This window comes from Aplidium turbinatum, chromosome 10, assembly GCF_918807975.1.
Source record: "Aplidium turbinatum chromosome 10, kaAplTurb1.1, whole genome shotgun sequence".
Taxonomy (NCBI): domain Eukaryota; kingdom Metazoa; phylum Chordata; class Ascidiacea; order Aplousobranchia; family Polyclinidae; genus Aplidium; species Aplidium turbinatum.
In genome coordinates this window covers 6977626-7049117 of record NC_137481.1, presented here as the reverse complement: position 1 = coordinate 7049117, position 71492 = coordinate 6977626, and the positions used below count along the sequence as shown (strand labels likewise).

General features: G+C 37.2%; 4 protein-coding genes and 1 long non-coding RNA gene across 7 annotated transcripts; 2 read left to right on the top strand and 3 right to left on the bottom strand.

Moving 5' to 3' along the window:
- Positions 1 to 9577: 9577 nt before the first annotated feature.
- LOC145778274 (kelch domain-containing protein 10-like) lies at positions 9578 to 20021 on the top strand. Its single transcript, XM_082589736.1, has 9 exons — positions 9578 to 9692; positions 14095 to 14177; positions 14704 to 14836; positions 15237 to 15325; positions 15761 to 15915; positions 16757 to 16905; positions 17196 to 17350; positions 18043 to 18227; positions 19087 to 20021. Exons 2-9 carry the CDS (start codon positions 14105 to 14107, stop codon positions 19309 to 19311), a joined length of 1164 nt encoding a protein of 387 aa, XP_082445862.1. The 5' UTR covers positions 9578 to 9692; positions 14095 to 14104; the 3' UTR covers positions 19312 to 20021.
- A 1492-nt stretch (positions 20022 to 21513) lies between these two features.
- Positions 21514 to 23806, bottom strand: LOC145778275 (mitochondrial intermembrane space import and assembly protein 40-B-like). The gene is made up of 3 exons (XM_082589737.1): positions 23640 to 23806; positions 23152 to 23253; positions 21514 to 22594 (listed from the first exon to the last, which is right to left on the bottom strand). The coding sequence occupies exons 1-3, from the start codon at positions 23659 to 23661 to the stop codon at positions 22206 to 22208; spliced, it is 513 nt and encodes a 170-aa protein (XP_082445863.1). The 5' UTR covers positions 23662 to 23806; the 3' UTR covers positions 21514 to 22205.
- A 12097-nt stretch (positions 23807 to 35903) lies between these two features.
- On the top strand, positions 35904 to 54073 carry LOC145778827 (ubiquitin carboxyl-terminal hydrolase 44-like). Its single transcript, XM_082590412.1, has 16 exons — positions 35904 to 36092; positions 36779 to 36850; positions 37066 to 37214; positions 39279 to 39435; positions 39727 to 39884; positions 40393 to 41541; positions 41775 to 42000; positions 42456 to 42654; positions 49311 to 49525; positions 49755 to 49880; positions 50249 to 50391; positions 50606 to 50733; positions 50861 to 50952; positions 51405 to 51527; positions 51749 to 51854; positions 51988 to 54073. Exons 1-16 carry the CDS (start codon positions 36009 to 36011, stop codon positions 52212 to 52214), a joined length of 3354 nt encoding a protein of 1117 aa, XP_082446538.1. The 5' UTR covers positions 35904 to 36008; the 3' UTR covers positions 52215 to 54073.
- On the bottom strand, positions 44510 to 45922 carry LOC145778830 (uncharacterized). Its single transcript, XR_014290471.1, has 4 exons — positions 45821 to 45922; positions 45513 to 45574; positions 45202 to 45368; positions 44510 to 44760 (listed from the first exon to the last, which is right to left on the bottom strand). It is a non-coding gene; the product is annotated as an uncharacterized LOC145778830 (long non-coding RNA).
- A 99-nt stretch (positions 54074 to 54172) lies between the features above and the next one.
- Positions 54173 to 68446, bottom strand: LOC145778828 (pantothenate kinase 3-like). 3 transcript variants are annotated; one of them, XM_082590414.1, is made up of 7 exons: positions 68148 to 68446; positions 65561 to 65661; positions 62109 to 62328; positions 61203 to 61400; positions 58772 to 58958; positions 56451 to 56574; positions 54173 to 56155 (listed from the first exon to the last, which is right to left on the bottom strand). In XM_082590414.1, the coding sequence occupies exons 3-7, from the start codon at positions 62266 to 62268 to the stop codon at positions 55985 to 55987; spliced, it is 840 nt and encodes a 279-aa protein (XP_082446540.1). In that variant the 5' UTR covers positions 62269 to 62328; positions 65561 to 65661; positions 68148 to 68446; the 3' UTR covers positions 54173 to 55984. The 3 variants fall into 3 exon arrangements, with proteins under 3 accessions (XP_082446540.1, XP_082446541.1, XP_082446539.1); XM_082590415.1 differs by lacking the exon at positions 65561 to 65661; XM_082590413.1 differs by lacking the exon at positions 68148 to 68446 and having other exon boundaries at positions 65561 to 65963.
- Positions 68447 to 71492: the final 3046 nt, after the last annotated feature.

Here is a 71492-nt window from a genome sequence, read left to right as displayed (position 1 = left end):
TGTTTTTGTTTATGAATAATATGTATTGTGATGTAGCCTAAGCTTATTGTGCACCGTACTATTACAGAATTTGATTGGAAAATTAAAGCTATGTCTTTCTCTCCTGCCCAAATGCCAATGAAAAGACAAGTTGGCTTATCACTTACATTCAAGTTGAAACAAGCCCAAAAGAGGCCAAAATTTGAAAGTTGGCATATATTTAAATAAAAACCAACAACTTTAGTAAGAAAGTTTACATGAAAGTTTACATTAGTAAGTTTACATGTATATACTTGAGAGGTTAACTGTTATTTTTTTATTCACTTGTTGATTTAGTAAGAAATGCTACTTTTTTGAATTTTTTTTTGAAGTGATACGAAACCCATCAACACAAAACCCGCAACTGTTAAAATTTTCAGGCAATTCCATAACGGAACTTACGGAAGTTGCATTTTATTTTGCATATTTGGACTTGGTTGGTTTACTTTTACAGCAACATGTTCCCTGAGTGCTGCCATGCTAGACAGATAGTCACAACCCGACCTAGCCAACTGAAGCAGTCAGTCGTGTTTGATTGACAAAATGTTGGAATAAAAGCAGACTATTACCTCATAAATTTTGTGATAAATCAGCTTAGCTTGCACCAGAAAAACGAATATCATGTTATTTAACTAAATGTCTAGTCGAGTAAACAGCCTCATTTAATTTTTAAAACGAAACTACGCAATTCATTTGCGCAAATTGGCAACACTGAATGGCATAGCAAACAGTGTTGCCAAACAACAACAAACAAAACACAAACTTTCCTATTGCTTCTTCAAAACAAAATTACTGTACTTCATTTTAGACATTTCAAATAGAATAATTCCATGGCAACAGAAAGAGAGAGAGGAAAAGTTTTATTGCGTTTCTTACGAGAATAGTAGGCTACGGTACAACTATAAGCAATTACGAATAAAATAGCACCATAACAATCTAAATTCCACAACAGCATTTTAACATAGCTTTGGTAGAGAGGTACTTTTTAAAAACCATAGACAGACAATCGATAACAACTTAATAACATTGAATTGCATAATTCAAAATTAATACAGAAATGAAATAAATACATAATTTCAAACGTTTTCGGCAAAACTTTCTGCCCTTTTCTTTTATTCTTTTATTTTATTGCCCTTTTATTCCGCGCTTTGACAAAGTAAGCAGCAAAGATTTTGCTCTCCAGGTCTAAATATATAAATTGGATTAAAGAAAAACTTAGGCCTGAAGAATAGCAAATTTTAGTCAAATTTAGAAAGGAATTTAATTGTGGTCATTTCAGTCCAAAAATTTTCGAAATCGATAAAGAATTCACAAAGACAGAACAATTCAAAGAAACCCATATCAAGAATCCAAGTCTGCGGTTGCCGCATGTAACAAACAAGCAATTGACTCGCCAGCCTCAGCTTTGAAAGAATAGGGATGAGGAAAGTAAATTATTATCCGGTGAAGCAATTGAAGTACAGTACGGTAGAAAATTTATCAAACAACCATTAGTAAGCCATGTGGATTAATTGTTTTACATTCTATTGTGTAACATCTTGTTTGCTGCCCATTATCAAATCGGTTCAAAGTTTGTCCTAAAATTTTTTGTTTTAAATTCAGTTGTTTTTTAAACTTTTCTGGATTAGTGTGTTTTGTATCGGTATAAATCAATTTAATTAAACCAGCGCAAGAGTTTTTAATGATAATTTACTTAGTTTTTGACATAAAGATCGAATGTTGGCCAGCAATCAAGCCTAGTCAGTTTTTAAGCAGGGCTGCCAGACAAGTTTGGATCAATCGCACTTAGCCTAAATCGACAAAAATGCTTTTTTTTTTTCTTGCTTTTATTTCAATGCGAAGTGTTTGATTTTTTTAATTGAATTTAAATTTTGTTGCTTTATGTCAGCGGAAAAGTGACAAAAATTGTTATTTTGGGCTCAAACTTTGTAATGATACGTCGTCTGGATTTGATTTTTGTTAAATTTTGTCTGAAGAAAACATTATTGACCTATTGTGTTATTCGGTTACACTCAATTATTTCTCATTTACATTCTATTCAATTTGTTTGTCAAATTATATGGTCACATTGCGCTAGTTTCATGCAGCCTAACAGGTACCACTGAGAGTCACTCAGCCATTTCTTTTATGACAGAACAATAGGCCTAGGCTATAGGCTACCTTTTTTTTAAATTGTGATTATTTTTGTATTGTAATACTGTTACTGAAAATGTTTTTACTCGTAGCCTTGAACTATTTATTGGCTTGAACTTTTCTTGGTTGCACTGAAGTTTAAACGCCCTTGCTACAAGAGTTTATTGATTTCAAAAGTTTTTCCTATTTTTAATCTCCCGGAATAAAGTTTATATTTGAATAAAACCACAGGACTTCACTTAGCCTAAGGATCGCAGCAGCACATGATTTTTTTTTTTCTTTCATTAATATTACTGAACATCAGCCTATCTTGTTTCAACGTAATTTGCCGATGCTTGACATTTGTCACATTAAGAACTGGGAAGCAGCTGACTCGATGACTGATATAGTCTTTCGCTGCTTCCTGTCTGTTGTGGTATTTAGATAGCTATGGTACTATTTTATTCGTATTGTTTATAATTGTACCGTACTATTGTCGCAACAGACGAAATAAAAGGTTTCTCTCTCTCTCTCTCTTTTCAGGAAAATATCTTAAATCATCTAAACAAAACAATTATTCGTGAAATGTTAATAATAAATGGCTGAAATTCAATAAAACTGCACTGACCTGCGTACAAGCAACAACTGACGAACAAACACAAAAGGTTTTCCTGAAGAGGGCAGAAAGTTTTGCCGAAAACGTTTGAAACTATGTATTTATTTCATTTCTGTATTAATTTTGAATTATGCAATTCAATGTTATTAAGTTGTTATCGATTGTCTGTCTATAGCATTTTAACAATCGGTGAAACTTTACTCTGCCAATATCGGTAACCGGCTTTGCGTCAAAAGCCTCTACCAGTATGCAAAACTACAAGGAACAACCTATCAAGGCTTTGTCAGTCCCAAGATAAAGATTTAAAACCAACCAATTCATTTTATCAAATGATATAGAAACCAACTTGTCAGCTTTACATAGACTACAATTATAAATGTTTATTCTAAAATTTGAATAATTTCTGCTTGTTTCTTGCCATGCTGATGATTAACCTATTGTTTTCGCTGTGATGATCAGAAATCGAAGCAAGTTTTTACGTTGTTTTTGGGACAGCAAAGCAATATAAATGTTTATTCTAAAATTTGAATAATTTCTGGTTGTTTCTTGCCATGCTGATGATTAGCCTATTGTTTTCGCTGTGATGATCAGAAATCAAAGCAAGTTTTTACGTTGTTTTTGGGACAGCAAAGCACAGACATTTATTTGGCTTTGTCATCTGGCAACACTGTTCTAAAATGTTAGGTCAACAAAGTTCGTCGACTTGTGCTTTGTCATTGAGAATTGAGATTTCAATCAATCAATCATCAATCATTTTATTTTTCGTCATTAACGCGTCCGGGACGAAAAAGATACTAACTACAAAAATCTATATAGACCTACCAGCACGTTAACGAACGGGAAAAGATGGCAAAACCTTGAAAGGTTTAAAACGTGCCTGAATGAAAAATTATGTAGTAGGCTATACCGTATATCAGTAGTTAGCACGGCCACAAAACCCAAAAAAACAAATAGCAAAAAATAAAACAAAAACAGAGAAGCACACATGTAGTATTGAATGACAGCCTAATGAAAAGTGTTGTGGATTGAATTTGCCAGTTCCAATATTGATGTGGATGAGCAGTGATAATAATAACACTGGTCTACAAATTTCAACTTTTTTTTTCAGGTTTGGGTTTTGACAACTGATTTTGGCTAATTTTGGGGCGCTGAATCCGAAAATGAACTCAGATTTTCTCTATCACATCAAGTTTTCTTTCTATCGTTGCCATTATTTTGTAAAATTGACCAGTTTTTGCCCTTTTTAGTGCAGTAAAATGTCAAATATAATTATTTTCTGACAGCTATAAACTTTCAAACATAGAGATATTTTTTACACTAAATTCATAAATTGGTTCAGATTTCCTCTAAAATAAAAAAAATTCCTGTTATGATAATCGTAATAGGACATAGTAGAGATTGGTAGCGTTGAGTTTTTCCATGCTGGCTTGAACTCCCTGTCTTGGCCTCTCAGGCGTTATCTGTGGGTCAGCTGCTATCTCTGTGCACTGTGCAGATGGAATATCGTAGGAAGACAGCTGGTGGGAGTAGATTTGACTTAGTAATAAATTCTTGCTTAGTAAGGAAGATTTATTTAGAAGTTTCATAAAGCACATGTACATTGTACAGACCAACATCAGAGTTCAAGGTGAAAAGTGGTTTGTAGAAGGAAAAGGTATTTTCATACTTTATAAGTTTGAGTTCAAGTCGGTTAGAGTTTTTGGTATAGTGGTGTTTCTGTGGAAAAACTTGCTCTTAGAAAACTACTAACAAAGAAAGGTTATATTTGATCTCAAGCTATGTCTGCTTCCAGCAAAAGAAGAAAATGTTGTAATGATCCGGATATATTTTGTTACATTTGTGAATGCTTCATGTTGAAGTCTCAACAATGCAATATTACCACGTTTGTAAAAAGGGCATATCTTGCTTACTTTAAAGTCAAGTTGGGGGACCAGGACAAAAGCTGGGCTCCTCATAAAGTGTGCAAGACCTGAGTTGAATGTCTGAGAAGTTGGTCGCAAGGAAAAGGTTCACAAATGAAATTTGGAATACCCATGATTTGGCGAGAGCAACGAAATCATTTTGACGATTGTTATTTTTGTCTTGTTGGTGTGAAAGGGTATAACAAAAAGAGTAAACATCGTTTGAAATATCCAAATCTGGATTCGGCATTGCGCCCAGTTCCTCACAGTGATGAAAAACCACTGCCAGTATTTACATCACTTCCAGAACTACACGAAGAGGCTATTTCTTCTTCAGAAGCATCGTTTAGTGAAGGAGAAAGTGAAATTTTTCAACCAGCACCCGAGGATCTGTCAGACAAGCCTTCCCAGTTTAATCAGATGGAATTAAATGATTTAGTGAGAGATTTGTATTTGCCTAAGCAATCTGTGGAGTTATTGGCATCAAGGCTACAGGAAAGGAAACTTCTCAAAGCTGGTACAAGCGTGACATTTTATCGCAAACGAGAAGAACTGGAGACAAAAATATCATACGTGATCAGTTAGTTGATATCAAAAAGATCCTCTTGCCTCCTCTTCACATCAAACTTGGTCTCATGAAACAATATGTAAAAGCTTTGGATCATGAAGGAGAGTGTTTTAAGTATATATGTTATGCTTTTCCTGGTCTCAGTGAAGAGAACAAAAGAGCTGAGATTTTCAATGGACCACAAATCAGGCAATTGCTAAAGGATGAAAATTTTGTAAAATCAATGTTGCCATTCGAGGCTAGAGCTTGGAATGCTTTCGGTGCTGTTGTGAGAAATTTTTTGGGAAACAGAAAAGCAGAAAATTATAAAGATCTCTTAAGGGAGCTACTGCTTAGTTTTGAAGATTTGGGATGCAGGATGAGCATCAAAGTTCACTATTTGAAGAGCCATGCGGATGAGTTTCCAGAAAACCTTGGGAAAGTTAGTGACGAACAAGGTGAACGTTTCCACCAGGATATTAAAATTATGGAGGAACGTTATCAAGGTCGGTGGGATTGTCATATGATGGCCAACTATTGCTGGAGTTTTAAAAGAGAAATTCCAGATGCTGCTCATAAAAGAAAGTCTCTCAAAAGAGCATTTTTAAGCTTATAAGGGAAGAATTCATATTTTATGAAAGCTCTTTTTTGACTGTTTCTGAACTCGCCCTGCCCAAGTCCCTTTATTTTGGCACTTTGCTATTTCTGTGTGTGTCTTCAGAATTTCTGCACTCCATTGGAATGTCTGTGTGCATATTGTGTGAACTGTAGGCTATAATTCAGATAATACCTTGTCACTGTCCTATTGACATGTTCGTCAGCATAATGTAGCGTTTGATGTTATTATGGTTGCTCTTTTGCATGCCTATTTTTTATTCCAAGGCATGAAATTTTAATAAAGACAACGCAAATTTGTGTGAATATAATATAGAATGCTTGTTTGCTAATTAAAGCTAGATTATTGCAGGTAAAACAGTGTTTATTGCATCAGAATTCCTTGTTTTGACAACAGAAGGGGGGCAAAAATTGATTTTTTTCAAAAATTAGGGATATTTCATATCTCAAAAATGTGATGTGATGAGAAAATCTGAGTTCATTTTCGGATTCAGCACCCCAAAATTAGCTAAAATGAGTTGTCAAAACCCAAACCTGAAATTTTGTGTAGACCAGTGTAATAGGATGGAGAAAGAAAACCGGACATAAAAGAAACCCATCCTCAGGCAAAAGCCCGTTTCAATGTGGCCCAGGAGAGCAGGTGTTGAGCTCTTTCTATGATTAGACTGCACATCACACAGTCGCTTAAGACGATTGAGGTTTGATATCCAGTGTAAGTTATTGTTTCTTGTCCTGGTGGGTGATGGAATGGATGAGCTGGTAGATGATAATGTCCTGATGGTGTTGATGAAGCTCTCATCCCCTTTTGCGACGTGTCGTGTTGATTATGGAGTATTGCGTTTGCTGTTAATATCTACAAACATAAAAGTACAGCACAAGCAATCGACATTATTATTAGGTTAGCCTAATCTTTTGTAAATAATTTCGGATTTCCAGTTTCCACTAAAATCTTCACAAGAATGCAAGAAAGCCTTTCTACGTTGTCTTTCTATTGCGTTTCCGTTTTGCTTAAATGTTGTTTTAGTTTGTGAATAAAAAGTGACTTTGTATCAGTCTTTCTAATTGAAGAAGGAAATTCGTTCCATGTTTTCGCACCTGTGAATTCTATTGAATGTTGAGTAAGCGTTTTTGAGAAGTATGTATGGAATGTTTAGAGAATCATTATCATGGTTTTTTGTAGACAGGCTGTGAACCTCTTTGACAAATTTAAAAAGGTTGGTGAAGCAATCTGGTAGTAAATTGTTGTGAAATTTAAACACGAAAACACCAATTTCCAGTTTGAACAATTGCTCAATTGTTATCGGGATCTTGCTACAACTATCATTGTTGGGACGGAAAATACGATGAAATTTGTCACAGATTTTTTGAAGTTTTCGTATAAGTCCTTCGTTGCCATATTTCCAAGTTGTAATGCAATACCTCAGGTTACTTTCAATTAAAGAATGGTATAAGCAGATCAAATTTGACAAATTAAGACAGGGTATAATCTTGGTAATTATGCCAAAATTTCTTCGAAGCTTTTGCAGCAAATGTTGCATGTGTGGTTTCCATGAAAGATTTTCATTCAGAGTCAGGCTAAGGAAACTGATATTTTGTACTCTCTCAATTGGTTGATCATTTATACTTAACATTTGCTTACACTTATTCGCACGTAAACTGTTAGTATCAAATACCATGTATTTTGTTTTGTTTACATTGAGTGATAATTTATTTGCTACAAGCCATTTGACAACTTCTTGCATTTCTGTATTGGCCGCTTCATGCAATTTATCCACACTCTTACCTGACATCAGAAGATTTGTGTCATCCGCAAAAATGATAGAATCAGTACAATTTAAACAATTTGGGAAGTCGTTAATGTAAATTATGAATAATAGGGGGCCTAAAATAGAACCTTGGGGCACACCACACTTTGTCTCTAATGGAGTTGAAACACTACCAGAAATTTCTACTGTCTGAAACGAAACCGACAAACGAAAACGACAATGGTGGTGTTGGGAAGGATACTGGTAGGCCAGGGCTAGTCAACTAATGTTAACGAAGGTCGATTTTGACAAGTTGAATATTTTTGTGGTCCGGTGAATATTTCATATGCAACCACGAAGATTAAACAACCAGTAGCCTACGAGCACCGAAACACTTTTCAGGTAGTAGCCTATGTAACAGGACTTGGATTTTTGTCTGACACAAACAAAGAAATAAAAAAGGAAAAAATGTATTGTGTATCTTTGTAGTGTAACTGTGTGAATCGCACATCAGAGAGACGGCAAAGCGTTGGGGGTCCGGGGGCGAAGCCCCCATCTCCTTGGATAATCACAAAAAAATAATTTTCCCTAATGGAAATCTGTTTAAAGAGGCCCTAAAATGAGGTTATTCTTCCAGAAGCCCGAGGTCCACCTTCAACACTCAGAAGGTCCGGATTCGGACTGCGGTCCGCCAGTTGAGTAGCCCTGCGGTAGGCTACGAGTTAGACGATGGATTGAAAGATATGTTTTGAGATGGAAAACTCCAAGAATGGAAAATTAAGATCTGATCACGAAAAAGAACTTTATATCACTGTATTCAGTAGCAGATATAGTGTCACTTGGACTAGTGAAATAAGGGTACGATAATTTTAAGTCCTCGAAGTTGAAGATTGAAGAGGTTATAAGAAAAAGTTAACCATGGACCTAGCCTACCTCGCAAAAACTAAGAAATAATGATATTTTCCAACATAAAACATATCATCTTTATATTAGTTGTCAGAAGTTGTTCAGCTTTTCTTGTTAGCAAACTGTGTTTCTGTTTCTCTTCCTGAAGTCATTGTCTGCCCTACTTTTCTTTAATTAATGAAGACTTTAAAAATTAAAACGTTAAAGGGTAATGGTTTCAGTTGTCTCTAACAAAACAATTTTGGATTTGAAGTTCATTAGGGTTGAGTAAACAATAAATTTTCTAGCCTGTCAAAAAAGCAGATGTTCTAAAAGTAGTGTTTAGGCTTATAAACAACTTTCAACTTTAGTAATTTTGGTCATCTGCCAACTGCACCCAGGTGGCTAAATGCCCTGAAAGGTCATGTGACCTCCTAAATTGGCAAAAATCTCATAAATTCTGAATTAGTTACGATAAGCTAGAAAACTGGTTTTTGACTTAAACTGCTGAAAAGGTCCATGTTTATAGCTGCTATTTAATGCAACCTTTACTTTTAAATGTATAGGCTATACCAATTCGATCACAAATTGGTAAAAGTGCAGTTTATCTGAGATATCGACTCATATATGAAGAAGCGTTTATTGGTCCTTGTTCAGGTGTTTGATTATGTTTTTTGCCAATTTGAAGAAACTTTACGTTGTCAAACTGAATGACCAGGCTTGCGTTAATAATTCAAACCTTTTGATGAGTTGATTTTGGTACAAAACTTAAATATATGGTGAGAGAAGAAGGTTTTCCATTGCTCAAAGCTGCAGTACTTTTTGTCTGACAAACTTCATTCTTACATGACAAGCTTTTGAAGAGAGTCGGACAAAAAGTACTGCCGCTTCAAGCAGTCGAAAACCTTCTCTCACCAGTCATGTGAGGATGAAGTTTGCAAAGAAGCTTTTCTTGTCCAGTGATAAATATTTCCATGATCCAACAAATCAACTGAATACTAAAAAGTGTGGATATTTATCAAGACAATTCTTTGCTTTTACTTTAATCAGATGAACGTTGCAACTAGTGCTAGAAATGAAAACAAATCAACTGTTATATATTGTTATTACGAAAATTACATTTGTTTTTATAAATAACAGGGTGCTAAGCAAATGTTATTGCACAATTTTCAAGATTTTTCAGAAGAGTATTAGTAGCATATCTGTGTTTACAAGCTGTATTGAATATACTGTATATTATTGCTTCTTTTATAGTGAGTATCATTAACTTTTTCGTGATATTTATTGTTAAAAACTGTTCTTGTAAGTTGAATTTACAATAAATATTGTTAACAATACCAGTACAAATTGATTTGCCTATGCCAAGGAGAGTGAATTAAAGCAAACATAGTCGTCGCTCTTCTAGAAACTTTAACAGCTTGTTCACCTTTGATAGGTGGTCACAGCGGTAAACCATAATCTTTTCGTGGGAAAATTGTAACATAAGATTCCCGAATCCGTTCGTCTGTATGTATCGACCGAAAAAGAAACACTTCTTGAAACGTCTATTCAATAAGTGTATTCCTGTAAAATTAGCCCGCGGCTATCGAAATGGGGTGCAACGCGATACACCACTAAAAACTGTCACTACGATACAGATTACTTGGATAAAAGACGGAACTTTTGTCCAGCTAGCAAGCACTAAGCCAACAGTTAAATGTGCGGCCAACTTTCAAACAATCATTTTACGAATGACCAGAATAGATAGCAATATCTCAAACTCACATATGCAGTACTGTGACGCAATAATGAAAGACAATTATGAAGTCATTCAAACAGGTGTTTAAAGCTGATGTAATATTTCCTGTTTAAACAGGTTTCAAACTGAAACAGGCCCAAACAGGTCCAAACAGGTTTGACACAAGTCTTATGAACGATGGTGCAATTTTGGCACATTTTCTCGGAATGGCCCGTTTCGGCGAGTCCGATTCGGCGAGTCCGATTCGACTAGTCCGATTCGGCGAGTTCCCTATTCGGCGAGAGCCTTTTTCGGCGAGTGCCCTATTCGGCGAGTTTTTGAAATTTTTAAAAGGAAATTATCGGGTACCGTAGCCTAATTACAATTGCCGTTTTTACATCGTTTTAACGTCGCTAAACGTTGAAATCGTGCAGAAAGGAATAAAAATAAAATGTTTGAACTATTAAATTAAAATTCGTCATATCAGTTCAGTTAGTTTTATTTCTGACCATCATATCAAAAACAATACACGTCAACATAGCAAAGGTCGAGAAAAATGTAAAAGCGACAAAACGCGAAGTTAAAACGTGCTTGTGACCGAAGTAAGTTATTGAGTTGAAAGAAATTTGGCACGGTCGCAACACCTTCGGAAAAATTTAAGATATGAAGGGTAAATAAAACAAAGACAATGTTACAAAAAAAATCATGTTTATGTCTATAAGTTAGTACTTTTGAATAGTTAAAATGATTAGTTTGGATCAACAAATGTGTGACCTACAGCTTAGATTGAAAGGAAATTATCGGGTACCGTAGCCTAGTTATCCCGACCAGCAAAAATTTGTTCCAAGAACCCAGTTAGCCTAACAGTTCATTTTTACATTGCAGTAACAGAATAAAAAGGCTAACCAAATGTGTGGCCTATCGTTTTAACGTCGCTAAACGTTGAAATCGTGTAGAAAAGAAAACTTTGCTGACTAGGATACGTTGAAACTGAAAAACATTCACAGAAGCCCTACGATACGTTGCATTTTTAAGATAATGTATCCAGACGTTGAATCAATGTACAAATGAAATGTTATGCTAAATGGGTTCTTGGAACAATTCGAAAGGCTTCTGTGAATGTTTCTCAGCTTCAACGTATCCTAGTCAGCAAAGTTCTCTTTTCTACACGATTTCAACATTTAGCGACGTTAAAACGATGTAAAAACGGCAATTTTTGCTGGTCGGGATAACTGGGCTACGGCACCCGATAATTTCCTTTCAATCCAAGCTGTAGGCGGCCTACAGTAGGCCACACATTTGGTTAGCCTTTTTATTCTGTTACTACAATGTAAAAATGAACTGTTAGGCTAACTGGGTTCTTGGAACAAATCGAAAGGCTTCTGTGAATGTTTCTCAGTTTCAAAGTATCCTAGTCAGCAAAAGCTCCCTTTTCTACTCGATTTCAACGTTTAGCGACGTTAACACGATAGGCCACACATTTGGTTAGCCTTTTCATTCTGTTACTACAATGTAAAAATGAACTGTGTTCTTGGAACAAATTTTTGCTGGTCGGGATAACTAGGCTACGGTACCCGATAATTTCCTTTCAATCCAAGCTGTAGGCCACACATTTGTTGATCCAAACTAATCATTTTAACTATTCAAAAGTACTAACTTATAGACATAAACAAAATTTATTTTATTTTTTTTTGTAACATTTTCTTCATTTTATTTTCCCTTCATATCTTAAATTTTTCTGAAGGTGTTGCGACCGTGCCAAATTTCTTTCCATAGGCGCCGACTTTTCAAAAAACCTTGGGGGGCGAGAAAGGTGATGACGTCATAACCATAACGCTATTTTACTCAATTAAAATAGTCTTTGATTAAGCTTAGTGTCTTGTTTATATGAACAAATAGGTCCCAAACTGAATTTATTAGAAGCGCTGCTTGAAAGGATTAGTTTTACGCATGCAGTACGCCTAGTCGTAAAAATTTTGATATTGTTAGCTCATAATTGGAACTGTTGGAAAACAAGCCGATTCATTTCCTTTTCGTGCGAGTGAATAACAACGATCAAGACAGTGAAGTTATCGAAATAAAACGCAAAAAATCATGATCTCAAGCAGAGTGAAAACCCGCTATCAGTTTTATTAACCTCGTTTCGCTAATTACTTTCAAAGCGTTAACAACTGCGAAGTGTTTTCTCTTCTGTTTTTTATCGAAAGTCTTTATAGTCTTTTATTGAATACAGTAGGCTATACTCGAGCGTGGCCTAGACTCGAGTAAAGGTCGAGATGTTCGCAAGTGATTTTCACCTCAAAAAGACAAGTTCAACTAACACGGGACAAGCTGTTGTCTCCAGCTCGGCAATTTTCAAAATGAACGCACTAAAAATCATTGTCGATGTAGATTACGTAAGTGTGAAATCGCGTCGGCCTAAGTAAAACTTTTGAATACGTTTATTTGCAGTGATTCAAACTTAATTTTCAAATTCAATGATTTCTTGTCAATTCTAAACTTTATGCACTTGTTGAGCAATATGCAAAGCTCACGAGACAAAACAGAAAGAGGAGATCATTTTTTTATTTTTGCGTGTAGGATATAATCGTTATTATTTTCACGTAACATTCCATGATCGTTGAAGTCGATGTCAAACCTTAGCGGCCGCATAAAACAATGATGTCAGGTTAGCTAGGTGATAATAGCGGTAAGAGACGTCGTTAATGCAGGCAATATCTGCGACCAAGACCATTAAACACCTTTTCTTTTATCGGTTTTCGATTTAATTCTCACACATTGCGAAGAAAACAATGCGTTCTGTTGAATCATAATTGTCTCACAGCGGGAAGGCCTCGTTGAAAATAGCGCGTCTAATTTAGCTGGTTTACTTAATATTGCAGTGAATAGTTACGTGACTATTCCAGCAGTGCAAGTTACTCTACCATCTACTTTGAAACTTCCATACCGTATGAGAAAGCCATGCGATCAGCTGCTGTTTTGCGGGCAAGAGCAACGTAGGCTTTTCTTGCTTTCGGCATTCTTTAAGACCGTTTAAATTATCTAAATCTCTTTCACGAAGTGTTTTATCTTTGAAACACCACTTGTCATCACCATTTTTGTTGCCCTTCAACCATAAATTTACGGGGGGCGCCGCCCCCTGGAAGTCGGCGCGTATGTTTCTTTCAACTCAATAACTTACTTCGGTCACAAGCACGTTTCAACGTTCGTGTTTTGTCGCTTCTACCTTTTTCTACGCCTTTGCTATGTTGACGTGTATTGTTTTTCATATGATGGTCAGAAATAAAAACAACTGAACTGACATGACGAATTGTAATTTAATAGTTTAAACATTTAATTTTTATTCCTTTCTGCACGATTTCAACGTTTAGCGACGTTAAAACGATGTAAAAACGGCAATTGTAATTACGCTACGGTATCCGATAATTTCCTTTCACAAATTTCAAAAACTCGCCGAATAGGGCACTCGCCGAAAAAGGCTCTCGCCGAATAGGGAACTCGCCGAATCGGACTAGTCGAATCGGACTCGCCGAATCGGACTCGCCGAATAGTAGCAGACCCCATTTTCTAGCAACTTCCATGACGTAATATTCAGTAGACTTGAACGGTTTTTTATATGACGTTTGATTAGGTGAACCATTGTCTGGAACAATAGGATCTTAAAAAGGTTCTTATTCAAATAGAAATATTGATGTATTGTAATGTGGTAGTAATTGTAATATTGTTGTATTATTTTTATTTGAATTAGTTTAGACTAAGGTGAATAGCTTCATTTTTATGACATACCCTCACTCAGTGGGGTTGAATTCAAAGTTTTGTTTTGGGGTTTAAGTAACCAATAAACTTTTTAGCTCACAAAATCGAAGAGGTTAAAAATATGCACACTGAACGGAAATATTAAAATTATTTTAATTTTTGCTAAATATTATACTATTTAGGTGTGGAGCTATGGAAGATATGGAGATAGAAATAGACAATTTTAATTTTGAAGTAAATAAGTTTGAAAGAATACCTTCAGCAGGTAATGTTGAATATTGTACAATTATGAAAGAATTTTTTGTGAAAATACAGACTTTTAGAAGTTATCTTGACCAAGTCTGATGTTGAAATGTTTGTTATGACTAGCATTGGGTTAGTGGACTATTCTTTCAAGTTGCTGTAATGTATGCCTGAGTGTCTAAAAGAAAAAATAAAGTTTGTTTTATTACAAAAGGTTTCATTTGAAATGTTGTTAACTTTCACTTCCAAACAATTTACTTTCAAACTTTTTAACTGAACAAGCAATACGGTCATTGAGTGTGTAAACATTTGTCAGAAAACTTTACTTCCGTTTATCGTATGTGCATGTTTCATATATTTTTTACTAAGGCACCGTTAAACAGGACTCCAATTTTGCCCAAAATTTGTGTTAAACTCTGGCCACAATGTGGACTTACTGTAATGTTTTATTGGGTTTGTTTAATGGTTTATATTGAACAATATTTGATAAAAGTTTTAACTTGGAAATACTGTATAAAAACTTCGCAAACTTGTATATTATGTTGTAGAAAAATATAAGCCGCACGCCCGTAGTGGACACAGATCAGTTGCAGATGACAATCACATTTGGCTGATTGGGGGCTACAATAACTCAGAGACTGTTGGTCGAGGTTATGAAAATGAGGCATATCCCTTGCTGCGGTAAACTTAATTTTATGCCGTCCGTGTTACCAGTTGTTTTTGTTTGATTTGAATTACATTGCCCTTGTGTTAATTTGCAATGTTGAGACTTCCACTTACATTGATAAAATTTTTGAACTTGTCTATACCTTTCATAATCTAGTGTAGACTGTAGAACATTACTTTTTACTAAATTTGCAATGTTGAGACTTCCACTTACATTGATAAAATTTTTGAACTTGTCTATACCTTTCATAATCTAGTGTAGACTGTAGAGCGTTACTTTTTACTAAATTTGAATTTGCATGACTTTGAAGAAATAAATTAATTAAAACTTTACTTTTGAAATTACTTATTTACCATAACACTTTATGTGTGATCTTTTGCTTATACATGTCAAAAGTTCTAACTTTAACAACAGGGAATTGTGGAAGTTCAACTTGTCAACAAATGCTTGGAGCCTAATGCAAACAGATGCCAACATGCCTTATGAACTTGCTTCTCATTCAGGTTGATATTCATATTCATTGTAAGATCTATATTAACATTTTTACAATGTCAAAATGTATATTTCTGTATTCTCAAGTGCTTTTCTGTATTAACCTGATACATTTTTTCTGAAATTATTTGTTACATGTTCCTATATATAATACATAGCCACAAACGTTTGCATTGTTTTATCATTAAAATGCAAGATGTAGCATGGGTTTGTCTGCTTGTTTGTACAATATTTAATCTATGATTTGGAGTAAATTGCAAAAGTATTACTTCCATACTCGACTAGCATCATTTCGCAAAGTATAGCATTAGCTTTGTTTCTATGGACTTTACTTACATTTTTAAGCATTTCTTCAATTACTTTGCTTGTGGTATTATTGTGAATACAATGAAAACACACGTGAGTACCACCAGTGCTTATGATGGTGGCGATGCTTATTTTATCAGCTGCCAAACAAAACAATCACATGCTCGTTTTTGGAGGCACTGGCGTTCCCTTTGGAGAAAAAAGCAGTAACCAGTTGACAGCTTGTGACTTAACCACAGGAAAATGGATGTTGGTACATGGGACTGGAACTAAGCCTGAAAAAATTTATGGCCAGGTGAAGCTGGAAGCTGTTATTATGTATACGAGCAACCAACCTATGCTAATCATTAGGGCAAGTTTTTGTTGCACTAAAAACATGAGAAAGTTGCACTTAATTTTAACAAAAGTTGCAGTAAAAAGTTGCATTTATTTATTTACCTTTTTACCATTCATTTACTTCGAAAGACTAGACACAACCTGTTTCCGTTTATGCGGGCTTGGCCAAAAGCCAAGTCATACTTCCACTTCTAATTTAGTTCGGGCGCTGTCGTGCTTGGCTGAGGTTGTTGAACTTCTAGCTTGCAAGCAAACTGTTGCTTCATAGATAACATTGAGATGCAGCTAATCCATCACATAGCTTTTGTTGTGCAAATCAAAGAGAATAGAACCATACTGTACTAGAAACAGTTTTATAGCATGTTTTTTAAATCACTCCTTTACATTTTGCTCAATACTTGATAAAAGTTGCAGTAAAAAGTTGCATGAAAAATAGAAAAAATTTGCAATATAAAATTCCTACAAACAGCTTAAAACATCATACTACATAAATTCTTAGTATTTAGGAAGCTGCCGGAAGCTGTAAAAAAAAGTTGCAAAAGTTGCAAAAACTTGTCCTACTAATCACAAATCACAATAAGTTGCTTTTCCGTAATCATTTTATCGCTCCAACTATTTGCCCCAACACTTGTTTCTTTACTGAGCAGCTTGTTGCAAGAACTATATTCATGACTGTTTTGGAAGCATGAACAGTTTTGATAATTCGTAAATGCGTTGCTTGCGCCGACATGTGTATTTTCTTTAAATTGCAGTTTTACCAGTTCTAACAAGTTGTTACGGTACGTTGATCAATTTTGTAGGCAATGGCCTTCATCGATTTCTATCTTTATGTCTACGGAGGCACAACGGGATATGTCTACAATACAGAATTACACAGACTTGACTTGAGAAACTTCGTGTGGGAAAAGCTCAAGCCCAACAACACCATGAATGAAATTCCACCCGAAAGGTTAGATACAGATCAGCGTTTGTGTGAATAGATGTTGCCATTTGAAAAAATATGTTTTCTCAATCGGATGTAAATTTACCTTCTGGGGATTAGTTTCATCTATCAAGGCGGTATACACTAAAACAGGAAAAATAGTCCATATTATATTAAATGTTAAAAAAATTTGTCTAAAATTGGAGGTAAGTTTATCTTCAGATTGTTGGAAGGTAAACGAGAATAAAAAGGTTAAAAGCTTTTGCGCTTATCAATTGGTTTGATTTAGTCGTTTTTAGGTGGTTTGTGCATTTCAGATATCGGCATGAAATCGCTTGTTACAATGAACACATATATGTGCTCGGTGGGGGAACATCACAGTGTGTTTACTCCTTGAACGATGTCTATGTTTACTCGATTGTGCTCAACAAGTGGAGCTTGCAAAGCACAAAGCCCGACCCCACCAGCAAAAGTAAGAAGTGGTTACCTAAATATTTTGCCTCATTTCATACGAATAATGCAAGTCACCAAATAAATCTGTGTTGTGTAGCTTAAGCCGTCGCCGGACTTTAAATGAGAAATTGGCATGCATCAAAACACAGCACTGTAGCCTGCCGAGCAATGTTTTGGCAAAATAGAAATTATTTGAGAGCACGATCCAGCAACTGAAAGCAGAGAGGAAGACGAAGAATAAGGAAGAATGACCGGATTGCAAAACGAGGATGTACATGCTTGAGCGTGCTCGAAAGTATTGCTTTACGTAGGCGACCTAACATTGGAATAATCTGAGCTTGTACAAGAAGCAACATAGCATACGTATATATTAGATATGCACTACGGTACCCAGGCTACCTGAAGGTGGAGACAAAACTTAAATAGCGTTATGTCTAGCTATAATAAAAAAAAAAACATGCTCCCAGGCGCTGTACACGACAGCAGAAAACAAAATGCAAGTTACTTACTCATAGTCATATATTGATGTAAAAAAGAACATTTTCAGGGGAGTATTATATTCATTTGAATTTTTTGTGGGCTTTATAGGAGTTGATAAATATTCTTAACAACTGCAGGAAAGCTGCGGCCAATGCGCTTTACTTGCAGTAGATTATCAAGCTTTTTATTTATAACATTCCAACTGAATTTATGAACCATTTGTGTTGCTAGCCTTCCCCGGCTCACGGCGGTGCCATAGCTGTGTACAATTGGGCAATAAAGCTTATATTTGTGGTGGATATGATGGCTTTGAAATACTCGGTGATCTGTGGGAATTCAATATTGACCGTTTGCAGTGGACTAAGTTGACTGATATGCCAGAACCTGTCTATTTTCATTCAGCGGCAGTAACTTCGGTAAGTTGTGTGTTATTTTGTGATACTTTACGAACCAAAATCCGACTGTTCTCTGGTATGTTTTGAAAAACACAGAATTTATTTCAAACGGTAATCGTTGGCAAGACAACTACTTATAACAGCGTCAAATAGCTGACCTGTGATATAAGCGTTGCGGGCATTCATTGATTTTCACAATTCCTCTAGGAAAGTTGACAATCAGATTCTCTGACAATATGTTTAATGTTTATTGACTGGTAATCGAAAACAATGCCACGGAAGAGTGGTTCGTTTTATTGTGGGTGGAGAACCATTCTATGTGGAAAACATGTGACTTGCACGTATGAACAACACATGAATGATGTTGCTTTTTGTTTCTCATCAACGCGCTTCCGTGTTGTTTTTACCTGGATTTTATTGACTTTCCCAAGCGCATAAAACCAATATCAGCTTCCACAAAACTTCCAACATCTCTATTTCTACATAACTGGATGCTTTTTTGATTTACACACAATTCTACAGCATAAATGCGTTAGGATGGTGCACCGGATGAGGCGTTGGCTTCCAATAGTGCAAACCTGGTTTGACCGGAACACCCGGCTTAAGCTAGTTGTATAAACACATTTTATCTCTAGCCCAGGACCCAGGTGCAATAAATTGGGTTGGTATAATTGCTGAAGGAAAGCGGTCAAGAGAAGCAAACTGGCCACCCTACTCTCGTTAGTGCCGAAGGTTTAGTGTGATGGGAACCTTATCTTCTCATTTCCCAAAGCCCAGTAACTGAGTATGGTGGCCTTTACCTTTTATACAGCGTAAAGATAGAACTTTAGGCGTTGACTGTTTAGGATACCGAAAATAAGTTAGTTTAACCTTTTTACAGGAAGGATGCATGGTGATATTTGGCGGAGTGTCATGCGTTGCCACTTCTGCAAGAACGAACTCGTGTTATAAAATATGGCTCAAGATTCCATCTTTACAAACTCTATGTTGGATGGCATTAATCAAAACAAGGCCATCGTTACTCAAAATGTCCCGCCACGAACTTCTTCGGTTGGGGATCAATCAATGCTTCATCAACAAACTTCCAAGAGCAGATGGTGCGTAGTCACGCATTCTCCAACTGACTGCAATTCTGAGCTGTTCTTGACACAAAGTTCAAAATATCCCTGTGTGTACCTGAAATACTATCTTGCTATCAATCCCTGCAGCAGTCACGTTGGCTGAGTTGTTTTAAATACGTCATTATTTGCATCGGCCTACCCTTTACTTCCCATGTCACCACTGTTTGTTGTGTTCCAGAAATCACTTTTGCAAACATATCTAGCAGAATCCTTATAGTTTTGTAAGGGACTGAATACGATTTCACAATTTCAGAGCAATCCCATTGCATTACATGGGCGACATAAACCGCAATTTGGTGCCATATAACAGGGGGAACAAAAAGCTTGAAAATGGGGTCACAACGCTTATGATGAGTGTGCTTTTTATATTACTAACTACCGTAACAAGTCTCCTTCCAGCGATAGTTGACGTATTTTACTGACACTGTTTCATTGAAAATTGTTTCCCCTAGGTAGAGTGCTTGCTTTAACCCTTCTCAATGCTGATGTTAACAGATTCTTAGCTTTTTATCAATCCTCTTGCATGGTTGTAGCACCGAAGTGTTTCCGATACAAGTGGGCCTTGCAAGTATCCTTTTTTTAAATTCTATAAACAAAATCACCAGTGGTAGGCCATATTCAATTTTTACTTTTAATAATTTCAAATTTTTCATTGTAACACACGAGAGTGGAAATTGAACGCAAGTTATTGCTGGATAGTGAAAAATTTGAAAGGATTGTTACACCGATAGTTCACGCATTTGAATGTCGCTATGCATATGCGGTGGGTGGTGTACGTTGGTGTCCATTCGCATATGCGATGTTCTTTGGGCAAATGGTTGTCGAGACCCCAATGGCACTTGACCAACGCTTCTCAAGGCTCAGTATTGTATCAGCTTCTGTGGAGTTGGGCCCACTTTGGGTTACGTAGTCCTGCTTTTTGATTTACCTGATTTTTATATGCGTTTCCTTGGGTGGCTGGGCTTAGTAGACTGGCTGAAGGCATAAACCATAGATCTTGTTTGGGTCGTTGGCGTTTCACCCTTCATGCAGTTTGTGAAACTCAATTTTTAGACATAGCCTACTGTTTTTCAAGATATACCTTTAACTTTTCGTTTGAAAGCACTAAGAGGGGTCCACGCCTTTTAGGTGCCGGTCAAATGGGTGCGCACACTGTGGCGTCAGGATATTTAGGTGCGGCGCCCGGTACTTAGGTGCTATTCCCAGTGAAGTGTATTTCGTTAGGAGCTTGATGGTAATACTGCAGATTATATCAGCTTGGCAGGTAGGGCAATGCTTTTCACACAAATGTTATTATTGAGCAGAAGAATATATTGTTTTGTTAATGCGGCGTGTCCGGCATTTATTTGTTGTTAGTCCAGGTTTGCGTCGGCGAAAGCTTTATCAATAAATTATTGAAGTTCCGAACATGACTGAAGTTCACTTTTAGTTACGGTAAGTCAAATAATAACTAAGAAGTAGTAGAAGTAATTATTAAAGATTGCACAAAGGTGCGCCTTTAAACCGGCAACTTCTACTCCAGCAGGGCATGTCCTGCAGAGATCAGGTAGCCTACTGCTCTAATTGCCCTACATATAAGCCGGCGTTGGCGCATTAACAAAACAATATATTTTTCTGTTCAATATAACATGTTGTGTGAAAAGCATAGCGCTACCTGCCAAGCTAATATAATCTGCAGACTTTATTGGGAATAGCACTTAAATGACCGGGCGCCACAGGGCCCCGCACCTAAATATCCTGACGCCACAGCGTGCGCACCTAAAAGACGTGCTTCCTATAACTGTGCCTGTCATATGCAATAAAATGGTCTAAAAGGATATTTAAAATCCGATTAGTCGGAAAAATTGAATCAATCAAAATTTAAACCAGCCACTCATAACGTGTTAATTTTTTCCTCGATGACTTGCTCAGATGTGAGAAAATAGACAAAAAAACATGTTTTGCTTTGAAGACGCATTTACGTCAAAGATAGTAAAACATCATCGTTGCTTTCTGTGACTGAAATTTTCAAATTACTTGCTCGTGCTACCGTACTTTTGTTTGTGTTCACAGTTTTGCTACTTCTGTGCACTTCACTTTTACCCTAATGTTAGAACTCTACTTTCAGTGCTATTTAATTGCACACTGTCTAAATCGTGTTCTGCCTGGTAAGTTGAAAGCTTACGAGGCACACTGTTAAATAAACGACCCGTGATTTGAGTCCTGAAAAAAATAACCATTTAGAGGCACGGTGCCAGCTACACAGATTAGCTAAGCCTATTTTAGAGCAGTAGCCTATGCTAGCAGTTTTAAGTTTTTTCAAGCAAGTCTTAGTTGTTGTATTGTGGCGTACTGGAATACTACTACAAGCTGAATCTTTAACATCTGTGGAAGTAGGCTATCACGTTTGACGTGTAATTAATTGGTTCTAGCCATTATCGAAAGCCTGATGGATGCTTACAATACCTAAGATATTTATTACTGTGCGAAATTCGCCATCCTAGCGTTGTATCAATGGAATTCATTGGACATGCCACGATCGTTGTGAAGCCACTTACCTCGAGCATCGATTGCAAGAGATGATGATATTGTTTTAAAAAAAAATCCAGAGACTAGATTCAACGGAAGGTAGTTTAGCAACGAAATAAGTGTGCGAAAATGCGCATTCTAAAGTCAAACATATCTTTAAAAATATTAAAATTGTCATAGAACGCATCACACCATGAGGTCGAGGACTAAAGTTCATTAAATTGCGGATTGAGTTTTCAAATGTACAAAAACTCTTGACATTTTAGTAATTTTATAAGATGATGGATGATGTTTAGAGACGTATTCCTTGCAAGTGGAAAAATTAATACGCACGGCATAACAGCATACTGTATATTTCAAAGATTTAGTGTCATTTGGATGAAGCTGATGCAGCAGCAATTGCGCGACCGGAATCTTGGTTAACCGTGGTGGATTCATTTTCTATACTCGCAATGTCGTTATCTAAGCTTGCATTGTCCGGACTGGTGTGCTGCACGGAGTCAGTTGAAGCTGGTGATTGAGATTCGGTTGTTGCTTCTGTGTCCTCATTGCCCTGTTTATAAATGTCTCTGTGTTCTTGTAAACATGACTCCCACGTTGTGAAGTTTTTAAAGCAATTTTCTGCAAAACCCTCTTCATTGTCTTTATTTTCTACCCAACAAGAAAATGCTTCTCGAAAGTTCGGCCCACATGGACCATTTGGGAGGTTCCCAAGGCAAGGACAATCCCAATTTATTTCACCATTAGGAAGAATGGCACCTACAACGTAATGCAAGTAAAAAAAAAAGAAGCATACAAAATTGCAACAGACTAAACTGTTTTTGTTTTTTTTAACAGCGTAAGGTCACAAGTATTATAGTAGTTATGACAATACAATCGCATCGTCTTTTATGACAAAACAAAATCAGACAAGTTTTGCATGAAATCAAAATCGGGAAAAAATGGAACTATTTTCAAAATTATTATATCAGTACCATACGTATAATTATTTAATATCGGAGATACATGTTCAATTTAATCTATATATCCATTTTTAATTTAACATAACACAAGCCATCTATTCATTTAGCTTATGAAAAGGCAATGCGCTTGAAACCAGCATTGTGGACCAAACTAGCTATTTTACAAACAGGTTGGTCTTGCCAAAACACTTTAAACATTATAACCTACTTGAAACAGTCAAAAATCTACGAAATTTCAAAAGGCGACATATCAGAGAAATTGAAAGGAAGTCGACAAAGGGTCATATAATTATTAAGATGAAGAAGAAAACATTGCACAGTGAATAACATTAAGGTCATCAAAAACTCACATACCAACATTGCTTGTGTCGATTTCTTTTGGGTCATCTGGCAACAAAACCACTTCACTTGGAGTTGCTAAGTATTCTTCACTTGCAAATATAATCTTGTCTTTACCTAAGGGTAAACTGAATTACTTAATATAGTTATACATTAATAACTAGCCTATAATTTTTTTAAATAACTTATAAAAATTTATAAATAATAACAATTAACGTTCGCGCTTTGTCCGCTTCTACCTTTTTCTCGACCTCTACCATGTTGACGTCTATTGCTTTTGCTGTGATGGTCAGAAATAAAAACAAATGAACTGCAGTAAAAACGAATGCTGTGAATTTCAAATCTGTGTCAGTGTTTATAGCTATAAATATTCGACATAGAATTTAAAGTTTTTTTAGTATAAGTGTACGGTACCTAAACATAAATATTAATACACAACAAAACAGCAAAAAAATTGTCAATGTCACTTCAAAAATGCTTAAAAAAACACCTGATTGTCCTACCTTGTTGCTTGCAATAAGACATCTCTTTGCAATGATCAAATCTTTGAAACAACTATTGTACAATTAAATATATGGTGTGAATAACCAGAAAATGAAACTTTGACTAGAATGAAAAAAGCCAAATAAACAAAAGGACAACCAAAAATAAACTGTTTTGAAAATATCAAGCAATCTGCGGGATGGATAAGTACCGTATGCAAGAATTATCAATGAAAACCCAACATGAAACAAAACGGAAGGAGGCCACAGTTGAACAAACATGACTAACTAGATTCACGATAATGTCAGGTTAATTGTTTTGAAATTGTTAGGTAATACTTTAGCTGACCATCACACTTCTGTAATGCCTTGCTAGGTTATGATACTTGACACATAGCTCACAATATTACATTTACATGCCCCTTTTCACTCCTACGTGAAGTTAAATTTTAAGTACGGTATCTACATGTGGCATGAAACTCAGATTGGAATAGAATACCTGTCTATTCCAAGCCAAATTCACTGATACCAACCTACTAAACATACTTTTTGCATACAAATTTATCTTGAATAGCTACATTATCAAATGGAAGCTCATCTCTGCACAAATCATCAATTTGCAAATCCGCTTTGCCATACATTCAAACACAGTGAAAACCGATAGCGCCCCGATAGCTCAATAGCGCCCCGATAGCTCAATTGGTAAGCGCGTCACTTCTGGAACGAAGAAGCTTCAAGATCAAGCGGCGCTGGTTCGACTCTCGGGGTGTGCGCTTGAGCAACGCACGTTAAGGACTGCTCTCCATTCAGCGGCATCTAATGGATGGAATAGTTCCCCGGCAACAAGACTTCAACAATCGGAAACTTCACTCTGTCAATCTCGGTGACCGGGCCTGCGTCAGTGATTCAAAGCCTCTACAAGTATGCGAAACTGCCAGGATTAAGCTCTGCAAGAAGCTTTCCCAGTCCGAGGATAAAGATTCAATCAATCAATCAAAAACAGTGATCGACCTTCAAAATTGTCGATAAACAAGTCACAAGAAAACACATTTCTCATTTCGAAGTTGCCAAAGGTATTCAGAAAAAGATCTACCAGACTTATCAAGGTATTCGAAACAATAGCAATTATGCACTTGAAAATGTTTTGAAACGAAACACAAGTTGTTTTTTTGAATAATTTTTGCATTAAAAAAATTAACATGGTTTAACAATTTTTTTCAAAACAGTTCTGGAAACTCTGAGAATCACATCAATATATTCACTGAAAAAGATTTTTCAAACTACGCTGATCAAATCAAAAAGAACTTTTATTTTTATTAAAAACAACACATTTTTATGTCCAACTTGACCGGGTGCTTTGTTTTGAAATTTTAACAAACGTCTTTCACCGATTTGTACTAAACTATACTTTTTCAGCTTAGAAACAAATGGTTGTTATTTTTAGAATCAGCCAAAAAGCTGTTAACCTGGCAAAATTAAATCTTGCTTTTAATCATGTTGCCAGATGAGTATTTATCTGATACTGCTGAGAATGCAGAAGAAACGACATTGTGGAAAAGAGATACAGTAACAAAACCAACATTAGGGAAAACCACATTTTTGTTAACAATCAAGCCATTAAAGATGGAAAAACTAACACATGCCACTGCAAAGTAATTTTTATAACACATTTTTTGATACAAAATCGAAGAAAAAGAAAAACGTCTACAATTGTTTTAACACAGTAGCTCGTTTACTCGATATATTTTGATTTCTTATGTGTAGCAATAGTTAAAAATTACAGCTAAATAGAGGAGAGCAGGTGTAACCCAACTTGTTCAACTCTTCAAAAAGCAAGTTTTGTTGATATGTAAATAAAATCTAAATTTCAAGCAAAAATTTTATCAAACTTCTGAAATATTTTAGCTATGTTGGAAAAATATATTGCGGCGGCTATTAGCTTTTCCAATTTACCTCTCGATTTAGTTTTCCAATTTAGCTGTCTTGTCAATGGATTAAAAAAGTGTATTTGTGGAAGAAAAGTCCATCATTCTGAGAAAAATAAAACTCAGAATATTAGATGAACAAATAAATTGAATGATACAAAAATTAAAGTAATCCTATGGTTCCTTGTTCGGTACCACTACTTCTGTAAGGAACAGTTGAGCAACAACAAACATTTTTTTCTCTCTAAGCATTAAGCTGTCTTCAGTGAAAACGTAATTTGCGGATGCTTGACACTCTTCCTATTATATAGACTTTGGAAGCCTCATAAGTGATATGACCGTTCGCTGTTTTCTGCCTGTTGAAGATATCGTTTGTATGTAACGGTGTTAGTTTAATCATGGTTTTACAGCTTTTATCCTACCAATCTCTCAACACAGAAAATAATATTATCTCTCTCACGTAAATTTATTTTAAACTACCTCATGTTTTCAACGGATTTTTTTTGCAAGAATAATGCCACTTTGTTTAGCTTATTTTCTTGTTGAGCTTGTTTTTAAACTTTGCAGGAAAATATATTGATTAGTAGCCTAAATGGTCTCATGAAGTGAAAAGGAGTTTGTGAATAAGTAGCTAAATGGTCTCATGAAGTAAAAAGAAGTTTGTGAATTTGTGAATATTTGAAAAAGTTTTTTTAAAGTTGCGTCATTGTTGGGCAACCCCACTTTCCAATGAAAAGAACAGAATTGAGAATCGTGTATTCGTGTTTTGTGGATCTAATCTAGGTGAAAGTGATTTGCTATTGTGCAATTGTTTATCTTATCGAGAACACACGTTCATAAATCAAGATTTTTTGCTTCCATATGTAATAAACATATCACATTATCATACTTTGCATTCGATGAAGCAAACATTGATGTTGTAGACTCCAGTTCCTGATGGTTATTACTTTGTGGGTGCGCATCCCCAGTTGATAATTCCATATTGTAGGTGCGAGTGTACAATGCTATAATAAATATTGATGAGAACTTTTCTAGAAGTAAATTTTCTAAGTTTACTCAGTACGCCTGAAGAAGAGGATAGTTTTTTCGAGAGGCTATCAATGTGTTTATTCCAGTTGAGTTTGTTACGGTATCAATTGTGATTCCTAAGTAGCGTGTGTGGTCAACTTCCTTAATTATTGTACCATTTAATTTGCATATCGGAGAGTGTAGTCTTTTTATTGTTAAAGAGTATGTAGTTAGTTTTACTAAAGTTGAGTGTCAACTGATTGTTATCAAGCCAAGTGTAGAGTTTGCATAATTCTTTATTCATTATCGGCTGGAGGTTGCTGGTAGTTTTTTGAGCCAAATAGAGAACTGTGTCATCAGCATAGAGTACGGTAGAGTTTTCAAATTAGTTGCATCGGGAAGATCGTTTATGTAAACTGAAAACAAAAAGGGGCCAAGTACACTGCCCTGAGGAACTCCAATAGTAATATTTGAGCGAGAAGAGTTGATTTCCCCGCCATGTACATATTGCTGCCTATTGGTTAGATATGAATGAATAAGGTTTTTAACGTTTCCTCTTACGCCATAATGATTCAACTTGTCAATTAAGATTTCGTGATTAACTGTATCGAATGCTTTTTTGAGATCTATGAACACTGAGCACACAATGTGATTATTGTTTAGTTCATTTATGATATCTTTCCGAAATCCAAATTGCAAAGGGGAGAAGAGTTTATATTTTTCCCAGAAATTAGCCAAGCGTTTGTGTATGATTGTCTCAAATATTTTGTTGAAAGGCGATAAAATCGATATCGGTCTGTAATTCTGAGGTTCTTGCTTAGAGCCTGATTTATAGATAGGTATGACTTTGGCTATTTTCAAAGCTTCAGGATAGTGTCCAGTAATCATACAGTTATTAAAGACTCGGGTAAGATAAGGAGCTATTAAGAACTTGGAGCTCTTTATAATAGTCAGGGCTGCGATTTTTGCCTTTTTCGGTGACGAGGTCACTCGACACGCGCCATCACTATTCGACAAACGCCATGCCTTACGGAAAAAAAAAAACAAAACGAAAAAAAAAGGAAAATAAAAAGGAAAAAAAACTGAGAGAGGACTAAACATCGTCAGGTCGAGGAACCATCGGGGGGGGGGGGGGGGCATCACGTGATGCAATCATAAGAATGCTGACTTACGTAAACTTTCCCTCGCCAGGTACTTCAAAGCAAGGTCTAAAAGCGACGCTTCACACGAGAAACTCCCAAGGCGTCAGCGCCGCTATTTTTAACACTGCGGGAGAATGCTTTGATCGAAGTTCCAACGCCTTGCATCAAACATTTCGCAACACACGTTTCATGCTATTCGACACAACGGGTTTCTTTTATAGATGAAATAACCTAGGCTACGTTGAGTTGTCAACGTCTATGCTAGTTTGTATTTCGCCGTTTGAGCTAATTAACAACATTGCTCTGGTAAAATGACTGTTGGATACTTGCTATGAAAGTTTTTCACATGTAGAAAACAGTCTAGTTTCCGACCAGACATTCAGAAATACAGATGAAAAAAGCCGTTATTTTTATGGAAAGGAACATTTTGAACACTGCGAGAAAATGCTTTGATTGAAGTTCCAACGCCTGGCATCAAACATTTCGCAACACACGTTTTGTGCTATTCGACACAACGGGTTTCTTTTATAGATGAAATAACCTAGGCTACGTTGAGTTGTCAACGTCTATGCCAGTTTGTATTTCGCCGTTTGAGCTAATTAACAATATTGCTCTGGTAAAATGTAAAAAAACGTAAGTAAGTGACTCTGATACCACACAACTTGTGCGGTAACTCGCGGTCAAACGCTTATAATCTGACTCTTGTGACGTCATATTACTATTTGACAAACAGACGCAGAATTTTTGGTCGTTCGACAAGAAAGAAAAAATCGCAGCCCTGATAATAGTCAAGGGAATGTCATCGTATCCTGGGGACTTGTTATGCTTGAGGTCATCAATTATATTTATTACTTCATTACAGGGTTGAGAAAAACCCGGGTTTTTTTAAAAAAGCCCAACCCGCCCGGGTTTTTTTTAAAAAAACCCAGGTTTTTTTGGGTTTTATTGGGTTTTTTTAAAAAAGACGCAAAAAAAGATAGATTCATGCTTATTTCACCTCAAAACTACTTTTTACGAATGAAGTGCCTTTCACTCACAGTACATGCTTGCATAACTCAATAAAATAATGCACTAGGGTTGTTGTTGCTTGAATGTTGCATCATCCATTAATTTCAAGATCAAGTTGGATGTTGCATCATCCACTAATTTCTATACCAAGTTGATGCTACCGTGGTAGAAATTACATTATTGCATCATTTGCTTTAGATATGAAGGCAAGGAGCATTTATGCCATCATGTTTAAATATTATTTATTTATTATATTATATATATAGCAATGGATAAGCAATTAAGCGATTGCGTGGCCAATGGCCATTTAGGCAAATGCTCTGAAACAGCCATGCGTTAGAATCCAGAATCTGTAATTGGTAAATAGCCTCCTAAATTGCATTTCACATCATATATACAGACTACAGTAGAGTAGTACTTTCACCAGTTTAACTATAAGGCTTTTTTGCATAAATGAGTTTTAGTGTAGTATACACAAAGTGGCGTTACTTGATTTTTGTGTACTGTACAATATCCACTGCGTTTTCAGTTTATTCTTGGAAATTTACTTCACAATCACATCCTTAAGTCCTAATTTTTAAAGTTTGTTTTAAGTACCTTGTAGTGTTTTTGTTCATTTTTTTAATTTTCTAATAAAAACTGGACAAATATGATGCTCTGGGTTTTTTTATGGGTTTTTTTGGGTTTTTTTAAGTGGGTTTTTTAAAAAAAAACCACCCAGGTTTTTTTGGGTCGGGTAAAATAGCGACAACCCTGCTTCATTATTATCTGTTGGTTGCAGGCTGACGGAAGTAACAGGGCTAGACCGTCCATTTTTTAGAGTATTTCTGTAATTTGTGCTTATTTGTTTACCTTTGGCTAATTTATGACCAATATTCACAAAATAGTTATTCATTTCCTCGCAGATTTCTTCTAGTTTTTCTGTAGTTGTGTGATTGTTAAGAGAGATTTTGGATGGTAATTCATTAGTTTTGTTTTGTTTACGTATTATCTTGTTGATAGTCTTCCAAGTATCTGAGGAACTCCTACCCAATTTGAATATTTCTTTGTAATAAGCCTTTTTCGCTTTAGTTTTTATGCAAGTTAATTTGTTACGAAATTGCTTATATTCACTGTGTATTGTGGGATCCTTATTTTTGAGAAATTTTTGAAAAAGTTTATTTTGTTTTTTGATAAGTTTCAAGATACGATTAGAAATCCAAGGTTTACCTGATGAGGAATGTTGTTTACGTGTTTGTTTAACTTTAGGAAAATGTAGGTTTGTTAAGAAGATCATTTTAGCAATAATAAGCCATTCAATACTATTACTGCTTATTGCAGTTGGAGTTTGAAGGATAGAGTCAAGATCAGCTAGATATTTTTCAAGCCTTTGTGCGGTGATTTTTCTAATCAATGGCCTCGACTGCTCTTTATGTGATGCCGTAAAGTTTGTTTTGACCATAATGGGCAAGTGATCCGATACGTCACTTGAAATTATAAAGGGTTTCATTTTATGGGCGTGTAAACAGTTGTTGTAAATGTGATCAATAATTGTGCTGGTAGTTGTAGTTATTCTAGTTCATAGGCGCCTAACTATTTTTTTGGCCGTGGGGGCGAAAGCGTGTTTCACCAGCAGCAACGTAAATTCAGCGAAATGTCATGCAGATGGATGACGTAATTATGTCGTCACACTAGAATTGCTTTTATTGCCACACTCGGAGTTATCGCTACGTTCGACCTACCGTTAATTATTATAAACAAAACTCGATCAAAACACATGCTATGCGTCTGCGTTGGCTAGCGGTTGATGGACTGCGATTCTTTAAGCTAAGCACAACATAAAGTTTAGCAACGAACTAGATTTATTAGCATAAAACAAGAGACGAAAAGGTTTACTAAAAGGTATTGTCTGTAAATGGAATGAAAATACTAACTTGATCATACGCTTGAAAATATACCTGTTAAAAGCAAAATCATTCATGTTTACATCAATTCAACAGCACGTCACCTTGAATAAATTTAAAAGTTGCTGACATCCGTAAACGGCCCTTGAAAAATAGTTACGGAGAGACGTTTGATTAAGTTTTCGACTTGACATTGCTCCCTTTTCACTACAATATCGCAACTTATCGCAGACCAGCTTTCAAGTTTCAATTCGCTGTAATACGCCCGTTTTCGTGTTGCAGATGAAACAAAAGATGCGCATATTCCCCGCCTTTGATCGGGTTTCTATGGCAACGGTCGTGTGTGCGCCATGCAGTTTGCGCGAGTCCATTGTTGCGTTGATTATGCCGCGTGTGCGCAATGCGGTTTGTACCAGCCCTTGTTGCGTTGGTTAGTGGTTACCTCGGGCCGAGACTTCAAGTTCATTTTCACAGCAAGCGATTCACTGCCGCGACAATTCTTTGCAGAGGTTTCAACTTTCGAAAGCGACATCGAGTCTGTTTGCATGCGCATAAAGCTAAACGCACGCTGCGTCAACGTAGCAAATTATGTTGTTTTTGGGTGCATTCAACATCTGATGACATTGAATCGACGCAAAATGGTAGATTTTTGCTATGTCTCAGGCAGCAAAATCAGTCATTTTACATTGATTCAACGTCTGCAGACGTTAAATCAATGTAAAAATGACAGATTTTTTTGTCTGGTGTGGGATTGTAGCATCGCTACTCGTTCTAGTGATTATTTAGCGCGAAGCTGTTGCGGTTTGCATTTAAAAATGTTTTCCTGCTGCCGATCGCTAGTTCATCTATTGTTTTATGTATCAATGCAGCATAAAAAGTTGCTCCCACGCATAAATATGCGTGGGGGCCTGGCCCCCACGGGTTAGGCGCCTATGTTCTAGTTGGTATGTTTATTAGTTGTAACGCACCCGCAGCGGTAACTTCATCAAAGTAAAGTTTGAATTTATTGTTTTCATTATACTTTCCAAAGTCGATGTTGAAGTCACCTAGGATCAGATACTTCTGCTTAGGTTTGAATGATTTAATCAAATTAATAAAGCTTTCCTGAAAGCAGCTTATGTCGCTGGAAGGATGGCGGTAAATCGATCCGATGATAAGGAACTCATTGTTAGGCAACGAGATTTCAGCCCAGGCGTCTTCGCAGTTTTTTAAATTAAGGCGGAGAGTGTCTAAGTTATTGAAGGTTAATTTATTTGATAAGTAGATACCAGCTCCTCCTGCTTTTGTGCTGGAATTCACGTTAATTAGTTCATACCCAGGAAGCCGAACGAGACTTTCAGTGCTAGTGGTTAGTCGTGTTTCAGTCAAACAGAGAGTATATCTATTGGTTTTAAAATGTCAGAAAGGAGTTGATCTAGTTTTTCTATGTTTTTATTTAGACTCACTATGTTAACATGACATAGATCTGATGTCGTGTTAGTAAGTAATTTATTCTTTCTGTTCTAGTAAGTTAGTAAGTAATTTATTTATTTGTGTTAGTAAGTAACTTTATTCTCACTGTTTTTTTTAATTCAATTATACCTACATATCGTTGTGTTTTGTTGAAATCGCTCCTGGTGTAGTTTGGGGAAACAACCTAATTCGTACCCTGAACAATTCGTACCCCGAAAAAATCGAAAAAAAAATTAAAAAAAAAAAAAAGCTCACGGATCAGATTTTCCGCTTAAGCCTAACCCTAACTTTAAAATTTTTGCAGAAACTTCGATTAGCGACTTAAGCTTTGTTGCGGTCAGCGACTTCGGCTTTGTGCTATTTTTTCTCTCGATTTTTTCAGGGTACAAATTAGGTTGCACTCGTAGTTTGGTAGTGATGCCTATTTTTTTCCTTACAGTTGTTACACTTACAGTATGTTGAATCCTCTATGTCATATTTCAAAATGGGCCTATTTGGTCAAGCAAAGCAGATCTAGCTGCAGATTGTATTGTGCGTCTATCCGTCTATACAACCATTTTTTCAAGGACCTCTAAAAAGTCTTTTTTTTAAAACAATTAGGTTACTCTTTAATTTGTTAGAAAGGTATTTTCATACTCTTAAGCAGTGGTTTCCAACCAGGGTTCTGCAGCACTCTGGTGTGTCATTTACAATGCTTTGGTAGGCTGCGTACTATTTTTTATATTCAATTTTTATTTATCTTCAAATGGTTAGCTAAAATTGCTAATGACATTTTCATACACGATTGTTTTTGTTACATCATTAAAGACATTTTTGTGATACGGTAATGCAGATATTTTTAAGCGGTATTTTGCAGAATACTACTGTTCCGTGAAAGATCGTAAGGTGTTCCGCAGAAAAATTATTAGTTTGACTAGAGTTCCATGAAACATGGTTGAAAATCACAAGAGCTTTGGTTTTGTCTTTCTGCAATTCTTGCCCGAATATCAACTTTGTGCTCATCCAAACATTGAAAACCACTGCTGTAGTGTATATCTTGTTCAGTGGTCACAAATTTTTAGTGTGGCACTTTTCTATTTGTTGTGGCTTTGTGATGTCGCAGTCAACGTTTGTACAAGTTGTGCTGATTTAACTGTACAGTAGTTGAATGAGTAGGTGAATGCTGTTGCCTATTTTGTCTGTTAAGGGAAGAGCAGTAGCAGTATATTAAGTTTCAAACTAAATCGAAATAAATAACCTTTAAAAATAATGAAAAGGCAATATAACGCAAGAGAACAACTGCACGCCCAGCAAGCTGGTGCAAGAGAGAGGCCCAATTACGAATCTATAAGATGCACTGCCTAATAATTATACATTCAAGAAAAAATTTTCTTAAAATAAATTCAAAGAAAAATTTTTCTTGAAATAAACTTTACTTTGCTTTTTTTTATCAAAATGTTGTTTTAAAGTGGCCTTCAATTTCAAACTAGAATTGAATTGTTAGTTGTTACTATACAGTATTATTATTTTGATTTCTGAAGTTGTTATTAATTGCCTTTTTGAAGGACACTCACAACAAGTGAACTCATCTACTTTTCTACATACCGTATTTACTTGATTGTAAGCCGCGGCTTATAAAGTTTTTTTTTCATCATGTTTGCGGCTTAAATTCAAGGGCGGCTTACAATCAAAGGCGGCTTACATTTTTTCTTTTTGGCTTTTTTCTTGTCGACTTTGCCATAGATGTTTTGCCGTACTGCATTGTCTGATGCCGACAATTGTGAAGTTGTGACGTGCATTTTAAATTGTCACATGCATTCATGACGTGCATTCAAAAGAAAAAAAGGAGTTGTCAGTTTTATTTATGGTACTTAACAGTAAACAGTTTCAGCTTTGCATGTAAACAGTATTTGCGGCTTACATTCAAGGGCGGCTTACATTAATTTTTTAACACTATCACATGCAGCTTACAATCAAGGGCGGTTTACAATCAAGCGCGGCTTACAATCAAGTAAATACGGTACTGCATTAGAGCTGAAAGTTAAGCAGTGAAGCTATGAATAGGCTACCATTTTTTAATAGTCTTGGGTATGAAGCGGTTTTACGTTTGTTCCAACAACCTGCTGCAATCGAGGTAAATAATCTTTTGTCTGCCATGGGATGCCAATTTTTTTTTCTCTTCTGGAGGGTGTCGTAAGTCTAGAAAGGTTGGGATGCACTCATTTTAAGCATTCAATAATTTGGTGAACAAAAAATACCTAGTATTAATACTACAAAAAGTGCTCAATGCCAAGCAAAAAACAAGCGAGTAATTATATCCAATATAGTTATTACTTTCTAAAACAGGGGATCCCAACCTGGGGGCCATGAGCCTTTTTCAAGGGGCCATGGAACAATTTGAAAAATAATAATTACGGTACTATATAACAACACTATAACAAAATAAATAAATTTAATACAAATACTAGTAGATTTTGCCCGAATCTTCATGAAATGGTCTTTACCTGTTACTGTATAAACAAGATTTTTAATTAAAATGATGTTTCTTAATTTTTTCAAAAGGTTGAAAAAAATGCTTGCCAGATGTTTCGTCCCTGAAATCTTTCGTCCCGATGTTTCGGCCCTAATTTGTCAGATGTTTCGTCCTTAAGATCTTTTGTCCTGACGTTTTGACCCTTAAGCGTTGGATTGTTCACCCACCAATAAGCCAATATGCAATGTAAGCTGGGTTGAAACCGTCGTGAGACAGGTTAGTTTTACCCTACTGATAAACGCTCGTCTCCCGAGTCCCGACCGAGGGTTGCCGCGACAGCAACTCTGCTCAGTACAAGAGGAACCGTAGATTCGGACATTTGGTACGTGCGCTTGGCCGATCGGCCAGCGGCGCAAAGCTACCATCGGCGAGCTTACGACTGAACGCCTCTAAGTCGGAATCCTTTCTGACAAGCGATGATTTGTTTGCGCCCGGTCCGGAGCGGGCGATCGTCTTTCAGCGAAGCTGCAAAGAGGTGGGTCGGTCGCGGCCAAGGTGTCGAGGTAGGGCGCCGAATCATCTGCAGATGAAGACCGGGGTGTAAGTTGAAGACCGGGGTGTCGTGATCGCTAGAACAGTATTTCGACTGCAATTCGTTGAGAGTAAGCCTTCTGGTCTGCGATTCGTCTTGTCATGAAATGACAAGGGCGCCGCCACTGTCGCGTGATCGGGGTGTGTGTGCAGTCGCTCGGGTTAGCTATCGACTTTTCATCCAATTCAAGTTCCACTTCAAATAAAACTTCTTTTCGGTTGCGGTGTTTTGCCACTCTCAATCTCACACGCTTACCAGATGTTTCGTCTGTGTTTTTCCACTTTCAATCTCGCACTTTCCACCAAAGTAGCCGATGTTTTGTAGGGCCGAAACGTCGGGACGAAAGATCTCAGGGATGAAACACCTGGCACCCAAAAAAAAGAGGGGCCAGTGATTTTTCAAAATTTTCAAAGGGGGCCACGGTGTAAAAAAGGTTGTCAAAAAGATTCTATTTGAACAAGTTAAGAATAAGTCATTTAGTTGTATAAGGACCTTCTGATGATCCCTCCTTTAGGGATGCCATTTTTTATTTTTATAAAAAATGGATTTTTTTTCAAAACATAATTTGAAAATAAAAAACACATCACATACGGTAGTGTAAAAAGATAAAACGTACACAAGTTGTGATAACATTATTGATAAATAAACTGTTCAATTTTTTTTGTCAAATTATTTTCAATTGCAAAATATTTATGATCTCTAAAAGAAGGATCATCAGAAGGTCCTTATTCAAATAGAATTAATGTTAATATACACTATATGGTTTATATACTGTCCATGTTGTTTCAGCAAAAATATGATCTTTAAACTTTTCAGTTAGGTTTATCTGCAATTTGCCATGATATAAAACTTCTTGTTGATTTGTGACACATAAACATTTTTAAATCTGCCGTTGTTGAACTTTTATTCTTTCAACGCACGTTCCGTTATGGACAAACAAAAGAAGAGTCCTGACTCTGGGAAAAAGACTCCGGTGAAAGCGAAGTCAAGATCTCCATCAGAATACTCTAAAGTAAATTAAAGAAACAGTTTGTTTTTAGGTTTATACCTTTTCATACACGTATTCCTGCTCTGTAGTATGATTTCAAACTCTATTTTTATGCTATTGTTTTTACAATTTTTTTACCGATATCTAATAGCTACAGACACAATGTCCTAGCAAGCTTAGTGATTATTAAGAGTAAATTGTAAAACTACACCATTATTTTTTGATAATGTAACCTACCAATGAATCATGTTTCAATAAATCTCTTATTTAAAAAATTAAGTTTGACTTGTCATTTATACAATAAAATTAGAAAAAAAACGTTTAGTTTGTTCAGTTAGGTTTTGAAACTGTCACATGACCTGTTAGACTTCAGGCAGCAATATGCATTAAACTGACTATTTTTCATAAGAAAAATGCAAATCCACAGCACCACAAGCTGAGGTGGTCACCTGTAACTCAATTAATTTCTTGATCTGATCGCCACAACACTTACTTACTGGGCAAATAGTTTGCGATTTGAAACTGGTGTTTCTATAGTCAGATAAAGCGGCCAAAGTTGAATTTTCTGATTTTCTTTGTTTTGAAAATTTTGTTTTTACCATCATGATTGATAAGTTTATTCCCTCATGATCTGTTGTGAAAATTATTACTATCAACAAATATTGCATGATGCACTTTTGAATTTTGATATAACAAATGTTTTTTCTTAGGAGCTTGTATCTCAACATGAAGTTCAATATCTGACTCGATATACACGATTTCGGCTCTCAACTGAATATGAGGTATCTTGTATAATACAATGTACAGTGCATTGTGTTTGATTTAGAATTGGTCAAAAGAAATTAAAGTCTGCTAATTTATAGTAATTGTGTGGTTTAACTGTGGTGAAAACACAGCTTTTTTATTATTAAAAGACATTTCTGTTTAGCCCAAGACTGATGTAGATTGTAGATCACTAGCTGGTTCCAAAAACTGATAACATGTACTTGCTTTCCAGTTAAGCATTTGCAATTGCAAACATATCATGCGTATGACCATAGGAGAAAGGCATTCAGTCGTCAATCCACAGAAGTGGCTGTGCAGTACGTGCTTCACTACAGAGTCAGTTTGGGCTTGTTTAAGTTGTCCAAACGTAGCGTGTGGCAGGTATGGTGTTGCTTTACTAAAGTGTTTGTGTAACATCTATTATCATAATTAGAGATGTATCGATATCGGCCATTTTTTGAGTATCGGTATCGGCGAAATTTGGCCGATACTAAACATATAAAAAAGGCGTTTGCTGCGGATTTTCTACAAAAGCAAAGATATAGATTTTTTAAAGATGTAACTAACGTCACATTGATGTAGAAAAATAACAACCTGTTCAAATTTTTGATACCTCACACTCCCATGACTTCTTGCGCGCACCTTTTGGCATTGGTTGCTTGCAGTGATTCTTTCACTCAAACAAAACGTTTTGTTTCATCAGTTTTGCGTTGTTCGATTTTTAAGTCGTGAAGAAGACTCAATTTTTCCAATATTTATCATTTGTGTTTCTTTTTTAGTCTCAGCCGAGTATACTGTAAAACTTGTGAAAGTTTTTCATCCATGCGACGTGGTAGGCACTTTAACGTACACGCAAATCAGCTGATTTCGGTCAAGTGACTCAACAAGTGATATTCGATCGTCACAAGTGGTTTGGTATTGGTAAACAAATACGTTTTGACTTTGAAGTTCACTGAAACAAAATATCCATTAATTGATATGTAATATATGTAGTCAAACCCATAGCAAGAATAAGTCCATATTTTTAAGGTTTACGTCAACTCCAGAGATCAGTAGGCACAACACCTTATATTATATATACTGATTGATTCAGTGAGGATTCGTGGTCCCGTTGCTCTCATTTTTAGTGAATAGACTTGTTTTCAATTCATTCTTATAAGACATTACGTGATGAAGTAATATGTGACAAGGTTGGAAGACATTACGTCATGTATTTTCAATACAAATTGAAGTTTAAAATTTATTCTTTTGTTCATAGTGGTATGTTCATAGTCGTAATCTGCCATGACATAATGCTTGATGAGTTCATTACAACGAAAGGTGGAAATTGAATCACAAACTGATAGAACCAGCTGGATTTTTTAAACGTGTAGCAACGTAAAAACGATGCAAAATTATACATTTTTACTACCTTGGTAGTCTTGGCCTGGCAAAAGCTTCTCAACCCAACGACAAGCGCTCTTAGGTTGCACATTACTTGTCGAATAGTGTTTGTACGACTACACAAATGACTTGGTTTACATCTTATCAATTATGATAGCCTATTTGGAGAGTTTGCGCAAACCCTTTATTAATTTTTCAGAAACCCCAATTATGATGTAATGTTTCTTTCCTTATACCCCCAGTCCTCAATCACGGTGGCCTTTCATTACTAAAACCTATTATTGTGACACAACAATGCGGTTGAGATTGAATTCTTGAATCTTTAATAAATTATGCCAATTCAAACCTTTTTTTAATAGTTTATGCAAATAAGGTCAAACTTAGCATTTGATATAATTCCTTGCAAATACCAAAATTGCTTCTTTTTGTAACACTAAAGTATCGGCCAAAATATTGGTATCAGCCTAAAAAAGTGATATCGGTATCAGCCAAAATATTGGTATCGGTACATCTCTAGTCATAACATTTTGCCATTTTTTATTAGAAAGCCATGTTATGTAAAATGTTTACAAATGACAGTGCACAGTGTTAGCATGTAGCAACTAGCAATAATGTTCAGTGTTAGTGACATATATATATACATAAAAGTTCTTCTCATTAGAAATTGTTGATATTGGTGATGATGCTTTGTTTAGTTTCGGAGTTTTCTTATTCAAGTTTTGTTTCAACTTGGCGGATTGTGGTTTTAGGACTGGATTCGAATTGATGTTAACATTGCGTCTGTTTTCAGGCAATTTTAACTAATTGGCTTTGACTGCAACAAAAAAGCAAAAGCTGTGCAATCTGACCGGTAGTTGAATGAATGTAGTTACTTTTACATTTTTGTATGTGTGCCAACTCTATATTTATATGTCCCTTTGTTGCTTCAACTTGTCTGTTGTGTTGCGTCTGTAATTGCAGTGTGTTGTATATTGTTGCAATGGGTGCGAAATAAAACGTTATTATTATTACTACTGTATGGGTCTAAGAAAACAATGCTTGATAAAAGGTTTCATTTCTTAGGTACATTCATGAGCATGCTCTCAATCACTATCTCGATACCTTGCACCCACTGGTTATTGACGTCAATGAGTTGTATGTTTATTGTTATGAATGTGAAGAATATGTTTTAAACGACAACAAGTCAGGAGACCTCAAGGTTCTCCGGGAAACCCTCCAGGTTTGTTATTTTATTTGAATGTTTGTATAACAACGTCAAGCCCTGTAGTGTTTCGGCTGCATAGCCGAGTAGTGAGAGCCCGGGTACGGCACTCGAAACGGCGCCGGTTCGACACCGCTCATGAGCATGCGGCTGTGGCCTTGGCCAGACACTAAAAGGCATACCTGAAGGAAGGTGGACACGAAATTTGGCTTTCTTGCCTCCCCTTTCACTTCATATGCCTTTGCACCCTTCATATTTCATGCACTGTAGAATGATTTTACTGAATGTTTTCTTTTCAATTACAATCAGGCCATTAGATACCAAAACTTTACTGGGACGACTCGAAGTGGCCACACCCTGCGAACTGCAGCGATCACTGCAGATGAAGACGTACAGATGCGTCGTCGACTTCAGCAACAACAACTCGACCGTGATGACCGAAATATTACTGCCATATGGCACTCAAGGTTTGTTTGTTCGTCAGATTTGGCAGTCTCGTCTTCAACAGGCTGGTCTGTGGTTCCCCAGGCATGCAACAAATTAAACCTTTTTTACGTTGATTGAACATCTGATAACGATAAAACATTATAGATATTAAATAAATCTAAAATGGTTGTTTTATTGGATCAGCTTACTGTGTTACTTTGTAAATGTTGTAATCTTTCAAGCTAAAAATTTTTGATCTGTGCTCTGAATTGTACATAAAAGAAGTTTATGCAGATTTGTTTTCCAATCTTCACTTGGATATTAATAATTAGCTGCAAAGTTTACCCCTTTCTGTGTGCTCTTATTTGTTTTCTTTGCTGCACGATACGCAAAAGAAAAATACTTCACTTCATCATCCAATGCGATCGGGTAGACTAGAAGATTCATCAAACGCCTTTTAATAATGCTCTGCATGAAACTTCTGAAACAGAGGTATCGCTATAACCTTTACCGCTATAAGACTTTTATCTTGTGCTACTTCATTTTAAGGTTTGTGAGACAACGGAAGGTATTCCGACGCTGGTTGGCATTTGTCAAAAACACGAAAGGCTTGATAAAAGACAACGACAGTAGCAGTGAAAGCAACGCAATTGAATCTGAAAAATTAGAATGTGCAAGTTTAAGCTCTTCAGACCATTCTAATGAATCCATAATTCCCAGCATTTCATTACCGAAAGTTTCTGAAGACACTGCTACCAAGCGGACTTCCTCACAAGTTAATCTACAAGCACATCTATCAAACATACTCCCAATAGACACTGTTTTGCATGAGTCAGACAAAGCTTCAACGGCTCAAAGTCCTCCGCTTCTACCTACATCAGAAATTTCTTCATCTTTGCTAGAAGATTCGCTATGTTCAATCTCGGATACCAAACTCGCAAAGCCCTCTGATGGCAGTGCTTTTGATTTTTACAAAAAATATTCTCCTTTGCGAAGTATGAAAAAGCGAACGTCCGACCTTGTTGGGGTTAAACCTACTGAAGTTCTAGATCTAACCAAAGTTTTAAATTCAGAAGCCTATAAAAATAAAGTTTTGCTCTTTAAAAGCGACAGTTCGTCGACCGCTCACCAAACTAAACCCACCCAAAATTTCAAGATTTTGTTTCCGCCGTTGGGTAAAAACGCCGAGGACGCACCAATCAAAAGCGAAGATAGCAATGTGCTGGCAGAAAAAGTCACTATAAAGCCAACAAAGAGCAATGATTCTGCAATTGAGGAAAGCAGCACAAGCCTTGACCAGAAAAACGTATTGAATATTTCTTCTGTTATTCAATCTGAAATTTTTACTCCCACACCATCAAATATTGAAGATAATGAGGAAGAGAGAACTGTTATCTCAAACTTAAGTGCGAAAAACCTTCCGGATGTTGCGCGTCGTTCCTTGTTGGCTTCTTTGGAAGGACAAAGGAGATCGAAAAGAACAAACGCCGCCAGTCGATATAAAGAAATCATGAACCAATTGACCCCATCAACCAATGAACCTTTTCCGAAAAAGTTGCGAATTTCTGACGAGTCCCATTTGCCAGATGCACTCAGACAAGGCCAACCTCCCAGAAGAAGCTTACGATTGAGCATTCGGACAATGAAACTTGATAAAGCCAAAGCTGCCAGAGAAACATTGCGACAAAAGAAATTAAAGTACGTTGGAGTGTTTTTAAAACTTTCAAGATTTTTTATTGATGTGATGCTCGACTTTATTTTGACACAAGCAACCGTCGTTTGTGTCTGCACTTGTGAAATAAAAAACGATCATGCTGCTAAAAGCGAAACTAGATCTCTTTTATTGTGATTGTAATTCACGTCACGTACAGTATAGAAAGTTTCAAATTGACATAACACTTCTTGATGCTTAGTTTGATGATTTTTTTTAGTCGTCGAAAAGCTGCTTCAAAGCAACCCTTGAAACGGGAAAGGAAACGATCGAAAACGGAAAGACCATTACCTTCCCGCACGCTGCCCAACCGCAAAACTCGCATGCAGAATACAAGCAAGTCGCTGTATGATAGCGTCCCCAACCGTGCCGTAACTTCTTTAATTCCTGGCGTAACAGGATTGCGCAATCTTGGAAATACTTGCTATCTCAACTCCATTATTCAGGTGATTGTTCACTAAATATTGTGTTCATCCTAATTTTGTTTGTTAATATTTCGACACCGTTTCAATCACTATACGCCCTAGTGCAGGAGAACCGGCGAAACATAATGTTTGTCTTCCAGTCACCATACTGAGTAATATGTCGATGTTTGAAACGCTGCTCGCTTCGTTCATTGTGTGGTAAATCGATTGAAGGTATTTGGTAAACGAAGGGAGCCCGAGAAAGAATTGCACTGAGTGCCCTACCCATAACAAGTTGCTTAAATTATTGTTACAATGCCTGAAGATGGGTGAAGGGAGAATGATGAGAGAAGCTCGTTTGTAAGTTTGGATCCGAATCCAAGCTCTGATAAGGTGTACAGGGAATCTCTACGTGATACGCAAACTGAAACATTACCATTCATGCTTTAATTTTGTAAATAACTTAATGTTTTCAAAATTTGTCAATATTTCGTTAGGTTCTCGGTCATCTGCAAAAGTTTCGGAGGTGTCTGTTGGCTGTACGCGACTTAGAGATTGATGAGACTTTTCCTCTGCCAAGTCAAACAAAAACTGCTGCCGCCAAGTTACGGTCTTGGAGCCGCCGGTCAACCATTGAAATGTACGAAAGCCAAACCTCCCAAACGATCTCGAAGCGTTTGCTAAGGATGCAAGCAGGTTTGTTTGTTCGCTTGTTTAATGGGCCTACTTTAAGGGGACACTCTTGATGGAAATAAATTTGTTTGCATTTAAAAAGCAGTAAATTTCATCGGGATTCTAAATATGGTAAACTTTTGACTCTATTCAATGTTTTTGTGTGTTAAAAGTTGCAGTGATAAATGAGAGTAATGTAGCGTGTGTTTTGGATAGATGGTTATTTATCTTTGTTTGGATGCGAAACAAAACGTACATAAAATAAAAACGTACAGTGTGTTTCCAATGAGAGAGTGCGAAAGACCGTAACTCTAAAAAGGCGTAGGAGGCCGTTGAGTCTGCACTCTCTCATTCAAACAGTTATACGAAAGCAAGTATTATGAATAGCAATTTTACAGCCTCGACTGGCTGGCTAAAGCTTGTTAGACATCCTGCTGCCTTGCAGGAAATACCTTATTAGGTGGTAAAGGCTAGGCCCACCACCTATAACTGTGGTTAGTGTCAGGATGGGCATCCGGCTGGATTTTCGTCTTTAAATATGACTTTTGTAGACCTCGAAAAATCTTTTGATCGAGTGCCGAGGAAGGTGATCTGGCGGGCCATGCGTAAACTGAATGTTGAGGAGTGGCAAGTATGGATAGTACAATCAATGTACTTGAATTGTAGGAGCCATGTGCGATTGTGCGTGTTGGAGACGGATACAGTGACACTTTCAGACTGGGAGTGGGTGTACATCAGGGTTCCGTATTGAGCCCACTGCTCTTTATCATCGTCCTGGAAGTTAGCCCTGTCTCTTGAGCTGCGCACTGGCTGCCCTTGGGAGCTGTTGTACGCTGACGACCTCGCCATTGTCGACACCTCATAAGAGACACTTGCTGACAGACCACATCTTGGAAGAAGGATGATGGAAACAACGGACCTAAGAGTGAACATAAAAAAGACCAAAGTAATAATTTGTGGTCTCAACATGAACTCACTGAAAAGATCGGAAAAAGCATTCTTGCTCGGTATGCCCAAGTGGAACCGGAAAAAACTCTATCTTCTGCACTTATTGCTCTCATTGAGTCCACAAGAATTGTAGTGAAATAAAAGACCCACTCAGACCGAACCCACATTAACTGTGCCCACGGTGTAAGGGCACAGCAAATAAGAGACGTTGGTAAAGTTCTCCAATTGGATTTCTTAGGTCAGATATGTCAACTTTGCAGCACAGCGGGTTCAAGGTAGACCAAAACTTTCTTGGAAAGAACTTGTTAAGTGTGACCTTTTAGCCCTGAGCATGGAGTCTGCCAACGGCCGAGTCAACGGACCTTGGTGTGTGGAGAGGAAAACTTCGCCCTCGACAGACAGGCGGGCCACGCCCTCGACAGACAGGCGGGCCACACTGTTAAAAAATTTTACTGTCCTTTGGACAGGCAGCAAAATAACTTCCTAAGTAGTAATTTTATTTACTGTAATGGAAGTATTTTTACTTCCGTTGACAGTCATATTTTTAATGTTTCTGATCAGTAAAAATACTGCTCTGGATAGTCATTTTTTAAATGTTTCTGATCAGTAAAATTACTGCTCTGGATAGTCATTTTTTAAATGTTTCTGATCAGTAAAATTACTGGTCTGGATAGTCATTTTTTAAATGTTTCTGATCAGTAGAATTACTGCTCCGGATAGTCATTTTTTAAATGTTTCTAATTAGTAAAATTACTGCTCTGGACAGGCAGCAAAATAACTTCCCGAATAGTTTTTGTGACAAACGGCATTATGAGAGTAAAATGACTTTCTCTACAAGTAAATATTACACACGTGCACTTGCAGATATAAATTTATTGTGTACAGCAGACCTCACTGGCGACAATGTTTCACAATATATTTTTCAAGATGTTACAAGTATAGCTATTTGTTTGATGTTTCACGAACACGTGAATTCGCTTTTTTAACTGCAGAGTTCAGCCGAGGCTATATTTCGGCGAAGCATGAAGCAGCAGCGACTGAACAGTGAATTTCTTGACTTGCTTCAATCTTCATAACAAACATCCCTGCCGAAGCATGACCTCGTTGCACAGTCGGAGTACTTTAGGGTGCACATCCCACTTTTTCTTGTCATGACGGATGACCCCAATGCGAGCAAAGTATCTGAGGAAACAACACAAGTTATATCAGTGGATCTTTTCAAATTTGACCGTGATATTTAGCAATGTTTGTAACTACACCACAATACCATCGTGTAGTGAAACCTTCAAATTGATCAGAATGCGTTGTCACTTCCACAAACCTTAGAATAATCGTCATCCTCTGGAGTTGTGGCTTGGAACTTGCGTACATAACTAGTATTAACAGTTTAACACCTCTAATAATCAGTCTGGATGGCCGAGTGGGGTAAGACGCAATCCCTCCGGTAATGGGTGCAGTTCTTACTAGCTGTAGTAGAGAGACACTGTCAAGAACTTCGTGGATTTGAATCCCACTCCAGACCAGCTTGTCACTGGTATGAATGACTTTGTAAAGGAGGGAGTTCCATTATTGTTATTCCTTAGCTCATACATAAACAATTAAACACATTACAGGTTTACATACCTCTGTATAAACTCCAGACTTGCAGCTGCACTATCTGGATATGACATTGCAAAGACGTAATATGAGCAGAAGAAGTAAGCCAGCGCTACAAAAAAACGACTTGGTTTCCATTGCAAGGTTGCCTTCGATGAATACGAGAAACTTCACTGCACTGGCAAGAGTGGGCCCTGCAGATGCAATGAGGCACAAATGAAACTACGAAGACTGAAATTAGTGCATATTTACATTTACCAACTTCATATTTAGGTGAGCAATTCAAAAGTTCACTTGTACATCAGTCAAAATTGTACAAACGCTCATTCACAACTTACCAAAACACACAATTATTGGATGCTGGTACACGAGTTTCTTCAAACTGGGAGATAGCTGAATCCTACAAATTGAATTCAACATTTTTAAGATATTGAAAATCATACAAACATTGTCAAACACTCATATAGCCGCTAAGAAGGCAATGAAATAGAATTTATTAGCAGTAGTAGCATGGTGTTCATATCACACAAGTTATATAAGCTATATATAAATTTGCAAAGTATGTGTCGGATGTTCTTCCGGGAATGGGAAGGTTGGGTATTAAAAAATCTGTGTTTGCAAGTAAATAATAATAGATGTATGTTACCTCAAAGCATTGATAAATCGCTGAGCAATCTTCTTTAAAATATGTTGTAATCAGTTCCACTAATCCCACTGAGATGGCAAGTTGTCTCCCAGCCGCCAGTTGTCTCCCAGCACATCATAAATGCACAAGGATAATATCCAAGTATCAAGTTATTCAATGAAATGAAATACAACACATTCTCAGGAAAGCATGAAAAAACCTAAATTGGTTTAAAACATGTATTATGAGACGTTGTCACGAATAATACCGGTAATAAGTACTGGTCCTCTTCCTGTAGCCTAATGGGGATTTTTCCTTCTTGATCTTTGGCCAGGGCTGAGGGTCTATTGTTTACCACCCTGGACCTGCTGCTCAAATTATTCACGCTGGTCACACACGAAAGATCAGCCTACCACAAGTTTTATCACCACAGCTCGATAAACCACTCAATTATTTAGTTCTCACTTTTTAACAGTCCTGGGCATTGACTAGGCCTATAAACTGCAACTGACGGCAGAGGTTTCACTCTGAGGTAAAATGGAGTTGCATCTCAAATGTCGTTACTCCCTGGCTACTCATTGGCAAGGCGTAGCACCAGATATGGCAATTTTCTCATTTTGAAGACAGTTGCAGCAGCCATGCCTAGTAATCTTTTGGCAGTGGCTACTTGACCGGCGCCGGTCTTTGAATCTGAAACACTATTTGACCGGTCATGACATCACTAGCCTATACAGGCACCTTTTTCTCTTACAAAGCAAAAGACGAAAAGCACGTATATAAGACATAAGTTCTAAATTCGACAATTTTATTCAACTTGATCTGTGGCACATGCGATACTTCGCCGACTCCTATTCTAGAGGGAATGAGTTCGATACTACCCGGAAGCATTCTTTTTTTTTTAAACTAAATTTTGACCCAAAGTGCATTTTGTAGTCAATTTTTAATTTGAGTTGCATTACATTTACATACCATTACCATTTTTTTAAAAGAAGCATTGTATATAACTAACTTGTTGAGAGCAAAAGTGTAATGCTTCGTTCGGCACACACGGTCACATCATTCAATCATTTTATTTTTGTCATTAACGCGTCCGGGACGAAAAAGATACTAACTACAAAAATCGATATAGACCTACCAGCACGTTAATGAACGCGAAAAGGTGGCAAAACCTTGAAAGGTTTAAAACGTGCCTGAATGAAAAATTATGTAGTAGGCTATATATCAGTAGTTAGCACGGCCACAAACGGAAAATTACCCAGTAAAATTCTCAAATTCCAGCAAATTAAAAAAACTCTAACTTTATTACTCACATTTGCAAAGACATAAGAAATTGGGCTGTAGGCAACTGAAATTAAAAATTGACTACAAAAATGCACTTCGGGTCAAAATTTAGTTAAAGAAAAAAGAACGCTTCCGGGTAGTACGTATCAAACTCATTCCCTCTAGAATAGAAGCCGGCAAAGTATCGCACGCACCACGTACCGAGTTGAATAAACTTGTTGAATTTAGAACTTATATACACGCTTCTCGTCTTTTGCTTTGAAAGAGAAAAAGGTGCCTGTATAGTGATGTCATGACCGGTCAAATAGTGTTTCAGATTCAAAGACCGGCGCCGGTCAAATAGCCACTGCCTAATCTTTTTATAGTACAATTCCAACACTGGATCTTCCAATCCAGAGTCCGAATGCTAGAAGCTACTACAACAGAGCTCGACTACTTCAACATTGTGTGTTCAGTAGGCTACAATACTGGTATACCGGGAAGATGTGTTAGGTAGTTCTTCACATTGACTCAGGGGTGCAGTGGTTAGAAAATTGTAGGGAGGGGGCAGAGCCTCACTGCATTGACTGACAGACCGACCTGCCTGATCTAAGTCATTGTTGTTCAGTGCATATTGCTTAACTATGTAATTTCGTAGCAGTATAATGCACTTAACTTACTAAAAGCATCGAAATAAATTAATTTCAATGGTACGCTATTGTTCTCATTTGTCCATGGTAAACATAAAAAAAATCAGCAAAGATACCATTTGTAGGATTAAACTTGTTACCAGGTCAGTGATACAGGTTTAACGATGCTACTTTTGCTATTGACACGCTTCCTCTGTCTATCTGAAACTTATGACTGCAACAAAACCAGCTGTAACTAAGTTACTGCACTATTCCTGCAACCATGCTTGATGCTTGCATCATTGCACATGCTCAGTTGTCAGACTCAGTGTTGCCAGATGCTTAGCACCAAAAAGTAAATAAAATTTCACCAGATTGCATACAACTTCACCAGATATGTAAAACACCCTAAATAAAACAATTTCGCCTAAAAATACAAATAGTTTTTAAGACATAAGACACTGCCGTCACGCATGCGCAAACCTCTTGCAAAACGTTTTCTATACGAGCGGGGATTTTTCGCTTAAAAGTTTAAAAAAACTTTCTTGAAAAAAATAGATTGGGGGAAAATTTCACTAGATTTCACCAAAAAGTTTTCTGGTCCCAAAGTCAAAAAATTTGGCATCAAAGGCCTCTAAAATTGAATTTCACCAGAATTTTTTTAAATTTGTTATCCTATTTCCCCATCTGGCAACGCTAATCAGACTCTGCAAATTCTGAGCGGGAAGGCGGGAAATTGAGCGCGGACCAGGATAACATTCGCCAGCCCATTGGCTGACGACTGATAAGTGATACTAATTCTCGGGTTTTAGTCAGAGAGTCGAACCGTTTGACTATAAAACTCGGGTTCGGGTCGACTCTCTAGTACTTTCAGTGCATTTTTAAGGAACCAATATTACAAACAATTAAAACATTTTTGTTGGAAGCCCGTGAGTTCGGATCTCTAGCAAACTTTCCTTCCAGTCATGATTGTTTCAATTAACCCACGAACTCTATATTGCTGGCCAAGGTAGCCTATATCAGATATCAAAACAGAAAGGCATGACATAACGTAGCATCCCACTGTTTCGAGAATGTGCTGGTGTGACCGTAAATATGTTGACCGGAAAAAAGGTTGACGTTTCGTAGAAGTGCTAAATATATTGCTGCACAGGAGTATAGTAGCCTAATCGGACTAAAATAACGGTGTTAATAAAATGTCACTGCCCATGTAGCCTACCGTACCTATAGTACAATTACTGCCAATGCAAGTTAAAAAAAATATATAGTGAAATTTTACTATTTTTGTCAGTAAAATTGCAAAACACTTTCACAGACCAGTAAATTCACTTCCAAAAAAGAAGTGAAATCATCTACTACGAAAAGAAGTAAAATTTAAAACTGCTCAATCAGTGATTCTACTATATTTGGAGTAAAAAAACGTCTTTGTCTAGTAAATATACCACAAAATGGCCAGTAATTTCAAGTACTGTAACAAGATAGTAATATTCTACTGCTCTTTTGACAGTAAAATTACGAAAATTTTTAACAGTGCACGCCCTCAACATGAGAATGAATTCATGGCCTGTATAATCAAAATTGGTTGATGATGATGAATTTCTTAACCGCTTTTTATTTTTAAGGTTTAAACGGAGGCAGAGAGACCCGAAGTCCTGACAAAAATAAAAACGGGGATTCCCCCTTCAACACAAAGCGAAGACTGATGGCGCAACCGAATTCCCTTTCTCTTTGTCATGAACTCCATGATCTCTATCACATCATGTGGTCAGGAAAATGGAAACTGGTCTCTCCGTATCATTTCCTTAGCTCGGTCTGGCAATTAATTCCTTCTTTCAGAGTAAGATTGTTTTTATGTGAAAAAGCGTGACTTTAAATTTGACTTTTTTTTTTGCCAGAAACTTTGTGTTAGCGCTTCTAAATCCTTTAATTCTAGTGAACATGTTTTATAATTTTATTGAATGTTTGACCATACAAAGTGGCAAATCATTTGTATTGTTATGTACAAGTATTATTATTATCGTTGATAGAAACCTGACTGTATATTTTACTCTGCTACTCCATCCCAGGGCTACTCCCAGCAAGATGCGCAAGAGTTTTTATGCGAACTTTTGGACAAAATAGTATCAGAGTTGGAACGTCGGCGACGAACGCAGGCCAGCAAAGCTGAACGCCTTGCCGCCAGGATATCAGGGGTTGGTTGTGAGACCATCATATTATGTTGATTTTTGGTGCTCATATATTCCTTGAAACAAGCGTTTGGTGTTGTTGGCTATCTCGACTTGTTTTTCCAAAGCGCTCTAACGTTCATTGTATGCTATTATTAACTCATATCCCAATGTCACCAGCAAAAAATCAATCGTCTCTAAGAACTCGAAAAAATGTTTGCCTAGGCTACATGCGATGTCTCGACTGAAAACTGGAAAACGCTTGAAAAGCATTGCAAAGTGACTATGCCGTGGATTGTCAACTATCCTTGCACGTTGTGTCAAATTTTCTTTCGATTTTCCCGTAAAATATACTTTTTCAACTTTGATGTATTTCACTATAATTTCCTTTACAGATTGTCCATGCTGTATTTGAGGGGCGTCTCCACAGCCAAGTACGTTGCCAGGAATGCAAGCAGGTGTCCAGCACATTTGAGCCGTTTTGGGACTTGTCCTTGGAATTTCCTCAGAGATATCACAGTGCTACCAGTAATAGCTGGTAAGGATCTCTTTAGTGCCTCATTAGCGCACTTGCTACCAGTGCTGCCGGTTTTACTTTGCTGATGTAGAAAAAGTTTGCAATGTGGAAGAAAATGTTACGGAGCAGCTGAAAAGTAAATTTAGTTTTGTCCTCTTGTTTAATTTAGATATTTTGTTATTAGTTGTTCTGATTACATCATGTTATGTAATAATTACACTTGAGTAATTTGCAGGAAAAACTCCAACCAAGGCTGCAGTTTAACCGAAATGCTAGATAAATTCACTGAAGCGGAACGTTTAGATGGAGGCCGGGTGTATAATTGCAGTTACTGTAACGGGCTGCATTGCTCTCAAATGAAAGGTAAGTGTTGAGTCCCCTACCAGTGCAACTTCAACTAAATATCAATTGTAGTCTATTGTCTGAACTTGCAGTAGCTAACTTGTACATTTGAAGCAATAGCTGTGTTTACTCTATGAAACCTCGGTAGATGGTACGCGAAGAAGACGGCTGTCCAACAGGAAACCTCCATCAAAACTCTCGGAAGCGGAAAAACAAATCAAGATAATTGAACTTCCACAGGTGCTGCGGGCGTGATATTCATTTCTAGATAGATATTAAACAACAAGGTCTTATAAGCGTTTGATTTGTAATAGTTAGCTGTCAATTAAATATTCAATCTTACCTTTGAACTTTGAAAAATATCACTCTGCCAGTTGTTCCAGTGAGCATTGTATGAAGTTGAATTAATTACATTATCACAATCTTAATAGAATGCCTCTCTTGACTGGGTAGACGGCGATAAGATGCCTCAAGTGGCCATCTCAAGACCGGATAAAATTGCTCTGAATTTCGTTCCCACTTTTGGCATTTCGGCAATAAGGGAATGGGTTGAAATGCTCGAAGTTCAGTGTCAACACGGTTCACCTAAACAGTTTATAAGCGCACCAACCCGGCCCGAAAATCAGCCCCTTTTTCATCATTCAACACTTAAGACATGTTTTAAATTGCTCTTCTCTCAAAAAAAATTACAGATTCTCCGCTTCCACTTGAAACGTTTTCGCTGGAGCGGCCGAAACAACCGAGAAAAGATCATCGTCCCTGTCCATTTCCCCCCGGAACTCGACATGAAGCCCCATTGCTGGATCGAAGCTAATGTAAGGGAATGGACTGCTAGTGGACAATTTGATGAAGTTTTATCACACACCACACCAGTGAAATAATTTACTTTCAGAGTGACAGGCTATTTAGTATTATACAAAAGAACGTTGTACTCTCAATTATTGTTGTATTCAATTCCAAAAGAAGTCATAAGCTCTGTTTCTCGCTTACTACCGGCACTATCGATTGTGGTTTAGAAATTGAATTTTTTTTTCAGAAATATGAGGGAGGTACGATCTACGACCTGAGCGCTGTGGTCATCCACCATGGAAGGGGATTTGGTTCAGGTCATTACACCGCTTACTGTTGGAATGACATTGGAAGTAAGTTTTGGTTTCAGTTTTCGTTATTTTTACATCTCTTTTAGAATTGCTTTCTGGTCGTTTTCAGCATGTGTCTGTATAAACGTTTAAGTGATGCCAGAAGTTTTACATGATTTTTACATATTTGCTTTAGAATTCTGGGTTCATTGCAACGATTCCAACCTGGAGCTGTGCTCGATTGATGACGTCATGGCTGCGCAAGCGTACATCCTCTTTTATTCCCAGCGCGGGTTGGACCCGCACCCCCACGTCTTCACCCCTCCGTCTACACCGGACCTCAGCCCCCCAATCACTCCAAACGCCATGAATCCAGATGAGCCACCGTTTGATCTAACTTGTGATGGGTCGGGGAAAGGCTGAAGCTGGAAGCATCCGTCATTCTTACATTGATTTGACGTCAGTGGAGTCGATGTAGAACCAACCGAACTGGCCTAGTGCGAGATTTGCCTTGAGAGTGCCGCGTGATATCCCATGAAGAGATCGGTGCTTCGTGCAGGAGAGCTGGGACTTGTAGCTTAATCTCCGTTGGAAAATAAATTGAATTTATGACAGAGGCGTGCAACACGTTGCTTGTGGGATCTTCTGTAAAAACAAAATTTCAAGAAAAAAAAAACGCTTATAATGTACAACAAATACTTTCCATTGTTCTGAAGCTGGCAAAGTAGCTCAGTCTTACCATGACCTGGACCATTACTGCAATTATGTGATGTTGTCGATGGATGGTTGCACGCCTCTTTCAAGCAACTGCTTTAAGAATTGTGTGAAAGATGCATAGGTTTTGTAGCAGTCTCGCATTGCGCTGTCGAGTGTCTGCAAACGCCATTTCTGTAAAATTGTAGAAGCGGGCTTTTTTCACTGCGCCTGATACTTGCTCCGGTCTAAATCTCCCGGCGGCCTTGACATCCCAAACTACTGCGCCGGTAGGTCATGTTTGGTCGTCGGCTTCCGTAAGCCAATATTTCTCCACTCCGTTGGTATTTCCATTTTTGTTTTCTCCACTCGCGTTCGTATTTCAATTTTTTTCTCCACTCGCAACCCTTTCTTTACAAACAAGTCAAAGTCTTGCAATAGATCGAGTTTCGCTTTTAGCGACATGATCGTTGCTTACTTCACAATGTAGATTTTAACGACCTCTTTTAGCCTGATGCTGCGAGTTCGTTGTGGTAGCATCAGGCTAAAACAGGTCGTTAAAATCTACATTGTGAAGTCAAAGTCTCTCACGCCGACGAGAAATATTCCTGATAAAAGTTTCGCAATATGTCTGAGTAGAAGCTTTGATAGGTAGGTCATGCTTGGTCGCCGGAAAAATAAAGGAGCTTGTTAGCCTGAAGCTTGTGGTGTAGGATGCTCTTACGATCGTGTTTATCCGAGCTGCCAAATTTATTAATTTGTAATTGCCAAATAGTTTCTGGCAGCTGTGCCTGAGTTGCAACATATTGTGCTAACTAATTGAGCAAATTTCGTATGAAAATACATGTTTGTGCTGTAATAAGAGGCTGTTCAAATGTCACGTGACGCAAAATACAGCTCACTTGAAGCTTTCCCTCAGGGCATCATATGTTATAATATGAACAGCTCCACTAGATTAATGGTCCACTTGTGGTGAGGTATATTGCTGGCTGCTCGAAAGCCGAGAACAAAACTTACATTTAGTTCTATTTTAACATACCATAGTTTTTCAAACAATGCAAAGGTGTATGTATTCACCCTGGTCATACAACCTTGCGGGCACTATTTTTTTGGATCACCGTCATTTATCTTATGCGTGGCCTGATGTTGCGTCATCACACCAGCTTTGCATCTCCACGTAGTGGCGCCCTTGGGCCATAAAACAGATTTTTACTTTCTCGGCGTAACGCTCCGATGGGAATTTTCTTTTGGTACGGATGCCTGAAATAACCGGAAGTGATTGCAAATTTTGTATTTCGACTATTTTGTTCAGTAAAGTGGCATTCTTTCAAGTAATAGTGTGACAACCGATCTGCAGTCATCGAACAAAGAAAAAGTCCAAATCTCCGTCTGATGATAAACTCCAAGGGCGCCACTTTGCGGAGAAACACGAAGTGGATATCTTGCCAATTCTTTATCTGCTGTCATTAACCTTTTGGTATAGGCCAGTTTGACAATATCATTCCGAATTGTATAAAATCATCTTGTATCATGTCATTTCATGAACCAGTCAGTAAGAATATTTAACTATGAAACTGTATTTCCGAGAACATTACATTTTCGTGTTAGACAATTTTAAAAAACGATTGATCTGCTTAGAAATAAATTTCTACACATTGAAATAAGCTTGATGTTATGGAACGAAAATTACACCGACCAAACTGAAAAGAGTCCTATTTTTGTCAACTTCATTTGATGGGCGGATAAAAACGATACTAATTAATTCTACGGCCATAAAGGAATGGAGTACGGTAACACATAACACATTTAAAATAGAAGTCATTAAAAAGGAACTTTGTCTTGAGTAAATTGTATAGATAGAATATAGTTCGGTAGCCTACATTTAACAATTGTTCACACGAATGCATAGTTACGTCACACAATCGCTGCAGCGTTTGCAACCAAGGCTTCGACTACACTTCACACAAAGCACGACAAGGATTTTCAAGGCGCGATTCTATGTTAATGTAAGCTTTACATTTTATCAAATTTATAAAAAGAACTTGCTAATTCTCGGCCAACAAAAAGTTTTGGTTTTGCAAACAGACACAAAACTAAGCCTTGTAATAGTGTCGCATAGGCACATTGGGCGTCTCTGATATGACAACCCAGGACACTGCCGTATATTCGTCGACATCAAAAATGAACGTCAAAAGTGTAATTAAATTTCATCGATCATAACATACAATAAAGATTTGAGTTGTATCACATGTGCGCCATATGGCAATTCTCTAATAAGCGACGTACTAAAAGAAATAACGAATAAGAAACGATCGGTGACAACGCTAAAATCAACATATGGTGTAATTGTACATGTATTATGATGGGTTTTGTTCAACACTGCACAAACTTAGGAGGGGAAGGTAATTCCTATTGCCGTTACCAACAAGACGTTGCATATCAAACGCATTGCAACTGCAGGATTAAGCCTTTGATGCCTGAGAGACATATATACACCAAGTGGGACTAGCAATGAAAATTTCGAAAAAATTAAAAAAAATGTCGAGGAATTGAACTTTTTTTTTATCTAAGCAATGAAGTTCAAAGAAGTTTTGGTCCCACGCAAAATAGAATTGCTGGAAACTGCCAATATCAATACCGTAACAATAAATATCACGAAATGGCCAATGTTAGGTGTGCAGCTGCACACGAGTGGGAATCACTTTAATCACTACTTACGTACTTAGACAATTCGAAAGTGCATTTACAATGTCAACACAAAACTATATAAATCAGTAACTTCGCTCCTCGTGACTAATATGAAGAAAGAGGCATCAAAGAAGGAATGAAATTTCAACGTTTGGCTTCAACGAATATGGGTTGAAGAGATCAACCAAGCCAGCAAATCAATTCTTTCTTAGTTTCTTACATTGATTCAACAAGTTGAGGACAGATTTGCTGGCTGGAAGTGAATAAAATTTCACGAAACTTGAAGAAATGTTTTTAAGAATTGAACTTTTTTGTCTTAGCAATGAAGTTCAAAGAGTTTTGGTTCCATACAATAAATAATTGCCGAAAGCTGACCACCTTGCTTCAAGTGTGTCTCGAGATAGTTACACATGACAAGAGTTCAAAGTTGACTACGAACAGGTAGACGCGGGAAGTTAATGCCCAGAAACACTATTTCAACATAAATAAGGATTTACTCATTATCGCACATGACATAAAAGTTGACATAATATAAAAAAAATAAATTCTATTTCAAGCGGCAATATATTACTACAGCATTAATAAACTCTAATTTAAATAACGATAGAGCGGTAAGGGTGCTACACACGACACGAGTATGTGTTTTGACCAAGCGTCACCACATGAAATTACACGCTCTATGTGTTACAAAATGCCACGATTTTTAGCAACACAATAAAATGCATATATCAAGACTTAATCTAGAAACATCTCGTTTTCGATCCTTGAGCTTCAAAAGCGGTCCATTTAAAAAAATGCGTCGAACATACAAACTAGCATACGTTTCCTAACAACGCGCCAACAGCCCCAAAATAACCTTCGTGCTCAAGAAACAAAGCTTTTCTCGTCCCATTCGACCAGTACTCCATGGCATGAGCTAACTTTCTCATCGAAATTGGATTTACCCGCAAAAAGTTTCCAAGAAAAACGATTCTTTCAACACCCTACACAAATGCCGTTGTTGAGTGATGTTATTGCAAGACGTTATTCTTAAAGTATCATATCGGTCACTTGGCTTGTTTCAGGTTTACCAGAGACCCACTGTCAGTTTTAATGTGCACGCTAGTAAAGAAATAGAAATTGAATCATTTGAATTATAGAAGTATGTATTAAAAAAGGGAGGAAAATAATTAGTAACAGCAATAAATACAATTTTTGAAGTTTATTTTTTATAAAATATAAATAAAAATTCAGTTGTTAAAAAATGGTAATCACAATACTTAAAATAGCATGCCTTACCTCACAAACTGCGATGTTATGAGAAATACTCGCGATATTGTTCGTGACAGTCACCAGCAGAGCCTTAGCAATGTCTTCTTTAGTTGCATCTCTTCTGTTAGCACCGTTGCACATTTTGCCGAAGCTGTCAACCAAATGGATATGCGTCAAACAATTGTTTGATTGCTGTACCATGGAATGCAACATCAAAACACCACTACAATTGTCCACCTGACCAACAGAACCAGTCCTTTTTTGATGGAAGTCCACAAATATTGCGTCAATGTCAAAAGGAAGCATTTTGTCAGTTACAAATATAGATATTGCTTCCCCATTTAAAATGATGTTAAACGATACGAATGCATTGGTTTTCCTCTGCGCCGTACATACTTGACAAAAAACGTTCAATTTAAGGTGGCTTACTAACATGTAAACTTGCTTGGTCCTTTTTACATTAATTCAACGTCTGCGCGTGCAAGCTGGGATGTCAACTGTCAAGCAAGCAAGATTGAGGTCAATGAACCAATATTACAACAACTAATGCATTGAACGATGAATCACGTTGGTCAAATAAACGACAGTGAGTTTTAAACCAAACATGTCACCAACTTGCAAGAGTATTCTAATCGTTGCCTAAAAACAAAGGACTTCGCAAACAACGCGGTGTGAAGGCAAAGTTTTTCAAAAATGTGTACACAAACAAGTTTGCATAAGCTTGAAGGGCAAACACACTTACTGTGCTTTTGTTTAAAGCAACTTTTGTTTGTTATGACCAGCAAAATTTTCTACCAATTGGGTTTCAGCCGCAAATTTTACAGGAAATTAGCAGGCTACCGGTTATAAGTTTGTTGAAAATGTGCAAAACGTCGATGGTTCGTGATGATGGTCAAATCAATGCACAATAAGCTACAATTGGCTGAACAAAGAACAGTTACTAAACAAAGAACTGCCAGTGAGCCCCGCCCGACTAGAGAAGATAAAAATCAAAACGAAGTTGCGAATTTTATAATCAATCTCTTCCTCATTGAAGGAAACAAAATGTTAGAACTTCATGTCCCCCTAAAATCAAATACGGTAGGTCCCTTTTGCATTCATGGACTCAACGTCCATCGACACTGAATCAACGTAAAAACCTCTGATTTGCTGGATGGGTTCGTTTTATTGGCATCCAAATCAACCAATGTTGACTAACTGCCTTGTTACGTTATCTACCCCAATTAAAACATTTGACTTTCTCGCAGCCGACTTATACTGTAGAATCCCAACATAATCGAAACCAACCATTTTTGCGATGATTTGCCTAATTCTAAGAAATTTATTCCGAAAATTTGATTCGAAGGCAAGTCTAAACGGTCCGGCTAAGTGGGCCAATGAACTGGAGATGCTGCGAGATAAATTTATCTAATCTGCATTACAAAATTTGTTCGGATGATCATCAAACTGATGTCAAGGTCACATCCATAGTAAAAACCATGCTCATAGGCTGTGTAGAGTAGACTACCTATAATTGCACAACAGACAAGAAAATTCAGCAAAATACCGATAATGACAAATAAAATAGAACGCTTTAAAACGAGTCTTAAATGCATGTAACTTTTTGTTTTTTTCGTACAAATGGGAAACCACTTTAACAACTGGTCTGGAATTTTCTGTGAAGCTGCGGCTGCCACACTGTATTTTGTACGGTTACATAAAAGCAATGTATGCGAGAACGCAAAGTTTTACCAGACATAAGCCAGCGAGAAAATCAGTTTTTTTCACATTGATTCAATGTCTACAGAAGTTAAATCCAAGTAAAAATTAAAAAATACTGATTTTTATGCCTAGGAGTGCATAATAATTTAAAAGTACACCACACCTTGCAAACGGGGCACATTTTAAAGCGAAAATAAAAAAATGTTGCGGCACTAAAGTTTTCTCGTGGAGTCGTGGTCACATTCTATGTAAAACTCTGCACCTTTTCTCGGGCAACAAAATTTTGGCTCGCGGCCAGGGTGTGCACAGTGCACACCCCTGCTTCAGCGTGATACAGTGGACTTTGTAATCTCTGACTAAAATCGTGGAGTGCCTTGAAACAATCTGTCATGTATTGAGGAAATTATCAAAATGACAGATCATTACAAGACACAACGAAACTGATTTTCCGAATTTGTGTTTCGTAAAGAGGCAAAAAGTCTCGTAAAAAGTTAGCAACAAATATCGACACATGGCGATAAGCTCAATGAGTACGAAACTATTCAAGTAAAAAACCTACAAAAAAAATTTAGTTTTTCCACTTAACAAGCTTTAGATATGATCCGAATATCGGGTGAACCTAAAAGCTGTGAAGCTGTCGGACTTACCTGGCCGCGACCACATTCCCAGGCAAGCCAAACTTGGCATATCCTGAATCACCATAAATATCTGACACGAGCTTATCAACTTTGGTGCTATCTCCATGCGTGGCCAGCTCAATTGCTTCTTCAAACGTGCTACATCCAGTCAAAAGACAACACAGTCCGAGAAATGTACCACCACCTAAGCTAGTACCTGAAACATTGTGAGTATTTCACAACACAATGCAGCAAACGATACGATAATACAGTACGGTAAGAGGGTTATATGAAAAGTAATGAGCATTAGCCTAAGGAAAGTTACACATAAACAAGAAGTCGGTCGAGTTTTGCACATTCAATAACTTTCTGACTATCATAACTTTGATGTGTGTCAAAGTAGATTTTTTTTTGTTTAGTAACTCTAGTTAGACGTGGTTTAGCAATTGAGGTAACAAAATTGATCGTTTCTACACTGATTCAACGTATAAAAGACTAAATTTTACAAGCTGGTATAATGTTCCTGCGTACGACTTGGGTAGCCCGTATACGACCTAATACCACGATCCCTACACCACAAGTTATTTATTTCTTGTATCTGTTGTTGAGGCTGCGCTGGCCAAAGGTATATATCGCTTGCAATGTCAGTGCAGCGAAATGAAATCTCTTAATGACGAGACCTATTCACTGTATTAATTGAATGCGTGAATTCAAGAAGGGCCCAATTCCAACAAAGGTGTTTTTGAGATAATGCGTTTTAATTATTTTGGTCATTTCTTTGCATTTGTGGTGGAGTTTCGATAATGATTATTTGCTTAGATGCTCAGACATACCGATAAGAAGTGTTACGCCTAAAAATGTCTAGGTGAAAATTCTGTGGGAAAACTATTGAAAAGTTGAAGCTCAATTGCTGGAGTTACCCTTTCTTGAAATTAATGGAAATATTGAGGGGGAAGGGGGTATTTTGCATTTTTAAGCTTGCAGAAATTGGCGAATTTTAAGGTACAACTTAGAAGACACTGCAAGGAATCGGAAAAGCACAAAAAGTGAAATTTGGGAAAAATGGAATTGGGTTCTTTTAGAATTCACGCACTCAATTGCAAATTTAATGCTTGGTAAAATTTAAGACTTCCTCATTGATGCAATGAGGCATGCGTCCATACATTTTTGATGAAGTTTGTGGAGAAAACTACGTAATTATTTTTATTTTTTGCAAGAAAGTGTAGCTGACTATTGTTCATGAAGCACTGAGGAACATGACCTGCGGAGTCAGACTTACACATAGAATTAACATTAAAAATAAAGTTCATTTTGCAATGCAACACCTCTAAAAAGTGCAACCTCAACAACAGACAGAAGAAATAACCATGTCTCATGTCATTCATGTGTTGTGGTACCGGGAACGCGTCATAAGGACTTGCTTCGTTGGGTTGCTGCCATGTCAACACTTTGTGCACTTCTAAGGGGAGCAAGTCTTTTGGGCGCTGACAATTAGGCGTTGGTCTAATAGGCGCGCACACTGTGGCGTCTGGATATTTAGGTGCGGAGCACTGTGGCGCCCGGTCATTTAGGTGCTATTCCTGGTAAAGTCTGTAGATTGTATCAGCTTGGCAGCTTGCCAGAAAATTATACCATGGCTTCCGTGAGTGAAGCTGCTTAAACCGGCAATGCTTTTCACATAAAATGTTATATTGAACAGAAAAATATATTGTTGTTTTATTGATTTATTATTGTTTTATTTGTTGTTAGTCCAGGTTTGCGTTGGTGAAAGCTTGATCAATAAATTATTCAAGCTTCCGAACATTATTGGAAGTAATCCTACGGAAGTATCCCTACGTCGTAAATCATGGCAGATCCATAGTCTTTGCCTGTTCTTTTTTGGCTACGGTAATAATATAATATTTTGTGTGAAAATCATTGCCGGTTCAAGCAGCTTCACCCATATATTTTTCTGTTTAATATAAATATAATATTTTGTGTGAAAAAGCATTGCCGGTTTAAGCAGCTTCACTCACGGAAGCCATGACATATTTTTCTGTTCAATTTAACATTTTGTGTGAAAAACCATTGCCGGTTTAAGCAACTTCACTCACTGAAGCCATGACCAACAACGCACACGCATTAACAAAACAACATATTTTTCTGTTCAATATAATATTTTGTGTGAAAAGCATTGCCCTACGCCCCTACCTGCCAAGCTGATACAATCTGCAGACTTTACTAGGAATAGCACCTAAATGACCGAGCGCCACAGTGCTCCGCACCTAAATATCCAGACGCCACAGTGTGCGCGCCTATTAGACCAGCGCCTAACTGTCAGCGCCTAATAGACGTGGACCCCTTCTAAGACCTTGCCTTCTACTTTGAAACAGGAAGCCCTCGTAAAGTTACAACATTAATTAATTCATTAAAATTATTAATTATAATTATAAAACTACTACTGGTATTCATAAACAAGTACCTGATCTTAGGGTGTAATCTTTATCTGACTTTACATGCAATATGCTCACTCCTGAACCAATGTTGACTGCTATGTAAGGGTATGGGTCACGAAAGTCAAACTTTTCTTTCACAATGGAATTTTCATTGAGCGTGTCTCCAATAAAGAAACATTCCGAGTGTCCATTCGCATCACTGATATGATCAATAAAATTTATTCCTAAATACAAACACAACTGCATTGCAACTGCACACTTTGAAACTAGTAAAAATAATTACGACTGCTGCTGCTTTAGACAGTTCTATCTGGTTATGACCATGAGACTGAGCACTCACTAGCACACTGAGAGTTTGCCTTCGTTTCAAGAAACAGTAAATAGTGGTGCTCAACATTATAATTAAGTTTTATTTTGCAACATGGTATAAACGAAGCTCATCAGGCTAAAGGAGCTGTCCAATGTCCACATTTTAACACAACCAACTACTCCATATACAATTATACATAGCAGATCAGTTGTTGAAACAACTTTTTATGAACTAATAAGGCTGCAGACCCCTAAACTTTTGAGCGAAAATTACTGGATTCGATAGATCTCAAATTGAAAACAATAGCAATAAATTAAGGAAGTTCTTCGGGGTTATCAGTACAAGGATTGAAAATTCATCAGTACAGCAAGCATACAGTGTCATGTTAACAAATCAATACGATCCTGGACTGGCTTATCTCTGGGATAGAATATGTCAATGCAAATATGGTAAGTAATCTACGAACAGCACTGTGCATGTGGTGGTTGGCAATTATTGTCCGATATCCAGGTACTCCTTTCCTGTCTGCTACAATTTTCATTTCAGTTTTTACAATTGAACTTAGCCTTAGACAGAGTGCAAAACTGCAAATACATTGTTCTGCAAATGGTCACTATTTTACCTTGAATCAAGCAATCCAACTCATCTAGCTTGTTAAAAGAAACTTCAAGTTTCGATTGAAAGAAATCATCAAATTTGTATGCACCTCCACCAGTGGCATTCAAAGTATTGATTGGCAAGGCAAATTTCCTTTCTATTACCATAGCAACAAACATATCCATTTGATCCGTTGGAAATCGTATAAAATGTAAATTTCCGATATATCCTTGTAAAGAAATACCCTGTAAATGCACCAAGTGACAATTTTCATTAACTATTATATATTAGGGTGGCTCTTAAAATTGAGTTTTTGAATTTTGCTTGGGACACCCTTTCAAATGGTGAGGTTGCCAGAAAAAATAACTTTTGCAAAATTTTTTTTAATTTGAAGTTGATTTAGAGGTGGCCCTCCCCCCCTAAAGTTCTGTGCCCTCCCTCGAAATACCAAATCTGCGTATCTCGAAAATCACTTGAGCTAGAGATACAGTTATTGTGTTAAAAGATGCAGAAAACATGGTTTTCTATCTGCTTTCTGAACATTGAATGCATCTATCTTGAGTAGAAAAGCAGTTATTTAGAAAAAACGCATTTGACCAAATCTTGATTTTACAACCTTTTTTGTGACCACGAAACCGTCTACAAAATTTGTTTTTTTTGTCTTAATTTTTGCACCTTAGAGGGAACACTGGTAACGATATTCATTTCAAAATGTAATTCTGGTCAGTACTGGAAGAAGCAATATTATCGACAATATTTTACATATTGCCTTGCGTATCGTGACAGGATGTCTGCGACCTACACCATCGGACAATTTCCCTGTCCTTGCAGGCAACCAACCAGCTGAGTTTCGTCGCAAAGAACCATCCTGTCTCTTTCTCGTCGCACTACGAACCCCAACCACTTGCTCCACTCAAGTCTCTACGAGTCTGTGAGTGAGCAATCGAGCATCCTCGGCAACTGAAATCGAGACACCCATTTGTATGTAACGCACAACTCCTGATGAAAACCGCTGAAGACCAATCTATCAGCGCGGCTACCTGGGAGGACAACAAATTGAGCTCAGAGTAGAAGAAGAACTCCTCAAGACTCTAAAGTTGTATCTCCGACACCAGCCCCCATCCAACCGGAATGCATAATTTGCCAAGGAAGGCCTGGGTGCATCTCAACCGCCTACGTACTGGAGTCAGACTATTCCGCTCCAACATGCACAAATGGGGGATGGCTCCATCCGCATTCCGCAATCTGTGAGTGTGGCAAAGAGGAACAAACCACAGATCACACCATCTGTAACTGCGCCAAATGGTGTGTGACTGTGCGTGGTCTGCTTGAACTGGACGACGAATCAATGGACGAATCAAAGGATTGCTGCTCGACACCTGCTCAAGCATCTAAACCAGTGGTTCTTAACCTATGGGTAATTACCCACATGTGGGTAATTTCAGGATAGCAGGTGGGTAATCAGCTGAACCAAAATATTTAGAATTATAGATGTAACAAACAATGTCACAGCTGTAAGTGGTAAAGTTGTTTTATTACTTACACTTTTTTTGATGTTTTGAGTCCGTTCAAAACAACCAGTGATATTTTATTTTAATAAGAAAATTTTCCCAGTGAAGAAGATGAAGATATCCAAGAAGGGTTTTTAGACATGATTTATGAGTCATCTGTCAAGGCTTCTTCTGAAGATAAAAGCTTGGGAAAATCCTGGGGAATGATAGGCAAAGTATATCTAAAAGTTGCGCAAAAACCACTAACATTGTTGATTATGTTCCCTTCCACTTATCTCTGTGAATCAGCATTTTCAAGTGTTGTTGCTTTGAAATAAAAATCCGGAAACAAGCTTTTAGATCTGGAGTCAGATTTGCATTGTGCAGTATCCAAAATCGCACCCGATATTGCATCGATTGTACACAAAAAACAAGAGCAAATGTCTCACTGACGCTATTGATGTCATTCTTTGCATTAAATGCTGTTTTTGTTGAATAACGCTCTTCTATATTTTTAATATGGCAAAATAGCAAGATAGATAAAATTAGATTTTGGGTAATGAGACTTTAATCTGGACAGAAATGGGTAATAAGGGGAAAAAGGTTAAGAACCACTGATCTAAACGGCATCACCACTGCCCAAGAGTGGAAAAAGACAGAGCCCTTGACCCCTGAAGTAACAAAGAAGGTTTAAATGAAGAAGAATCGACATTCGACAATATTGTTCTTGTTGGAATTTGGAAACAGTTTCCTGTGTTCAGTAACAACTTGCAAAAGAAACTGAAGTTGGTACTCATCTTCAGTTAAGATTTTGTTAAAATCCTGGATTAGACTTAGAGCAACTCCTCTCTCTGCTCTGTCATTCACTACTGAAAGTCTCTTCGCCATGTGTAAAGCTTGAATAAATGCACCATCTTCAGTCCAATGAGCAGGATGACAGGATCCTTTGAAAGTATAATTATTACTTCATCTTCACCCAACAGCCGAAGAAGCCATTTTGAATTAGAGGTGCAATACTGTTCTAGACCCTTATTGCTAAGAAACGCAGCTACTTTGATGCTTGGTCTCCTTGGTGGACGTTCTCCTGTTTCATCTAACATGGTTGCCACCATTAGCTTTTTACTTTCCACAGACAATCGAGAATCAAACAAGGCTAGTCCAACTATTTCTTCGGACAGATACCATAAATGCAGACCAAGCTTTTTGCATAAATCGCCTTCGCCATCCAACAAGTGCGATGCATAGCACCTGAAGCTTGAAAGCGGATTCCACGCTCAGGAGTTTCTCCAAGGAATGTGATAAAAAACGGGCATTTTAGCTATGCATGAATGCATAAAAGTTTAGGAATACTTATTTTGTTTATTGATTTACCAGTTTTACAGGTTAGTTTATGAACTTTGTTTATTAAATAGCTTGGGCCACAATACTTGTTTAGCACTGTTTTGTGCTAGAATACCGAAAACAGGTTTTTTCTAAATAACTGCTTTTCTACTCAAGATAGACGCAATCACTGTTCAGAAAGCAGATAGGAAATCATGCTTTCTGCATCTTTTGACACAAAAACCGTATCTCTAGCTCAAGCAGTTTTTGAGATATGCAGATTTGGTATTTTGGAGGAGGGCGCAAAACTTTAGGGGGGGAGGGCCACCTCTAAATCAATTTCAAAAATTTTTTGCAGGAGTTATTTTTTCTGACAACCTCACCTTTTAAAAGGGTGTCCCACACAAAATTCAAATTTTTTTCATTTTTTGCCAAATAAGAGCCACCCTATTATATATATTATATAATATTTATTTTTACAATTATTAACAAAATGACATTGCAATACTTAACTGTCAACAACACATACTGTCAACAAACGAGGCCTTCTTGAACTGAAATACAGTAAACAAAAACAACTGTTCCTTTAGTTTTTTCCCACTTCAAAGGCTGTGAAAAAACATAGAAGAGGTAGAAAAGCATGTATATATATCATATACATACATACTTTTAATTCTAAGTGTGCATCTCGAATTCCTGTTTCTCCATACACAACATTTGAAACAAGGTATTTTCTGATTGATTTCAGTAATTCTTTTTCTTCATGTTCTTCATCACATGTTAAAAAAGTAGGTTCAAAATAAACAAATTTTACAAGAGTTCCACCTATGTCCAAACCAAACCAAGGAAATGGATGTTTTTTTAAATGTGTTTGTTTTGCCATGATTTGTTGTTTTTCCTTTACAAATGTTTCCAGCAAAGAAGTTGCAATTCCATTTACATGTTCCATTTTTTTCACATTTCCAACCTCTTGAATATTTTTATTCATGGTTGGGTTGAAATAGTGTAGAACCTATGCCATTATAATTACTTCATATAACTTGGCTACCGTAATTACTTATATATATATAATATAGAAATCTTCCTTTACAACAAATTTTTTTTATTAGAAAATAGATAATTGCCTTAGGTAGACATTTTATCTTTAATAAAATTATAACAAAATGAAGTAACATGCAATGCAAGTATTCCAGCAATGTTGCTGTTTCAAACATGTTAACCAGGGCTATCAATTTTGTTTTGCAGATTTGCAGATTTTTCTTTCATGTTGAAATGCAAAAAAATAGTGTTACTAATATAGAATAGCCTACTGAAACAAAAGCAAAAAATGGCAAGACTGCAAATGGTATATATAAACTTGGCATATAGTATGGATCTAACGTGCATCAATCATTTTATTTTTCGTCATTAACGCGTCCGGGACAAAAAAGATATCATACTAAGTACAAAATCGATATAGACCTACCAGCACGTTAATGAATGAGAAAAGATGGCAAAACCTTAAAAGGATTAAAACGTGCCTGAATGGAAAATCATGTAGTAGGCTATATATCAGTAGTTAGCACGGCCACAAAACCCAATGAGTAAACGAAAACAAATTTGGCAAAACCACCAAACATAACAGTTCAAATAAGTAGATAAGTTAGTTGAGAGAATTGGTTGTTTTCACAGGGTGCAACCTATTTTGTCCCCAAAACACTTCATCTCCGAATTTTGTCCCCTGAAAAGATTGAGAAAAAAATACAATAGTGCGGAAGTCGCTGATCGGAGTTGCCGCTAACATTTCAAAATTTTTCTTTAAAAAGATTGAGAGAAAAGATACAGAAGCGCCGAGGACGCTGATAGGAGTTGCCAAAACAGTATCTTGAAATAATAGTTGATAAACCGAATTTCGGGTTAGGGTTATTTTAATAAACTGAACCTCACTTTCGAGTTAGGGTTATCAAATTAAGTTTGTAGCCCCTCCATTACAAATGATGATGAGCTGCCACATTGGAATGATCTATTCACTTCCAACTAACATTTCTAGACAAAATTACAAAGAAAAAGTTACACTTATTTTGTGGTGGCCCATAAAATGGTATAATAATTCAAGATTAATTCAAGGGGAAAAATTTTAAACGTTTGAGGGAACTTTGATCAGCAACTTTGGCTTTGTTCTATTTATTCTTTTGATCTTTTCAGGGGCCGAAATTGGGGGACAAAGTGTTCATGGGACAAAGTGAGTTACATCCGTTTCCACATACCTTAAAAAACCATCTGGAAGTTAGTTAATTGTTGAAGCAGTGTGTGGGATGACTGAACCTAACAACAGAGATGTACGTACGCCACAAATTATATGCCGCAGACCTGCGGCGTAGACTTTTTGTTTACGCTAACGCTTGCGGCCACATTTTTTTGGATAGTTTGCGCTTGAGGCTACGCCGTAAAGTTTTTGCGGCTTTTTAACGCATAGCGTCAACGCATACTTTTTAATGTATTTTTTTCGCTACAACACACCAATAAGCTACCTTCCAGCGCTGCAGTTGAAAGAATGTTTTCAATGGGCAAAGGCATATTGGAACCAAAACACAGCAAAATGTCAGATGAAAACTTTCAGATGCTTGTGTTTCTTCATGGAAATTCAAAATAAAACTTGTTTGTTTCGAGTGGTTTATACCGTGTGAATGTTTGGCACCTAGCAAACAAAATTAGTTTGCGCTAGTGTATGCGCTGACGGTGACACCGCCAACTTTTTTTAGAAGTTACGTTGACGCATACGGCGTATGATTTTTCGAACGTTTGCGCTGACGGGTGACGGCGTCAATATTTTTTGTATGCGCGTACATCACTGCCTAACAACCATCACAAAACGAACTAAAACACATATATACATTAACGCAAAGAAGAAAACTATACAATTACAACATAACCACTTTTCAGATTTCTTCAAAACCAGAAAAAGCACAATTCTAACACTCTGGTTATCTATGCTTATACTACCGGTATGTTACATATAGTCTTATAATAACCGATGAATAAAAATGCCCTAAAGTTGAAATCCATTACATTTTTAAAAACATATAAAATATATACTTCTGAAAGTGTTTAGATCTAAGAGTATGCAAACCTCACATAACTCAAATTAAACAGTATAACATTTACTTTTTATTTCTTTAACCCTATGTAGGCTAGCCTACTATTCGTTTTTATCACTTCAATAATAAGAACATTATCTTCTCATCCCCCATACTTGGATCAACTATGGGACTCACCTTTTATATACTATATGTTGTTAGACTCCACTTGATAACTTTTTTTTTTTTTTTTTTCCTTTTTTGTTGTTGTTGTTGTTTTTCTTTGTGTTGTTTGTTTTTTTTCTGTACTATTAATCCAATTATATATTGTATCCAGTAAAACATCCCATGTGGGGGCACCTTGACTTAGATAACCGCATGGTTTTTTCGGTGCCTCCATGGTGTAGTTTCCATATAAAAAAAAAGCTATTTGTTATATCTCCTGATGTGTACTTTGAAAATGAATGTGGAGCTATGCCGAAAATAAACTTGATTGATTCTTGATTGATTGATTGTTAGTGATGAAAAACGTGAAACTTTTAAATGTTTTAGTAAGTAAAGCAGAGTTGCCAGACTGAAATTTGAAAAAAAGGCCAAACTCAACAAGAAAAAAGGCCAAATTGAGGCCAAATAGGTAGAAAAAAGGCCAAAAATAAGCCAAACTTAAACAAGATAAAATAAGCATTGTAATCAGGGTTGTCAGACTGTGAAAAGGTCTTAATGCCAAAATAATACAAGAAAAATCCATGGAAAATTTTCTTAAGAGGTGTAGGCCTAGCGCCTGCGGTCTTTTTTCATGTTTGCTTTAGACAGTCTAATTGCCGTTGTGAAATTTGTGCTTGGTAGGAATTTGAAACGCTGGCTGAAAATTAGAGCGTTTCCTCGGAATTTTCACCACTTATCAGGGTTTGATTTTACATACGTAGTTTTACGTTGTTGTAGGTGTTGCGCATTTGACACATGCTGCCAGGCCCGTAGCCAGCCGGGGGCCAGGGGGACCTCGCCCCCCTGAAAAAAAATTTGCCCTATGGCAAAATCCCAACATTCTCGAGCAACAGCCACAATTATAATGATTTTGCCCATTTAAAATTTTTCGGCCTTCCCTAAAAACAGTTGAACCCCCTTGCTCTGCGGTCTGGCTACGGCCCTGCATGCTGCATTGCTTGAAGCAATAAGCCCCTTTAAATCAATCGTTCAGCGTTAAATAAACACAGTCAGTTTGTGAGTTTCCAGTATAGTTTCTGTCGGCCAGTTGTGTGGTGCCTTATTTTCTCAGTCAGTTTGTCACGGATGCCTTTTTCGAAAGTCACGGTGTTAGTTTAATTATGGTTGTAGTGTAGTTTTTCATGTTCTGAATTAGTTTAGCTCGTTCTATTTGAATTCAAGGCATTATTTGGCTACAACGTTCCGACGTGGAAGTTCATTCATTTCTTTGTAATAAACTCTTACTCAGTGTTGTACGTTGACGCCGTCAATTTGACGGCGTCAACTTTTTGTTGACGCTGAGGCTAGCGCCGTCAAATTATTTTTCAGTTGACGGAAGTGATAGCGCCGTCAACTATTTTGCCGATTTTAAGCGTCAAGCGCTAAGCGTCATTTTTTGTTTTCATGGAAAATCTCGTTTCACAATAAGAGTTTCACAATGTATTCTGGCCAGCGCGACTCATCCGAATTACCGGCTTTTGCGTTGGTTGGAATGGCTCCCTAGAATACATGCGGAAGAACTTCGCCAAATGGTGATCACCCATGTATTGAGAACGAGGGATCAGAGACAGAAAGCGAAAAATCCATGAATGGCATCGCGGACGTTGAATATAGCCTACTTTATTTCAAGAGCTCTATGCCCCTGAAAAGAGCGATGTTGGTGCAGTGAACCTCGTTAAAAGATTTATACATGCTAAACTATCACAGCACGCTTGGAACAGTGATACCTTTCCAACTAAACGTTTTCAACTTGTTTTTGAAATACAACACACTAATACCAACCAGCGCTGCTGTGGAACGCATGTTTTCACTTGGAAAGGACAATATGCGCAGGGGCGCCAGAAGCGGGGGGGAGCAGGGGGAGCGAATGCTCCCCTGCCCTCAAATTTCTGTGAATGGGGAGGGAAGAGGGGGCAATTGTGCCCTTTTAAGGTCATGTAAGCTACTGCACACTTCAGTAGCGTAGCCAGGAATTTTGAAAGGGGGGGGTTTTGACGACCCAACGGCTGGGGGGCCTCCCCCAGAAAATTTTGAAAAATTACTTTGAATTTGGTGCATTCTGAGAGCATTTTTAACAAAAATATAGTTACGAATATTCCTGTAAAATGGTGGTGTCTGGTGGCATAGCAAAAGGATAAGATCATGTTTTCTTCGGCATTTTTCGGAAATAAAGCTAAGTCTCTATGTTTTCTTGTTGCTAATTCCTGGCTAAGATGTTTGGTATTGGCAAAACTTGCTCTTTTAGTGCAATTTTGTTTAAAATTAAGCAATTTTTTTTAAACTGAAAGCATCATTTTCAATATGGTGACGTCACACGCGTGCCAAAGGGGGGGGTTGTAACCCCCAAAACCCCCCCCTTGGCTACGCCACTGGCACACTTTGCATTATAACAATTTATGCTATTCGCTATTAGCCTAATTATAATGTTCTATTTTTGCCTCAAAATAATATTCACGACACAAAATTCTCCATCACAGTAAGTTATATTACATGATTATAAAATAGCATTATGCCCTTCCGTGCCATTGTTCTTTGTATAGCCAGTGCTGTGTCAAGGGGGGGGCCAAGAGGGGCCCGGGCCCACCATCTCAGGGGGCCCACAAGTAATAGACTTTTGCGCGTCAGTGGCATGTTTTTTAGCTGCTAAAGTTTACTGCGTGTACTTTCATTGAGAAGATAATTTAGGTCCAATATCAATGAGATGCTGGGTCTGGGCCCTTGTACCAAAATATCTCAAAAATCACCATATTATCTTGAATCAAAGTTAAAATCGGCTGCGACAACATTAGTAAAATCATTTGTATTTGAAACAAAACAGGTTGGTTGCAATTGAATACTTGAAATCAAGAAGGGCCCAATTCCCACAAAGGTGTGTTTAAAATAGGCTAAATGTGTTGTAGTTATTTTGTGATGGAATTTCAGGGGGCCCACAGGTAATAGACTTTTGCGTATCAGTAACAATGTGTTTTTTAGTTGTTAAAGTTTACTGCGTGTAGCCTATATACTTGTCAATTAAGAAGATAATTTAGGCCCGGTACCAATGAGATGCTGGGCCCTTATACCAAAACATTTCTAAAAACACCACATTATCTTAAAGAAAAGTTAAAATATGACAACATTAGTAAAATTACCTGTATAAGTGTATATATTTGAAATAAAACAGGTTGGTTGCAATTGAACACTTGAAGTCAAGACGGGCCCAATTCCCACAAAGGTGTGTTTAAGATAAATGTGTTTTAATTATTTTGGTTGTTTATTTTTTCGTATTTTGTGGTAGAACTTTGGAATTGGCAACTGTTGAACTGAAACCACTTTATACACTAGTAGGATCACCATACT

Bases quoted from the DNA above. Each gene is read 5' to 3' on its own strand.
- LOC145778274 (XM_082589736.1), top strand. From the start codon at position 14,105: ATGGAAGATATGGAGATAGAAATAGACAATTTTAATTTTGAAGTAAAT. The intron at 14,837-15,236 runs GTAAACTTAATT...CTTTAACAACAG, and splicing joins GAGGCATATCCCTTGCTGCG to GGAATTGTGGAAGTTCAACT. The intron at 15,916-16,756 runs GTGAAGCTGGAA...TCAATTTTGTAG, and splicing joins CTGAAAAAATTTATGGCCAG to GCAATGGCCTTCATCGATTT.
- LOC145778275 (XM_082589737.1), bottom strand. From the start codon at position 23,661: ATGTCTTATTGCAAGCAACAAG. The intron at 23,254-23,639 runs GTAGGACAATCA...GTTTACCCTTAG, and splicing joins GTCTTATTGCAAGCAACAAG to GTAAAGACAAGATTATATTT. The intron at 22,595-23,151 runs GTATGTGAGTTT...ATTACGTTGTAG, and splicing joins AATCGACACAAGCAATGTTG to GTGCCATTCTTCCTAATGGT.
- LOC145778827 (XM_082590412.1), top strand. From the start codon at position 36,009: ATGGACAAACAAAAGAAGAGTCCTGACTCTGGGAAAAAGACTCCGGTG. The intron at 39,436-39,726 runs GTTTGTTATTTT...AATTACAATCAG, and splicing joins TTCTCCGGGAAACCCTCCAG to GCCATTAGATACCAAAACTT. The intron at 51,855-51,987 runs GTAAGTTTTGGT...TATTTGCTTTAG, and splicing joins CTGTTGGAATGACATTGGAA to AATTCTGGGTTCATTGCAAC.
- LOC145778828 (XM_082590413.1), bottom strand. From the start codon at position 65,881: ATGAATAAAAATATTCAAGAGGTTGGAAATGTGAAAAAAATGGAACAT. The intron at 61,401-62,108 runs GTAAAATAGTGA...GTTTGTATTTAG, and splicing joins GTTGGATTGCTTGATTCAAG to GAATAAATTTTATTGATCAT. The intron at 56,575-58,771 runs GTAAGTCCGACA...TTTGGTTGACAG, and splicing joins GGGAATGTGGTCGCGGCCAG to CTTCGGCAAAATGTGCAACG.